Here is a 67,901-nt window from a genome sequence, read left to right on the forward strand (position 1 = left end):
GCAGAAAGTAGAACAGGAAAACATATTCAAACCAACGCAACAACACCCACCAAGAGCTGAATGCAGCGATTGCTGGACTAAATACTCAGTACCTTTAAGGAGTAACTGCAAAAATACTTTTTTTTAAAAAAAAGTGAAGGGTGCAAACATATTTCACTGTGATTTAACAGTGACTATGGTGCAGTTCAACTGAGCAAATGTTCCATTTAGGTGGCCCAGAGTTCAATCCAATTTGAAACACCCCAAAACAAATTACCCCAAAAGAATAAATAAACCAGGAGGTAGGGGCACACACCTTTAATCCCAGTGCTAGTGAGACAGAGTTAGGGGGTATCTCTGAGTTTGAGGCCAGCCTGGTCTACAGACTGAATTCTGGGATGACAGCCAGGGCCACACAGAGAAACCCTGTCTGGAAAAAACAAACAAAATAAAACCAACAACAACAACAAAAAGAACAACAACCAAAAACAAATGGACTCATAAAAAGCAATGCATTGTATACATCTTTTTGTGAACAAGCCATCTATAACCACTTATAAAGCAATCAAACAAACTCAAATGTTGACTAATACTCAGTGACATTAAATAAGAACTTTCAGAGGCTAGAGAGATGGTTATAAGTGGTTAAGAACAACTTTGGTTCCTAGCACCCAGGTCAGGCATCTTACGACCACCTATAACTCTGGCTTCCTGGGGACGTGATGCCTCTGACCTTCACAGACACCTGCACTCACATGACATAGCCACATACAGAAGACACAGGTATACACACATAGATATGCTCATCCTTAAAGGTAAATTTCAAAAGTACTTTTTAAGGATGGCTCATTTTGTATAAAGACATCATAGTTCTTTAAAAATAATGGCAATAATCATTATTACATATACATATAATACATATGTATTCTATATAATACATATATACATATAATGCATATGTATATGTAATACATATGTGAAATACATAATATGTGTAACATATAATATGAAATGACATAGAAATATATCTATAAAATGACATTTATAATATATAAATGACAGAGATCTTTGCAAGCAAAAACAGAAGAAAAACTTGTGAGGAGTTTGTGAGCCACACAGGAAGAGAGTAACATGTATTAAGACAGCATTTCCCCATGTTTAGAAAGGAGAGGAGCTCAAAAAACCCACCCAAAGACAAGAAGGTATTGGTGACCAATGGCTGCTGGTGGAAAGAGCTTCCGTCATGTGACCCCAGAGAGGCTACCCACACTCCAGTAGATGGTCCTACACACATGTTCATACACACAGCCCTAAATGGACTCAATGAGTTTAAAAACAAACTACACAAAGTTGAGAATGGAAGAGGGTAGGAGAGGAAATGAAGGGGGGGGTTGAAGGGTAGATTTGACCAGAAACATTATCTAGACTGAGCATGTTGGCATAGACCTTTAATACCAGCACTCTGGATGCAAAGGAAGGTGGATTTCTATGAGTTTGAGGCCAACCAGGTTTCCATAGTGTGTTCCAGGCCACCTGGGGCAAAGTGAGACCTAGTGTAAATATAACAAACCAACAAAACCTCACATTATATATATGTGAAATTCTCAAATAGTAAAAATAAATAAATTAATAAATAAATGTTGTAAAATCCTTGCTCATATAAAGAAAATTTTAACTTAAAAATAAATAAAATTAAGTGCTTGTTTCTCACTTTGCTTTATTGAGAACACAGGTGATTCATAGGCAAAGCAAAAGATATTCCTTGGTTTCTGGGCTAAAAGGCAGCTCAGCAATGCCGATAGAACCATACACATGTCTTTTGATCCAGCAGTCTGCTAGGGATTTCTCTTGTAGACGATAAGGCACATAATGTCTAATTTGTATGCATATGTAATTTCCCACTGCAACACTTTTTAGAATAGAAAATGCTTGAAGACAGATCCTCAGCAGAAAGGCACTTTCTGGAAATTTCAGTTCCTCCATGACACAGAAGGCTGGAGTCTCTGAGTCAGAGAGAAACTGTTGTCTGTTGAGAGCTACCTTCTAGGATTCTGAGGACAAAAAGAAGTTAGACATGCAAAAATAAATGGAGGGGCACATAAATTTTTTTTTTCTATAAACCCCAATTTATCCTTATGAGCCTTAACTTGTATAAATGTATCACCTGTGGTAGTTTAAATGAGAATGGACCCCATAGGGTCATATATTTGAATGTTTAATTACCAGTTAGTGGAACGGTTTGGAGAGGATTAGAAAGTGTGACTTTGTCGGACAAGGTGTAGCTTCTCTGGAGGAAGTGTGTCACTGGGGTGGACTTGCAGATCAGGATATAAAGCTCTCAGTTACTCCTCTAGCACCATGCCTGTCTGCTTCTTGCCATGATGATCAGGGACGAGCCCTCTAGAACTCTAAGAAAACCCCCTATTAAATGCTTTCTTTTATACAAGTCGCCTTGGGTCATGGCGTCTTGTCACAGCAATAGAAGTAACTAAGACACTGTTCAATGAGTTAAAATGTAAATACCTTGGAGTTGGATGACTAATTTGCAGGAGACTTAACACACAGATTTGCCAGTAAAGAGATAAGCAGAAGTATTGAAAACCATGAGCCAATGCTCGAATTGTTTGTTTGCCCAACATGAAAAAGGGACTTTGGAGGAACAGGGATCCAGTTATAAGCAAGAATCCCCAGACCCAGAAATCCACACTGAACTCCTTGTAACCAAGAAAAACCTTTACAATCTCCAACCAAGGACTAGGAAATTGCACGCCCTGCAGCCTACCACCCAAAGTTCATGTAGTAGAGAAACAATGTCTAAAATCAAAGCCCAAATATCTATACAGACTTATTAATTTCCATCTGGAGATTTTCCTTTAACAGGAAGGGAAGGGGGCCTCCCCACGGGTGGAGCAAGCCACCAGTGGATCGGATCACTGGGCCACACAAAAAGTCAAGTATTGGTCTTCAAAAGGCTGGTGTCTTTCAGCCTTCCAGACTCTCTCTCCAATTCTCCCTCTCTCCCACCCCTTCATCTCTTTACTCCTCCCCCATCCCTCTCCCCTCATCCCAATCTGGCTGCCATTGGACTCCCTTTGAGAGTCTCTAGTCCCTGAGCCTTTCTAAGCCATGGGAGAGGCATGCATCCCTTTGACATGCTGATAGTACCATCCACTACTCAATGGGCACCATTTCCTGGATCTTGTCTAGGTGTTTTATACAGATTTCTCAGTATTACTTCTCAGATTTTTAATGGCTATTCCAAATTCCTTCATGATGATGAAGACTGGATGAAGAAAAAACTAATTCCAACCTTCCAACCATTTCTCTGCTATCTTGCTCTATTTTTTCTTGACTATACAATAGGATAAAGTAATTTTGTCTTATGCGATGTGGAAAACATGACTGCAGAAATCAACGTTTTCATAGATCTTCCATGATGAATTTCTACAAACAAGCAATTAGTATCTTCTAATTAAAATTAGAGCACACACATACACACACACTCACTCTTCATTGTTTACCATAAAAGACTGGCTAACTTTTGTTTTATTATTAATTTTTTATTGAATATTTTATTTACATTTCAGATGCCATCCCCTTTCCCATTTTCCCTTCCCTAGAAAACCCCTATCCCATCCCCCCTTCTCCTTTTTGCTTTTATACAATTTTTTAAATGTTAATCAAAGGCTTTATAAGTTTGGTAATGCTCAATAACAAGATGCCCATACAATCAGAATTGTAACCCAATACCCAATTTAGATATATCAACTATCTTTGACTGGCAGGGACACTCGAACATCCGTCTCCATGTTCCCTCTCCCTCTCTCCCTCTCTCCCTCTCTCCCTCTCTCCCTCTCTCCCTCTCTCCCTCTCTCCCTCTCTCCCTCTCTCCCTCTCTCTCCCTCTCCCTCTCCCTCTCCCTCTCCCTCTCCCTCTCCCTCTCCCTCTCTCCCCTCTCCTCCCCTCTCCCCCCTCCTTCCCCTCTCTCCCCTCCTCCCCCCTCTCTCTCTCCCCTCCTCTCTCCCCCTCTCTCTTCCCCTCTCTCTCCCCCTCTCTCTTCCCCCCTCTATCTCCCGCCCTGAGACAGGGGGATTGCCACATCTTCTGTGCTACCCTGGGCTATATACTGAGCTCCATGATAGCATGAACTACAGAATAAGACTCTCTGTCCAAAAAAAAAAAAAAAAAAGGGTGTGTATATGGCCAGGTATTGGGGTAGAGGGGTGTCAGGCTGAGGAAATGTCTCAGTCAGTAAAGTCCATGCCTGAATATTATCCCCAATACTCACATAAAAAGCTGGACTTGGCAGTGTGGTCTGTAGCACACCTTGGTGTGGGTGGTAGCAGGGTAGAGACAGGGAGAAGCCCTCAAGCTCATTGGCCAGCCTACTTACCAGTTGATGAGCTCCAGGTTCAGTGAGACACCCTTTCTCAGAAACCTCAGGTATTGTCAGCAGAATAGGGTATAGATGTGATCAAGATACATTACACACATTCATGGAACTGTCAGAGAATAGATATTTTTAATTTTAGAAATAAAATAAATAATGTGAAGAGTAACAGAGGAAGACACCCTGCATCAACCTCTGGCCTCCACACCTAGCTACACAAGCACACACACACACACACACACACACACACACACACGCTGGCCATACATATATACAAATTAATAAACAAAAAGAACATTAGGAATTCGAAGTATCTCTGGGGTCTCACACAGTGGCTCAGTGGATAAAAGTGTTTACCTTCAAGCATTTTTGACAACCTGAGTTTATTCCCTAGGGCCCACATGGTGGAAGGAGGGAACTGATTCCCATAGGTTGTCCTCTGATCTCCACACATACACTGTGCCATGCACACACACATATGTACCACTACACACACATACACACACATGTCAATCAATCAATCATCAATCAATAATGACTGCAGTTAACTTGCATTTTCATTTCGTTATTTTTTTTTTTTTAAATGACTGGAAGGAAGGGAAATCCCAATGTTTAGGAGAAGGTGAGAGACATCTAAACATGCATGGGTGTTGGAAGCCCAGGTATTTCACTAACAGGAGGCAGGACCTGTAGGAGGTTTCCCTCTAAGCTACCCCAGCATGGGAGTCCCCAGCCTTGTGGGCATAGTGTTGCATGCCTATGATTTCTGACACAGATTATTCATACTTTCTGAACGTGGCGTGAGATATACTATGTAACTAACACTAAGGGAGAGAGAGAACCTAATATAAAAAATTGAGATGCACACTGCAAAAATAAAAGTGCATGAGAAACGTAGCAACATCGCCGCACACACAAATTAAGAGAAGAAAGTGCTCTCGTGAAAGTGAGGCCTGATTAATGTCATTAATGTTACCTTGGCCTTTCATTTAAAAGTCGAAAGGCAGTCTGGGAACCTCAGTGCCGTGAGAATGCATTTTACTAGGCTTTTAACATTACTAAGCACAATTCCAAAGGCTTCGATCCCACAAGGACTCCTCCACTGGAGTCACCCACACCAATGCCTCCTCTATAAACAAGAGGTTTATAAGCCCACTCCATGGGTAATAACATGTTGCCTTTCTTCAGAAAGGCTTTCATCATTACAGAAGTTCTAGTAGCATTTTCCAAAGCAACTAATGCTGACTCCACTTAACTCACGGACCACAACACAGACCTGGGCTTTTGGTGACTAACTTAAGGGCAGGGCATTGGAAGCTCTGGGGCTTCCACTGCTGGGGTTAACTGTGTACCAAGGCATTCAGAGTGGGCGCATGACTCCTGCTGCAGGAGCAAGATGGGCGAGGGAATGGGAAGAGACCACCCAGAAGTCAAAGCGCAATGGCCTGGTTTTCTCCCTCCACCCATTACTACAGTTAAGCAGGTGGTTTGTCTCTTCATGGGTTATGACTCTCTTTTATAGATCACTTTTATAGTCCTGTTATAAACTTTTAGTTTGTTTTCATTTTAGGGGTGAAGAAAAAAAAAAGCAAGTGCTCCTATTACCCATTGCGGGCTGAGAAGCCCTTCTCTGGGATGCTTAGCACCAAAGTGCTGTGTTTGTGCTTTTACAGATCTTGGAATCCACACATGAGATCGCTTTTGCGACGGGTCTCAAGTCTAAACATGAACTTCATTGTGTGTCACATATACTTGTAAGCAGAGTCAAATCTACACCCAGTGTTGCAGTAATTTTATGCCCATGAATACACACACACATACAGAGAGTCCTGTACACACAGTTAATAAAAATAAATTTTAAAATATTTTTTTTTAAAAATCAACAGGTAATAGGCTACTGATAAACAATCTTTCAACATTTTATAGCACACATTCATCAACTCATTTAATAAGCAGGTATTCATATTGTTTATTAAGATGTATTTTCATATATAGCGATATCCATCACTTTTATAGAAGGTATATTATGACCTGTGATTCATGAAACCACGCCTATAATCAAGATTCAGCATAGCTACACCACCCCGAAAGTCCCCGAAAGTCCCCTTCTGCTCTGCAGTTAAAGTCTCTTGTCTCTGCTATAGTAGGAACTGATTAGCTGGTGGGTCCTGTCATTTGAGCCCCTTCCCTTCTCTTCTCTCCCATGCTGGGGATTGAACTGGCCTCCTATATGTCATGCAGGAGCTCTGACACTGAACACATCTGTTACTAATATTTTTTTAAATTTAAGTGTGTGAGTGGACACCTCAGGTGTCCAGGGAGACCCGAGGAAGGTGCCAGATCCCTTGGAGCTACAGTTACAGGAGACACCTGCTGTGGGGGCTGGGAATCAAACTAGTTTTCTACAAGAGCAGCGTTCTTTGTGGTTTGATTGATTGATTGATTGATTGATTAACAGCATTGTTCCTAAAAGCTGAGCCATCTTTCCAGCCCTTTTGACTTTTATTTTGAGTCAGGGTCCTGGAGAGGTGGCTCAGTGGTTAAGGATTAAAAGTGCACGTCATCACATCCAGCTTGTATTATGTATGCAGTTATACAGCAAGCAACCAAGCAACCTGATCTCTGTTTGGATTTCCTTTTCGGTCTAGCATATTTCGTTTTGCATCATGTTTTTGAGGTTCCTCTGTGCAGCGCTTTCCTATTCCCGAGTCGTATGCTGTTGTGCGCACGTAATACGAGCTGTTTGTCCGCTCTGCAGTTAATGGGCTCTGGGGTTGTCTTTAACCTCTGTCGCTCTTGAAGAGAAGTACTATAGACATCTGTACACAGGGTTCTACATATATAAAAGTTTTTATTTCTCTTAGGAGAATTCCCAGCAATTCGATTATGGATTGCACAACATGAGCTAAGTCTGCTGAATTGACTTTTAACATTTTACTTTTTTTGTATCTCATAACTGTGTGTAAGAGCACCTATTGCTCTAACATCCTCACTGACATTTTGGGTTTTTGTTTGTTTGTTTGTTTGTTTGAGACAGAGTCTCTCTACATAGCCCTGGCTGGCCTGGAATTCACGATATAGACCAGGTTGGCCTCAAACTCAGAGAGATCCACCTGCCTCTGCCTCCCAAGTGCTGGGATTAAAGGCCTGTGCTACGACACCTGGTAAATGTTGGCCCTGGAGATAAAACAATAAGTTTGAATTCATCTGGTTTTTTTTAGCAAAAAATTGCATCTATTGGTTTCCAGACTACCTTAATTTCATTATATTATCACTGATATTTCTGCATCACTAAGTGTTTGATTTGGAATATGCACTACATAGCACTCTCTTGGCCACATCTTAATTTAGCTAAGCCTCTGTTTGGTAGATATTTACCTTGGATGTGATGACACATTCCTATAATTCTAACTCTGAGGAGGCAAAGACAAAAAGACTAAGTTTGGACCTGGCCTGAAAAATTTAACAGGACCCTATCTCCAAATAAAGTCAAAGGGACTGAAAAGATGGCTCAGCTCTTAAGAAGCCTGTTTTAAAACAAACAAGATAAGAAAGAAAAGAAATGCATAATGAATATACTTGCACAGAAGCCTCTGTCCACACCTGCAATTCTTTTCTTAGCATGAGTGCTCAACACTGGGAAGTCCTTAAAAAGGCAAGTTGCTCACTTGTATTGTCTCTTAGAAAGACCACAGACATTTAAAAGCAAAGACCTTGTCTTGTCCATCCTGACATGCCTGGATGTGGCAAGGCCCTCACGCTGGTACACTGCTCTTATGGGAGAGAATCGTTGATGTCAAAAAGAACTCATCCAGACTGGATCTTCTCTAAGTTCTCCTCAGAACTCCCTCTGTCACTGAAGGAGCAGAAAGGGTTATTGACCCCAGGTGGAAAGCAACAATACCAAACAACCAGAGCCCCCCAGGGTCTAAACCACCAGCCTGGGAACACATAGGGAGGGACCCAAGACTCCAGAGGTATATGTAGGGGAGGATGGCCTTGTCGGACATAGGTGAGAGAGGAGTTTCCTGGTCCCATAAAAAAAATGAACACACAGTGGGGGGGGGGGGGAATGTGAGGGGGGGGAGGGGATAGTGAGGGGGGGTAGGTGCGGTCACTGCCTCATAGAAGCATGAGGAGGGGGATGGGATAGGAGGTTTCTGGGTGGTGGGAGGAAGTAGGCTAAGGGGATAAAATCTGAAACGTAAATACTACAACCAATTTTAACAAGCGGGGAAAAAAAAGTCTTCAGAACCAATATCTTTAAAAAAAAAAATGTCAGCCCCCTGGGGGTGGGAAAAAAAATTTTTTTCTCTTGATACTAAAACTTGTTCTGAGAATTGTATATTGCAGAATACACAGCCTTGGTGTATCTACTCATCAAGCATACTGAGCAGACCTGCCCAAACCTCTGATGTCCTGGAATTCCATCTGGATTCAGTGAAGACACAGCATCAGAGGCTTATCAACTTACTCTTCCCCCCACCCCTCTTCTAAAATCTCAACGCCTTTAATCAGCTTGAAGAAGTTAAAGAAGAGTCAGTGCCCCTATTCCCTGAGCTTGGGGACTAATGTGGTTAATAATGGTCTGTCTTTCTAGGGACAAGTAGTGGTTTTGTTGGAACAGGGGGGATTAGCTAGGACTTATTGCATAGCCATAACCTATTGGTAGAAATCTGTATAATTATTATCAAGATGAAGTTATAATTTCTTAAATGGTACAAAATTTACTTTGATCTCAAATTTAAGGTTTTCATTGGTACGAGCCTCTTATTAATATAAAAATGAGATGAATATTGATATGCTCATGGGCATTGTGCCTGTATAAAACATTTAGGAATACAATGCCTAGACCCAGCCCTTTTTTAACTGATTTGGGACGGTTAACCTATGAGTTAAGGGACTATAGCAAATTCATGGCTTTGAGTTTATTGTTAGGGTGTTTTCCATATTTTATTTAGAAATAGCTGAGAGGAGTGAACAGACAACAGTCCAGGTTACCTTACATGAATAGTTGGTTTTCAAAACATCAGAAGTCCATAGAACTGACGCTACAAATATTTATATATTAATGTTCATAGTTCATATTGATTAGAGACCTGTCTGCTCCTGACAGCTTCCTGTCGTGGATTCTAAGAAGAAATTGAGCATCCTTGGAGTTACTCCAGTTGTGTGGTAACAGCCACTAGGCAAGAATTGCCTCTCTCCATCTACAGACAAATTACTGTCCAGAAAAGGACACACATGCAGAATAGTCGACTGATTATATCTGCCTAGACAGAGTAATCAGTCCTTAATAATCCTGCATCACCAAGGTCTGTCAGATGATTCTGGGCCAGAAGGCTGAAGATTTGATGCTCCAACGTTCGGTAGTATAGGGGCTTTTCAGGTGTTCAGAGGTCTCTATAAATTGGCTAAGTTTTAGAAGCTATGCTTTGTGCTTCCCACAATTATAGTTAACTCAGTCATTCTGGATTTCTGACGGGGTTGAAAACTTATAGCTATTTACCGTAAGAGAAAAGATTTGAGTAGATGGTCGTCAGCTGACATTCATCCTAAAGCCAGGTTCAGAACTAAATGTTTTAGTTAGGATAGATGACAGAGGTGCTGGTTAGTCAACAAAAGGATGGACGGGGTATTAGGACTATCTTGTACCTCACTGGTATAAATTGGCATAATTATGCTCTAATTGTATTTTGAGAGAAAAGTTTCATTTTAACAAGAAGGGTGATGTGTAGGAGGAGCTAAGGTAGGAGGAGTACTGAGAGGAAGAAAAGGAGTAAGAAGAGGAGAAGAAGGAGAGGAGAAGCTAGGTGATGAAAGAGAGAAAGAGGGGGGAGACAGGGAGACAGATATTCATGTATCTCCACCAGTCAAAGATCGTTGTTATATCTAGGTTGGTCAGTGGGTTACACCTCTGATTGAACAATTCCAAACTTATAACGCTTATGATTAACATTATTTTAAAACAATGTATAAATGCAAAAAGGAAAAGGGGGCATGGGATAGGGGTTTTCTAAGGGGGGGGGGATGGGGAAAGGGGATGGCATCTGAAGTGTAAATAAAATATCTAATAAAAAAATTTAAAAATTAAAAAAAAAAAAAAAAAAAAAAAAAGAACTCCCTCTGTCCTGTAAACATCTACCTGGCTTTCCCAGATTAAAGGAAGAGAAGGCTTGCCAAGGAGACTCAGGTTACAGGGCAGCTTAATGATGTGCCTAGTTGTTGCTCAGCAATGCCCTCAAGGGGCCCCGCCCCCTGGAGCTATAAAGCCTTAGTGAGGTGAGATGAGCCAGTTACAACTGGCACTCAGCCTCAGAGCACACAAGACAAGGCACTGGCACACAGGCACTATGGCAAGTGAAGTACAAGTTCTGCCGTCCCCGCTGAAAGGGCGGCATGCTCCAGCAGGTAGGTCTCCCCCCAACTTGACCTCGCTCCCACAGCAAAAGGCTACCGTGCTGGCATCCGTCCCCCCAGAAAGCACCTCTGCAGAGCAGAGGTTGACCGCCCACCACTGTTGCTTTAACTTCCAGCAACCCGAGCTCCTCCACGGTTGTAGATTACCTGTGACCTCGCCTGGGTGTTACCACCTTGGGAGAACCCTACCGGGTTTTTCCTACCTTTCCTACCTTTCTCGCAAATGCCCATGGTTAGCTGACCTCATACTGACTTCCATGCAAGGAACAGAGCCCCGTTTCTGCTTCTGGAGTCTTTGGGCTTGGGCAGTGCTCTCAACCCATAACCTGAGGAGCATTTTCAAATAAGCACCCAGGGTCTGCAGAGGCTCTAACAACTAGAGAGTCTTCCTTTAAAAAAAAAAAAAAAAAAAAAAAAAAAATCCATGCTATTGGCATCAACTCTGTAGACTCTAGAAAGTGGTTCTGTAACCAAGCATATGTTTACATAGCGTGGCTAGCATGAACAGGCCTACTTTTAGTTAGTTTTACATTTTTTCAACTGCTATCCTTTTCCCCTTAGCATCTCAAAAGCCTAGCTGCTTTGTGCTTACAAATCCAGTTATCTGTATAATTCTTTGTCAGGTCTAAGAGGAGGTGGAGGCCTCTTACCTGCTGGCAGGTGGGACAGCGGGCACAGTCTTTGCAAAGGGTGAGGATCTGATACAGACCCAGCACTTTCTGGAAGGCAGCCCAGGAGAACTGTAGACTTCCGGCTTAGTCTAGACACCGTGGCCGAACCGCCCGGCGGATTTAGCAATTTTTTTAACATTAACATTTTAAAGGTTTTGATGCAAACAAACAGGGGAGCGAATGGGCAAGTTGTTAGGAGAGGAGCTCACATAGTGCACGGATGAGAAGAAGTGGACCACTCTCTTCCTGCTGCCTCCACTCCAATCCGCCTAAAAATCTGATTTGCTACAGTACATTCATGCACAAAGTTATACTTAAATGAAAGTTTGAATATTGCCACCGGGGAACTTCCTGTCCCCGTCACTAATGATTGCTAATTACTCTGTGTACATAGCACACCATGACTCCATCAAGCATGTCGCAATGCCTCTGGCATGACAATGAATTATTATGAACTGTGACACTGCAGATAAGGGCTTTGGGATAATTGGAATGGAGAGGAAGGCAGGCTTGCTCTCCCACTGAGCTCGAGAGAACAAAGAAGCCTCATCCTTCAGCTAGTCTCCCTTTATTTATTTATTTATTTATTTATTTATTTATTTAAAGTCTGAACCCGTTTGCAATGATGCAAAGTTTTATTTATAGAACAAAACTAATAAGATGCCAAAAATTCTATTAAATCTTCACCTGATATTTAGAAGAAAAATACAGATGTCTGACGTCAGAAAGCTAATGTTATGTGGTGGGGAGGGAAGGCAAGGCAGTCAGAACCAGACAAGGTCGAGTTTGAACTTAACTTTTAATCTATATCTCTCTCTGAGCCTCGGTTTTCTTTCCTCTGAAAGGGGATAACAAATAACATCAATCTGGTAAGGCTATTATGAGGATGAAAAATAATATAAAATTGATATAAGTACCCGACGCTTGAATGTTGACTTCTTTAAACCCGGGGCTTCATAAAACCCACTGGAGTCGGCAGGACTCCAGTGGGAGCCCTCTGGACTCAGCTGTGGGAGCCTCACTGGCACCTGCTGCAGTAGTCCAGACAGAAAACAATCCCAGTGGGAAAAGACACTAGTGCTTGCAGCATAGTTATGAATTGAACCACTCAGAGGTCAGCCAGCTGGAACTCTCCCACCTATACATTGGGGGTGGGGAAACTTCCTTTATGTGTATTAATGTAATACATCAATCACACCACTGTTAGACTTCATTTTACATCTATGCCCTGAAACAAGACAATGTTAATCACAAAGCAGCCTGGATTTCCTGCTTTTTTTTATTTACCTTTCTCTTAGGGCTGTTGTTGTTATTGTTGTTGTTGTTATTGTTGTTGTTGTTGTTCGAGCAAGAGTTGGTTTTTCCGAGAGAGACAGGGTTTCTCTGTGTAGTCTTTGCTATCCTGGAACTCACTCTGTAGACCAGGGGGGCCTTGAACTCAGAGATCCGTTTACCTCTGCATCCCCAGTGCTGGGATTAAAGGTGTGTGCCACCAGCTCCAGGCTTCTCTTAGTTTTATAAGAACCAAATATTACATAAACAGCAATATCAAAATTTTGTGAGTAGAAGGTGGTCCAAGGAAGCTAGATGTGTGATGAACAGGAAGATAAGCAGTCGTTCAGGAGTTCATCTCCAGTCCTACCCTTGAAAAAGTACCCCCAAAGAATGCGAGCTGTACAGAGATTCAGCTGTGAACCGCAAGAGGCATTTTCTGGCTTCTGTGGGAAAGAGGAAAGTTTATGGGGAAGGGTATCATGAAGAACCCCCTAGGTGATCATAACTGCCTATGGACCAGTGTCACTTAAAACAAAATGGTGGGCACGGAGAATGGGGTCGGGCAGTGAGAGAGGGAGACAAATAAGAAACACACAAGAAGCATAACGACTTGTACTCATTAAAAGGCTATAATATAATAAATAGGGGATGGGGGAGAATCACTATATACAACTGTCAAATAATACATAAAAGATATTCTATTAAGACAATAAAAAATAAGCCATGGCAGAGTGGTGCATGCCTTTCATCTCAGCACACAGGAGGCAAACGCAGGCAGATTTCTGTGCATTCAAGAACAGCCTGGTCTACAGAGAGAATTCCAGGCCAGCTGAGACTACACAGTGAGATCCTCCCCCTCCCCCAAAAAATAATTTTAATAAGACATGAAAACTAAACAGAAGGAAATCTTGATTTTAGTCAGTCTGAGTGGTTAACTCTTGCAGAATAAGGAGGACAGATTGGGGCAGGGAAGAGGTTAGAAGAGAACTGTGTGAGACCCACTTCCCAAAATAAGGAAAGAAGAGCCTGGCGACTGCATGGGCAGCTGCCATTCACTCAGTCAACCTCGCACTGCACAGCATAGAAGCTTCTAGACATGGCAGAAGCTCTCCAGAAAAATGGTGTTTTACAAAGAAGCATCACAAAGGAGCAAACTGAAACTAAGAGAGGCCAAGAGACTGCACTAAAGTCACACAGCCCTGAGACTGGAAAATAGAACTTGCTCTAAAAAGCCTCTTTCATTGAGAACTTTCAGGGCTCTTGATTGACAACCGAAAATTCTCTGAGAAGTCCACTCGGAATGCACCCTGAGCGCTCTGTAAGCATTGCCTTTTAATGAGATCTTCAAACAAGTTTTCAGCCATAAAGCAGAGTGTGCACAAATTTTGTGGTTTTGTGCTTTCTTAGATACATTCTCCATGGTCCAGGGAAAGAAAGGGCTAATTTTTCTTATAGGCTGGGTTTTGTCTTGACTGCTCTCTACCAAATACTGGGGGAAAAAATCTTAACGGGAAATTATGTAGAATTTGAAACTATAAGATTTATCTTTGAAAAATTACAAACCACAAAATCTACCACAAGAGCTCAGCTCTACCCCAGAGGCAGGAAGGGAAAGGTTCAATCCTCCTGAACCAACTTAGGATTCCTAATGAAACAACCCAAAAGAACATCTTTTTATAATTCTGTAGATTCAAATTTAATCTTCTCACCAAAAGTCCTGAACATCCTACTGTATTTGTGTTCAAGTTTGTGTATATGGTCCTTTAAGATAGTAAACCTATTCATATTTTGCTTCATTGAATTACAGTTGGGTTTACACAAAGATTCTAAAGAAATTATACTCCAAAGATGAAGCTGGAGTTGGGGGTGTGTGCATGTACGTTTAAAAGGGTTGATTTAGACACCACGGTGGCTCCTTGGGAAGGTCCTTCCATGGTATCAACAAAATGGGCCAGGGTGTGATTGTCGTGTGCTATAGTCATGATTTATCTAGATCCTGGGAGACCAGTGAGACCAGTGTTCCTAGCAGAGCCTTGAAGATGACCCTCCCACAAACTGGTTCCAACTGGTTCATTCACCACAAGTCTGTGAGAACCTCACTCTACAAATCAATATATCTACCCACAGAATGGGGATACTTTCTGTGCCTTGCCACAAATCAAATTGTCTTCCCTGAATGTTCCTGTTTTATTTTTTTAAAATGAAGAACTCCAGCAGTGTGGGGTTCTAGAATACCCTTTTTGCTGTTTGTCTCTCTGTGAAGTGGTTATGCTCTTTCCAAAGTGAGGCAAATGATGAAATCTCACTGATGATGACTGTTTGCTCCATTCCTCCTAAGTTCCCCAGAATTCTCCTAGGATGCTCATGACAGAACAACCTATCTATATGCCAAGAGGCACTGACCGCTGTACCACCAATGTACTTGGCATTGAATAACACAAACTACTCAGAAACCTTTCTTATTTGATATTCACTCTGCCTTCCCCTTCTGGAGAAATCTAAAATACATCTAAATAAGCCAGGAGGCGGTGGCACACACCCCTGGTCCCAGCACTACGGAGGCAGAGGCAGTCAGATTTCTGAGTTCCAAGCCAGACTGATTTTACAGAGTGAGTTTCAGGATAGCCAGAGCTATACCCTGTCTCAAAAAGCCAAAAGTCAATCAATCAATCAAATCAATCAATAAATCAATCTAAATATCAAGTAACTACTAAATATTAACAACTACTAATTATTGTGTCTACCATGAAACAAAGGTTTATGTATCTTGTTAAAAAATACTCCCCATTTTTAAAAAATGTACATGTATTTATATGTATGGGTGGTATACCCTTTAGCACATGAATGTGTGGAAGTCAGAAGATAATCTGCTTCTCTCCTTCTACCATGTGGGTCCTGGTGATCAAACTCTCAGGCTAGGTGACAAGCACCTTACCCACTGAGTCATTCCACCAGTCTGGCTTATGTATCTTTATTCTTAAGAATACCTCTGAACAAAGGGATTTATTCCCTTTTGAGGGATGTGGAAACCTCGGCTGAAAGAAAACTAGATACTTGCTTAGTATCTCACAGTCCTTGTATCCATCTGTTTCCATTAGCATAAGAGATACCTCAGGCAGGCTAACTCTATAAATCATACAAATAATATGGGCTTGTTTAGCTCCCATTCCTGAAGATTGACTCTCTGTTGAAGACTCTGTGGTAAAAGAGCTAGCTAGACTCACCCAGCAGAAGGCAGGAGGAAGATAGACTGGGGTCCTTATGTCCCTTCCAAGGACTCCCAACTGACCTTAGGGACTCCCAGGAGACCCTACCTCTTAATACATCCCACTCACATTATAGCCACACTGAGGACCAGCTTTTCAGGTCAGCCCTTTGAGGACAACTCAAACCATAGCAAATCACAGCAGTCTCATGGCTTCAGGGGAGTTGTCCAGAATTTCCTTAGGATCACCACAGAAGTTTGGCGATGGTCTCCTCACCTCCCTCGTGGCCTGACTGATTCCACAGCTCCTCCTCTGACTGAAATTCCTTCCCTCTCTCTTGGCATCCTCCTTTGGAGTCTCTATAAGTCCTTCCAAACGAAGTCAACATTGCCAAAGCAATGAAACACATTAAGGAAAAACACCCAATATGAACATGTTCATAAATGTGAAGGTGCATTTGTTGAAATTCAATATTTCTTCAAATAATAGAATGATATAGAATGATAATGAAAAATATTCTCTCAATGTGATGAAAATGTATAATATATGTGTATGCAGATAGATAAATATGTAGGAAGAGATGGACACCCAAATAATACATTACATTTAATAAGGAAACACAAGCCTTTAAAAATAAGAAAGGCAAAGATGTTCACAGTCACCACTATTGAACACTTTTCTAAAGGAAGTCTATTGCTGTCTATAAATCACATGTATTCTTTCCACCTGGAAAATCTAAGAGAATCTATAGAAAGCCAAAATAAGCAATAATGGAATTCACTATATCCTAAATGCAAAAATCAATTAGTATAAACTCACGGGTGTTCAGTTAATTTTTTCATCTCGAAGTTCTTAGTTTGGGCGTGAAGAAGAGACCTGGCTTACAGACGTGCTTATGAAGTGCGGGCCTCAGCATAAATGTGGAAGACTGACCTGGACAAATTCCCAAGAGACTCAGAGAGGCAAACAATAGAAGGTCACACGTATTCTCAAACACAGAGCCACCAGGGGTACAACAACACAAATCTCCACTTTAAAAAATATCCATAAATTAATCCAGGTGTGGTGGTGCGCATCTATTTTATATAAATTACATATAATATATACACTATATATATATATTGTATATATATTTTGTATATATAATATATAATATATTAATTATATTAATATATAATATATTTATATAATATATTATATATTGTATATTATATATAATTATATAATATAATATATTATTATATATAATATATAGTATGATATTATATATTATATATTATATATTATATATTATATATTATATATAACATATAATGATATATTTTATATAATATATAATATCATATTATATACTATAATATAATATATTAATATACTATAATATAATAATATATTAATATAATATTATAATATAATATATTATATATATTAGATATTAGATATTATATATATTATATAATATATATTATATACATAATATATAATATATAATAATATATTATATAATATATAGTATTATATTATATTATAATATAATATTATATAATAATATATAATATTATATGATATATTATTATATATTATATTATATAATATATAATATTAATATTAATATTATATTAATATATAATTGTATATTAATTATTAATATACAATTATATATTAATATATAATTATATTATATTATATAATATTAATATAATATTATATTATATTAATTATATATTAATATAATATATAATTATATATACAAAATTATATATAATATATTGTATATATAATTTCTTAAACAGATACATAGAAAGACATATATCTATATATAAATATATAGATATATGTCTATATAGAGACAGACATGTGGGGGGGGTGTAAAAGCTCAGTATGCAATAAAGGTGCATTTCAAATTGATAAAGAAAAGATTAATTTTCAAATTTAGATCATCTAAAAAAACTTATATCAAACCAGATGTGGTGGTGCACGCCTATAACTGCGGCACACGGGAAGTAAGGCAGGAGGATTGGGAGTTTGAGGCCAGCCTGGACTACACAGGGAGACCTGGGTTCATAGCAAAATCTGGTCTCAACAGCCTCAAAACAAAACAAGCCGGACCTGCCTCCTCCATATGACTTGCATTAAATACATCATTGAAGGACCAAGCATGTAAGTATAAAGCCAGAGGCTGACTTTATGGGATGAAACCACTGAACTGCTACAAGGTGGCAGAGAGTGCCTGCAAAACATCACATTCCTTACAAATCCATGTGAGACTGACAAGTCCACATAAGCATAAAGTTTTACAATGGGCAGACATTATCAATAAGAAAGAAAAAAGCAGTAAACGGTACAATTAAGCATTTTATATTTGCAATGCATTTCACAAACAGCTCCTAAAATTAAGTGAGAAATGGATGAAAAAAAAAAAAAAAAAGACTAGTAATCCAATGGGGGATGGGGAGAACTGGACAAAAACTACGAACAGCTCATAAAAAAGTAAATACAAAACTTAAGCCTAAGCTGTAATAACAAAAAGGAAACACAAACTAAAGCAATGAGTTACTGTAACCTGGAGTTTTAGGACAAAAGCTTTGGCTCTGGCCGCCCCAAGTAGCTAAGTTTGGCTATCTTCCCAACATGACATTTACATTTAAGTGGCATCAAAGGCAGAGAGGAGATTTGATCTATGTGTATTAGGAAGAGGAACAGACAAAGGGGTACAGGACCCCCAGCCTCATCTTCCAAGTCCTGACATGAGCTTAAAGCTTAAGGTTTAACTTTTTTTACATTAATGTATGTGTGTGTGTTAGATCCCCAGGAGCTGGAGTGACTGTGCGCTTGCATGGGTGCTGGGAACCAAGCCAATTCTCAGAAGGTGGGCAAGCACTCATAACTGCTGATCCATTAGGTCTAAATTCAAGAAGAATCAGGGAGGGTAATGTGGGGTCATCCTCTCTCCCAGACCAGCCCATCTGCTTCCCTCCTCTTCTCTAGCACCTAACGTGTAGAAGTAAGCAGGTGACCCAGATGGACCATCAGGAAATGAAGGCAGGGAGGTTGGCTCTCCATCTGCTTCCAGATACTTACAGGATCCAGGGCAGCTTCTCCATGCCTATTATAGTTCTAACTTTTAGCTTACTGGTTGATAAGATGCAACATTTTCTAGCTCATTGGAGAAACAATTGTTGCCATGGTAGCTGATAAGACTGTAAACTAGTGTGACCTCTGTGGAGGAACAATTCAGCAAGATTTAACAAACTTCCAAATGCACCTAGCCAAGTCGCTTCTAGAAATACACCCCACAGCTAGAGAGACGTGTGCTAGTACAGTTATGTATAAGAAGGATCCTTGTGGAAGCTTTGTTCATGAACACAATGAATTGGAAACCCATGGGATGGCTAGCATTAGCTTAAAGTGGCTAAGTAAACACAGAAGGTTTTCATAATAGAATTGCAAAGTAGATATTAAGAAGAAAGACACAGATAAAAATAGAGACATGTTGACTGTTCTATAAAATGTATGGTTGGTGGGTGGGGATGGTGGATAAACCAAACACAGAACAGTTACTATCTTATGTTACCATCTAAAACAAATAATGTATAAACTATCTGTGGGTAAAGACCAGGAATTGGGAACTAGAGATGGTGGGAAGGGTTTCACAAATCTTTTCGTGTTTCTTGATTGCACCCCTTCTGCATGTATGCCTGACCAAGAATTAAGTATTAATAGTTATAAGAACAGAGATAAAGTCAGTCACACGAAAGCTCTGAGAAATCGGTTTGTTTGGTTTTTTGTTTTGTTTTGTTTTGTTTTGTTTTGTTTTTTACTTTTTACCTTACTGGAATTAGTTTTAGCAAATCGTCCAAGTGGCGTTTCCATAAAGAGGATTAGCAGGTTCAAACCAATCAGCATCCATGGGAGCCTCTTCTCCTTCGAGCTTGTCAGATTTGAGATGTGTGATTTTTCTGGGAAAAGAGGAAGGAATTTGTTTTGACTTGCAATCTGAAACAGGCTGTTCCTTTTTCAACTCCGATTTCGGCTGACATTGTTAAACATTCAAGTTGCTTTTAGGTCATCTGTAGCCTAATTAACACTAATTGAACTCTTGAATGGCATGACTATTAATACAGTTTAATTACTCATTAGGATGGCAGAAAGTTCAGCCAGCATGGAGGTTTGGGGTCTGAGAGGAAGGTGGCCAGCCTCTGGAATTCAAAGCCCCTCTTTGGGTTAAATGTCTGTCAGCACCCTGAAATTTGGCTCATCTCTCAGAATCTGGCTTTTGAAAGCTTCCGTTGAAAAAACAAAACTGCAAGCCATGCGAAAGCTTTAATCTTGTGGGAAAACAAAGGGTCACATTGTAATTATGGGTTGTTATCTTGAAGAATGTAATTGGTCCGATAATAAGAGAAAAAAATCTCCCTCACTCCCCCCCCCCAAATGCCCAAGGGAGTGTGTTGCTATTCTTCCTAAATTCGGGTGTGACCTGTTGCCTTTCAACCTTGATTCCACCTCTCTAAGCATAAAAAGTAAACCCCAGACCTTCCTCCTCCCTACCCTGGCTTCCTTAGGCTTTTTTTGTTTTTTTAAATTCTGTTGTTTAGATAAATGTTTTTTTTTTTCTATGCAAATTAGGAAACTTGGATGTGAGTCCTGTCTAAGAAACAAAGCTGTTCTGACACACATGCTGGTGGTTTTTTTGTTTCTAGTGAAAGCTGGAGGGATGCGAATTTCCAAAAAACAAGAGATGGGCGTTTTGGAAAGACATACAAAAAAAGACAGGCTTGGAGAAAACAAGGTAGGGATTGCTTGGAGTTCTGCTTCCAGAATTAATCAAGAACAAACCAAGGCCCCAAGAATTTCAGGGGAGGCAGCCAGGCTTGGGTAGAGGTGAGCAGTGTGTTCTGGGCAACCATCAGGAGTGTTCCCTGGAACCCCATCACACCCTACCCACTCTGCTCTCTGTGACCACACAGATGCCTCCTTCTAAATGATCCCAAATGCACCTGACCATGTCTCACCATTCACTTACTTAAACTAATAGCCACTATGTCCCCGTTAGCTCTGTGTCAACTTGACACAGGCTAAAGTAACTTGGGAAAAGGGAAACACAATGAGGCAAATGTTCCCACCCAATAAGTCCATGGGCAAGCCTATGGGCAAGCCTGTGGAGCATATTCTCCACTAATCATTGATACAGGATGGTCCAGCTTGCTGTAGGCAGTGCCACCCCTACACTGGTGATTCTGGGTTCTTCTAGAAGAAAGCAAGCTGAGCAAGTCATGAGGAGCAAGCCAGCAAGCAGCACTCCTTCGTGGCCTCTGCATCAGTTCCTGCCTCCACGTTCCTGCCCTGCCTGAGTTCCTGTCCTGACTTCCCTTAGTGATGGGCTGTTCCCTGGAAATATAAGATGAAATAAACCCTCTCCTCCCCAAGTTGCTTGAGGTCAGAGTGTTTCTCAGAACAACTGAAACCCTACCTAAGGCAAAGCTTGAAAGCATACCAGTACTGGATCTATTGTCTCCCTGCATCTCCTACCATGACCTTAACATTATAAAGTTAGAGGTATGAGTTGGTGTATCCTATATACAGATATACGAACCACCCAAAGACTTGCTTAAGGAAAATGAGTTCATTTGGAAAAGAAATGGACATATTGGCCTGATTCCTGCAAGTGGCCCAATGAGGAAGGATGCTTCAGAGATTGGTTTCCATGGAACACTAGTGAGACCTTCAAAAGGATTCAAAGGATGTTCAGACACCTGCTTAAGTCTCACAGGGAGAATGTAGAGGGAAACAGACTGCAATTGTTCTGTCCTTTTCACCTTTTATACTGGGCTTTTGTGTGTGTGTGTGTGTGTGTGTGTGTGTGTGTGGTGTGTGTATGTGGTATGTGTGTGCGTGTGTTTTGTGTGTGTGTATGTGGGGTGTGTGTGTGTGTGTGTGTGTAGTGTTCATGTACATTCATGTTCATACATGCAGACACCCAAAGTTGACCTCAGGTGTCTTTCTCAGTCATTCCCTACTTCATTGAACTAGCTCACTTCTTTGGCAGAAGTGAACCAAGAAAGGCAGTTTGCCCCCAGGCTACACTCTGGACTGGGGCCCAACAGGAACCTCCTACAACACAGCTTGGCCAGAGAGAAGGAAGGTAGACACAGAGAATGTAAGGTGGCTATTGCCAAAGACAGAACTCATCCATGCGTCTTGGTTTCAGGGAACTGGTTTTCCCAAAAGGTCACTGAATTGACAAGTGTTTTCAGTGTAAGGTACCATAAGCTATATGCCTATAATGTGTATAACAATGCTTCAATAAAGAGATAAAAATCAATTATAGTAGCAACTTGGTTGACAAAGCTTGGTATGGCTCATGGGTACATGGAGGCAGAATATTGGTCTCTAGGTGTTGCTGAGCACAGGAAAGACCTGCATGGATCATTTAGTCTCTCCAGTAGATTTGTTTTTCTAAAGAAACACATATGTATATAATTTATATATATTTATCCCAAGCCTGTGGAACATATTTTCCATTGATGAATGATACAGGATGGCCCAGCTTGCTGTAGGCCGTAGCATATATATATATATTTATATGCTTTGTTTATAACAGGCTTTCTCATTAGCCTGGGCCTCATCAAATAGGCTAGGCTAGCAGACCAGCCAGCTTGCTGTAGTACTACTGCCTACAGTATATATATATAATATATGTGTATATATATGGAGATATATATATATATATATATATATATATATATATATATATATATATCTTTGTTTATAACAGGCTTTCTCATTAGCCTGGGCCTCATCACATAGGCTAGGCTAGCAGACCAGTTAGTCCTTTTCTCTGCCTCCCCAGTGCTGGGATAACAGATACACACCTCCAAATCTTGTTTATTTATTTATTTACTTATTTATTTATTGTGGGTTCTATAGATCAAACTCAGTCCTTAGGCTTGCATAGAAAGCACTTACTGAGTGAATCATCCATTTAGCCCAAATGGTAACTGGGGGAGTAGGCAGTGCTGGGATTGAGTTTAGGGTCTTGTGTATGTCAGGTACACACTCTACCAACCCCTGAGCTACGTTTCCAGTCTCAAGGTCTGGATCTAAAGCTTCTTCTCATCTTCACAGTGTCATCACAAATGGTGCCAAGATACAGATGCTGGATGCTCTGACCGACACACTGGACAAGGTGAGCCATGCACAAGGTGATACAGATGATACTCTAGCTCTGTCTTAATTTATCCAGTGGATCAAGTGGCTTGTAGGAGCCTGCAGATGACCACTAACATTTTTTTTTTCCCAACCCGTGAGTTTGATATCCTTGTGGGGGAAAAAAAAATTGGTTTGTTTTCAGTTAGAGAAACATAAACTAGTTAAAATGAGATGAACCAGTTCTCCAGAATCCTTAAAGTGCCTCTAAATAAATAATTTCAAAACAAGGCAGGGGATGAAGTCAGAGTCCCAATGCTGAGTGTGCAGAACCATCCTTTGCCCTCTCAAATACTTCTCAGGGAGACTGGCATACTCTTACAAATGACAGCTTCTGTGTTGAGACTCTGGCCATTTTGGCCTTCCTCTGCATCTCCATAGGGAAGTGGCGATGGTGGGTACAGGGTTGAGTGATTGGGGGCTGGAAGCAGCCAGACACCAGCTGGGTTTGTCAAATAAAGTACATTTATAAGGGAGCGTGACTGCTACTATTTTTTCCTTCTAAAGCTTGAATTCCTTCCAAGTACCTCAGACAGCTCAGAAAGAGTCCTATTGGGCAGACAGCAATTAGTGGTTTGGGATTCTGTGATTACCACCTCCTTTCTGAGCCCTTACTCAGTAGGTAAACTTTGTACACCCTTACTCTATTTTCAAGCGACAAACACATTTATCCTAACGGTGTTAAAGAGGGCCGCTCTCTCTTCAACTGGCCCATTGATTGAAGGAACAGGACGGAGCTGCCTCTGTTTAAAGACTTAAAGTTGCAAGTGAGTTTCCACCTTCTCTCCCACACTCCAGCATTTAGTCTGAAATAAACCAGTAAACAGATTAGTGGGAAAAAAGGCCTAGAAGTTTATTGTATGCCTAGGAGCTAGGCAAGGAAGAAAAGTAAGTCTCCAATAGCCTGTCCCTGAGCAGGAACTTCCATACGCAGCATAAAGGGAAAGGAAGTGGAGAACATGAGCCATTCAGTGAAGATAAATCATTTTTAGAGGACCAAATGGGCCAGAAGAGTAGCTGATGGTTTGCAGCTAAGTCTGCTCTCTGCTCTGGGTGTGGGTCAATTCTTGTCTCCCTTCCTGAGATCTGCATCAGTTTCTTGGTTGATAGACATGGGAAAGACAGTCACAGGAGCAGAGATTCTTCTAAAGGTTCTGGCCTTTAGGTAGAAAGAGGGGCTCCTGCACCCGCTGCCTATGAGGCGTGAGGAGTCAGTGTGCTATACTTTGAAGTACTGTGTTGCCAAAACCGGGATCTGGGATCTTCAGCTTAGCTCTGGAAAAATAGCAGAAACTGTGCAGCTGCCCTTAAGGTGTGTGTGTGTGTTTGTGTGTGTCTGTGTCTGTGTGTGTCTGTGTCTGTGTGCATGTCTATGTGTGTCTGTCTGTGTGTGTGTGCCTGTCTGTCTGTGTCTGTGTGTCTGTAGAGGGTATCAGATACTCTCTATCTCTTTCTGCCTGTTCCTTTTTGAGGCAGTTACCTTTTTGTCTTCTGTTGCACTTGCACACACAGTGTACATAAGAAGAAAACTCAAAGTGTGGGACATAGTGGTACAAGCCTTTATTCCCAGCACTTGGGAGATAAAGGTGGGTGGATCTCTGTGAGTTCAAGACCAGCCTGGTCTACGTAGCAAGTTTCAAAATGTTCAAGACTACATAGACAGACAAAACAAAACAACAAACAAACCCAGAGCCACACACCTCTTTTGATGCTATCCCCAGTACTAAAGTGGCTCTTCAGCCATAGTGTACGTTGCCATGAAGACCTAACAGTTTCTCAGAAGAAATATAGCAACATAATTGAGGATCATATTTTTTTACATTTGTTAACATTCTCTCCCACGTTCAGCTTCTTATGTCTAGTCCCAGGAACCCACGATATTTCTGGTCTTGATTTTGGAGCTGTAATAGTCTAAGATGACCACTTCCTATAAGACCTCACCAACCAATCAGTCATGACAAGAAATTTCCATTGGTCTACCAACCTAGGGTTTGAGACTTGGGAGGTTGAAAACACTCCCCGAAGGGTTGGGACAGGATTAATCTAAATGAGGTGCACCCTGGGCATTCTTCTTCCACTATTTTCCCATACAGACTCCTTTCTTCTTCCCCCCACCCTGTTTCTCCTCCTTCCCTACCTCTCCATCCCTACACAGAATGTTTGCATTATCCCCCGGCTGTACACATAGCCTGGTCTCTCTGTAGAAAAGGCATCCGATAACCTGAATGCTCTCTGTGCTAACATCTGGAGACATGGTCTTGACTAATTTTTACTGGCCACTTTCAAAAGCAACTTGACTTTTAAAATGTCATGTACTTCCTCAAAGGTTTGTGGTTGTTCACGTACTATAAATTATTTTCTTTTTAAGACAAAGGGTGAGACGGTCAGTGGTGGTGCACACCTTTAATCCCAGCACTTGGGAGGCAGAGGCAGGCGGATTTCTGAGTTCGAGGCCAGCCTGGTCTACAGAGTGAGTTCCAGGACAGCCAGGACTACACAGAGAAACCCTGTCTCGAAAAACCAAAAAAAAAAAAAAAAAAAAAAAAAGACAAAGGGTGGGAAAAGATACTGAGTTGTGTTCTCAACACAAAAAGATATCTGGTTAAACATTAAAAATGTTATGTAAAGGTGTGATATTAGAATCTAATTAAAGTTTTTTTTTCTTTTTCCTCTTTTAAAAACTTTTTTAAAGTTTTTCCTTTCCTTTTTATAAAGACTTTTTCCGAGTTGCCAGGCGTTGGGTCATCCTCTGGCCAAAGTAGCCCAGCTGCCAGTAAAGTGGGATCCTAGGAAAGAAAACTATCAAAGGCATCTGTGAATTAGGAGGGTTCTTGTTCCACAGATTAGCGTCTCCATGGGAGTGCCCTTGAATGTCACTGATGTGAAGTGTGCATATTGCTTTAAGTGCTTGGCTTAACAGGGTGTGGAAATTTAAGTGCCAACATTGGAGTTGGAACTTAACAACCCGGGAAGATGAATGGAGACGCTGGCATCTGCTCATATCACCATGTTTCAGGCTCAGAAGCAGAACCTGCCCCTGATCTCTCTCCACCTAGAGTTTATTTCAGAGCTCTGGGCAGACAGACTTTGATCAGACTTCTTACACTGTTCTCCCTGAAACTAAAAATAGAGGTTTTCAGCTCATGGGTATCTACAAGGAAGGAAGCCAACACAAGACTTTCTCTTGATCTGTTTTTCATGTCACCCCTGTAATGGAGCCATGAGACAGAATTCACATAGAGATACACACATAGAACACACACCTATTTTCTCTCTCTCTCTCTCTCTCTCTCTCTCTCTCTCTCTCTCTCTCTCTCTCTGTCATACACACCACACACACACACACACACACACATCTTGAGTTCTTCCTCATGTTCTGCTAGACACCATTATCTTGGTGACTCAGACAAGAAACAAGTTTTATTCTAGACAGGGTTTATTTGTATAGCCTTGGCTATCCCAGAACTCTATAGACCAGGATGGCCTTGAACTCATTTCTTAAATAATTAAACATATAATTGCTTATAATCTTACAATTCTGTTTTTGTGCACACACAAATTTGAAAGTAGGAACTTTCAAATGTGAAATGTGGTATAAAATTCAGTATTGTACACTTTAAACCAAGGAAATTTTGACAAGTACTATCACCTTGAATACATTGTGTTAACTGAAGTAAGTCAAGAGAAATATACTGCCTGAATTCCACTTATATGAGCTATCTAGAATGATCAGATTCATAGAGACACAATAAAACAGGGTTGCCAAGGACTTGAAGAATTGTGGAATGTGCTGGCTACTTTTATGTTAGCTTGACACAAACCAGAGTCATGTGGAAGAGGGAAGCTCAATTGAGAAAATGCCCCCACCAGATAGGCCTGTGATGCATTTTCTCAGTTGATGATTGTGTGGAAGGGCCCAGCTCACTGTGGATAAAGCCACCCCTGGGTTAGAAGCCCTGGGTGCTATAAGAAAGCAGGCTGAGAAAGCCAGAAAAAGTAAGGCAGTTAGCATCACTCTCCCGGGGCCTCTGCATCTGTTTCTACCTTCAGGTTCTTGCCCTGACCTCCCTCAGTGATAGATTTACCTGAAGGTATAAGGTGTTTTGTCACTGTAATAGAAACACTAAGATCAGAAATATTGTTTTCCTGTCTGATTGGTTTTAGAGACAGGGTTTTTTTGTGTAGCCCTGGCCATCCTAGAGCTTGCTCTGTAGACCAGGCTGGTTTCAAACTCACAGAAATCCGCCTGCTTCTGCCTTTCCAGTGCTGGGACTCAGGGCGTTCTTGATTGCCACCTGGCTAAAAGAATGTTAATAGGCACTTTGTTTCAGTTTGGGGTCCAAGTCCCATAAATGGGTAGCAGTGTTGATTGTACAACAAAATGGACGCATTTAATGTTATTGGTCTGTAAAACACTTCTTAAAATGGGTAAAATAATCAATTTTACCATAATTTTTAAGATGACCCCAGAGACAAAGCCCTTAAATTTTCTAGACCATCTAGGACGCAGACAATAACAACTTAGTGCCGATCTAAAAATGTAGGTGCTCCAGCACTGCCTCCCCTTCCGGTTTCCTAGCTCCTCCCATTGTACCTTACTCAAACAATGATGGCCCCTTGGTGGCTTTCTCTGTCCTGTCCCAACTTTCTGTCTCGGCCCTCCTCATTCTGACTGACTGCCCAGACTGCAGCTCTTCCATCAGGACACCCATTTGTCTTCTTGCTTACCCCTTTGCCTCACATTTGACCTCCAGTAACTTGCCAGGCTGTTGTTTCTATCTGTGATTTTTATAGTGTGATTTAAAGCCAACCTGAAATAGCTCATCTGTTTTAGATGAAGCTAAAAATGCCCACTCAGGAACCAAACCACTAAAGTCATTGACCCCTAAAATTGCCCTTGGTCTCTAATGTTAAAAGAAAAACAAAACAAAACACTTCTCCTTACCATACTGCAAAACACATATATACTAATGATAATTGCTCTGACAAAAACAAAAAAAACAAAAAAAAAAACACCCCATTCTTTTTCAGACTTTAAAGCAACGCTTATAGCCAATATAATTTATTTTGATCCCATCTTCTGGAATGTCAGCAGGAGACCATCCTTGGGGTTAATTAGTACATAATGTATCTGCTCATTGTAAAAAAAAAAAAAAAAAGGAAAAAAATACTTAGAACTAAAGCACAAAGAATTTCCCATGATCCTATCCCTCAGAGGTAGGCCTTTTTAACACTGTTGGGTGTAGATTTTGTGTGCGTTTGTGTGTGTGTATATAGTATGTGTTTGTGCATGTGTGTGTGTGTGTGTGTGCATACATGTGTGTAGTGTGTATATGTACTATGTGTGTTTGTGTAGTCTGTGTGTATGTGTGTTTGTATGTGTGTATTGTGTATATAGTTTATGTGTGTGTGTGTATAGTGTGTGTGTGTGTGTGTGTGTGTGTGTGTGTGTGTGTACATGTGCCTTTAAAGTCCAAGAAGAATTTTCAGAGTCAGGTTTCAATGAAAGTCACTGCTGTGTGCAATAACTTGGCCAGGGATGTTTGAGAAGAGGTAACGCACATGTTTCCCCTAGTTTAGAAAAACCCATTCCAACCATAAACAATGTACTTCTCAGAGTCATAACAGTTTATCTCTGCTTTTATTTAGTTTGAGTGTCAAAGCAAGGGCATTCAAATTCAATAGTAATAAATTCAATGCTCACAAGCCACGGCCCCACTTCCTGGCTGGCTGACAGCCCTGTCTTGACATACCTTGGGACAGTATTGATGAGCTTGAAAACCCCAAACTGAACAGAGCCAAAGGTCATTGAGTCCAAACACTTCCTAAAAAAGTGTGCGTGCAAATCACTCAGCCACTCCGAAACCCTCCCATCTTAAGCGTCACTGGATGTAAATCCCACAGGATATTTGGTCAAAAGGAAATATCTCTCTTACTGGCAGCAAGTCTCCTGGTTTGTGTTAATTTGAACAGGCTTACACAGCTGACTGATGACAATCGTTTTCACTCGAAACTAGCTGGTTTTCAATGTTCCTTCACCAAGTTGTTTACTTTGAACTGGAAGGAACGGCCAACATCACACTCTTTACTGAAAAAAGTTACAATTTCAGGTGTGCTGCCCTAACACATAAACTGACACTTTGTAACTTCTTTCAGAGGCTCTTTTTCACCTGATTGTTTAATAATTAATTGAAGAATTTTCCCACCCTCAGAACCTCTTCGTTTTGTTTTGTTTTGTTTTGTTTTGTTTTGTTTTGTTTTGTTTTGTTTTGTTTTGTTTTGTTTGAGACAGAGTTTCTCTGTAGTCCTGGCTGTCCTGGAACTCACTCTGTAGACCACGCGGGCCTGGAACTCAGAAATCCACCTGCCTCTGCCTCCCAAGTGCTGGGATTAAAGGCATGCACCACCACTGCCCGGCCAGAACCTCTTCTTAATGTGTCCACATGCTTCGTAGAATATAATGATCGACTCTACACACTAATGTTAGAATCACTGCTGATATTACAGAGCACTGGCACAGATATGTTTCACCATCTCTGCTTTTCAAAATGGGACCACAGAACAAATATTTAGCATGGGATGATGGCACATGTTTCTGATCCCAGCCCCTAGAAGGCTAAGGCAGGAGGATCCTAATTCCAAGGTCAGCCTAGACTTTTACTTATCTATGTCATATACTCTTATGGTTATAAAAACTAAAGCCACATTATAAAGCTAAGGAAACAGTGTATCAGACACACTTACTCCCTCCCATAGGCTCAGGACTAGCATTGCTATTGAAGAAAGGACTTAGTGAAGAAGTAAAGAAACTGACTTGACCAATGTATTGCTTTTTTTTACTACTGTTCTATTTTGTGACCCATGGATCCAATATGCTTATTTCTTCTTCCCTTTTCACCTATAGCTCAACCATAAATTTCCAGCAACAGTTCACACGGCACATCAAAAGCCCACACCTGCTTTGGAAAAGGCGGCTCCACTGAAGAGGGCCTACATTATCCAGCAGCCTCGAAAATGTTAGGCCAGGATAGAAAACACAGCCATCTGGTCAACTTCCCCGCAATCTGACAGCTCAGCAAAAATGGCCAACACTTCCTGTAGGCCTGCTGCCCTTGCTTGGTAAATAAAACAATTTTTGTATCTTCCCTTCTCACTTTAGATAATAAAGTTTCCAAAATTATGAATCTAATACATTCCTGTGCTTTTTTTTTGGTTATGTATCAGGATCCTACCAGAACTTTATATGTAACTCTACAGCATGTGAGAATGATCTAGAACACCCTAGTCCTTCTACCACAGTGGCTCAGTGCTTACCTCCTGGATACTGACTCTGACTCCACACATATAAACAGTTCTCCTTGCAGACAAAGGTTGAGGGTGGGGTGGGGGAAGCACACCAAGCATTTCTACTGTATTGGGGCCTGGACGAGGGAGGGAGGGATGCTTTCCCCTACCCTTGCCACCTAAGGGAGTCAGGTGAGCTGGCCCTGGGGCCATGCGAACAGAACAGCTGGCCCTGCCTCTCATTGGCTACAGTATTTGGGAGAGTGGGCCCTGCACCTCGGCTGGGCAGCACAGTAGAGCTGGCACTGGATGTGGGGGTTTTAGGGGAGCCAGCCCCTAGGGCATGAGCACAGGAGAGTCGGCCCTGCACCTTGTCTGCTGGGAGGTGGTGAGGGAGATATGCCTTCCTCCTCTCCCTCATCCCTCACCATCTATGGAAGGTAAGAAGCTGGCCCCAAGTGATGAGAGAACTGGCCACGTCCCTCACTAGTTGTAATACTGAGGACAATGGGCCCTGAACCTCGCCTGGGTATCACAGTAATGCTGGGATCACAGGTAAACTGACTCTAATGCCATGAGTGTAGGAGAGCTGGCCCTGCCACTTGTCTGCTATTTGGTGACATAGGCAAGGGAGAGATACCAACCCCTCCCCCCCCACCTTGTCCCTTGCCACCTATGGCAGACAGGAGAGCTGGCCCTGAGATCATCAGAACAGGAGAGCTGTCCTACCCATCAACTATTCAACACTTGGGAGAACAGGCCATGTACCTCAACTGGGAACAGGACAGAGCCAGCCCAAGGGTGTAAGAATGGGAGAGCTGGTGGGCTGACCACCTCAGATACCTCTCAGGCCCAGATCCAGGGCTTTGAGTTGGCCCACCCAACATCTATCCCATTGATAAACTGCTGAAGTGCATGAAAGGGCTAGTCCTACAGACCCAAAACTATAGGATCTCCATGACACAAGGCAACAACAGGATCTCTGAGAGAAATCCCAGAGAGGTATTGATCCAGTAGCAGAAGCCAGAGGCCTAGAACCAGACTCATTACAATAAACATTTGCAAGCAAAGGAATATGGGCAAAAGGGTACACTGTGGGACACACTGTGACACACTACAACTTCCAGGATGAGATTTTGTGTTCTCTTTTGGGGGAGGCTGCAAGGAAAGAGGGCAGGTATGAGGGGAGGGGAAAATGAGTAGGTTTGGGGTGCCCGATATAAAATTCACAAAGAGTCAATACAAAGGTTTTTCAAAAAGAAAGGAAAATTAATTTGCGACAATATCAAGCTTTCCATCAATATCAACATGCTTCCATAAAATAATCCTAACCACTCCACCTAGGCTTAGCCCAGCTCCCAGGACTCTGAGCTAGTGTCAGGAAACTCTAAGATTTAGGAGACAGGGTTCTGTTTCTGACCCTTGATGGTTCTGAAACCTTAAACAAGCCACTTACCCTCTGCAGTCACACATGTCCCCCAGCTGAAACCTTCAGGACAAAGTGACCCCTGAGACTCATCAAAGCTATTTAAGAAAGAGTAGTGAGTGTGTGATAGAAGCTCTAGACCGAGAATGCTAAGAGATGAACAATGAGGGATGGAGCCTAACATGAAGAAACCAGGGGGATGCCAAGGATTTAGGACTGAAGGGAGGAACATGGAGCACATAAGAAAAATGACAAAGATGGGACGAGAAGGTCCTGTTACCCAAAAGACATGAGACGAAAGGAAGGGCACCATTCTCTCTGCTTAGAGATGAAGGATGTCTTAGTTAGGTTTTTACTGCTGTGAAGAGACACCATGACCAAAGCAACTCTTATAAAGAACAATATTTAATTGAGGCTGTCTTACAGGTTCAGAGGTTCAGTCCATTATCATCAATGCAGGAGTATGGCAGCATCCAGGCAGGCATGGTGTAGGAGGAGCTGTGAATTCTACAGCTTCATCTGAAGGCTGCTAGTGAAAGACTGGCTTCTAGGCAGCTAGGATGAGGGTCTTAAAGCCCAAGCCCACAGTGACACACCTACTCCAACAAGGCCACACCTTCTGATAGACTGAGCATATACAAACCATAACAAAGGATAGGCTAAGATGGAGAATGCTCAAAGGCATGCGACACAGTGAGAACAAAAGCATTAATTCCCATTCACAAGAGAGTTACTAACTATACACCACTGGAAGCAACAAATCTGATGTGACCTTTAGATCTGAACAGAAACTGGATTTATCAGAAGAAAAAGGACCAGACTCATGAGAGAGTCTGTTGTCGTTTAAAAAAAGAAAAAAATCCCAGCTGTTCGATTTTACCAATGAAGATTTGGGAGCCAGATGCTGGGGTGAAGACCTGCCAGCTCAGAAAGATAGAGAAAGCACCCAACTGACCTTCCTACTCCACTGGCATCCCAGAAGGAGAAAGCCCCTTTTCCTTCTCGACACTGTCTTAAACAGTGTCGACACTCTTGAACTCAAAGACCCTCATTTCTGCTTACTTATATTCACTCCCTGTCAGCTGGTTGCTTGTTCTGCCTCTTGACCTAAGGTTGACTTTATTTAGCTCTTGGGCTAAAGGTATGTGCTAGGGCTGACAGGACACGACAAGGGTTTCCCGGTTCACAACCTTAGGGATCACAGTGTGATCAAGTATCCTGCAACAAGAGTCCCACAGTGATATGGCCATGGATGCATACAGCCAAGGGGACTTCTCTATTACCCAGGGAGCACAATTCTGCATGGATGTTCTGTGGCTTCCCTCAGGAGCCCCTGCTGTCAGTTTCCAGACAGACTCAGCAATGGGGAAGGGGTATCACGGGCTGGGAATTTCTGGGTAGATAGTCCCTTCAGATCACAATCACTTCAGGTCAATAAAACATGCTGGGCCCAAAGATGAGAGTAAGAAATTGTCCCTGCCACCAGGAACTCCCAGGACAGTGATGGAGCCATGGCACTCCATCAATAGAAAGCAAGGGTTGGTGCATGTTATAGGAACGGATGTTGTGAATGAAGCTCACAAAATCTCCTGAAGTGTTGGGCAGTATCATGCACGGGCATGGGTCCTGTGGGTTGAGTTGTGGGTCCCACATCTGCTGCCCCCAAGGGGCTAGGGCCGTGGCTCAGAGAGGCAGAGGTGCAGGAAGTTGACTGTGTTCACTCCACACCTGGGCTGGGCAGATGTCAGGCTGTGAAAAGCCACAGGACTCTACACCAAGGGTGAGGGAACATAGTCTGGGGTCTCGCGGGGGCTGGAGCTCTTGGGTTGGGGGTCCCTGGGCCAAGGCAGCCGGGAACTGACTGATTCTCTGGCCCTTGGGCTCTCAGGTGCCACCGCGAGGCCGTGGAAGTACTGAGACACTGGGGCATATGGGCTGGATCCACCCTCAGCCAAAGAGGGGGAATGGGAAATGAGCTCTGGCTGTGTCCTGCAAGGATGAGACTCTTGGTCACAGCAACTCACTTGGCTGGGCCATGGCTGCTCGGCTTGCCAGGTTGAGTTGTTGGCCTCTGTGGCAGGAAGCATAGAGAGGTCGGCAGCGGGAGATTACACTGCAGCTCTGTAGTTGAAAACCTCCATGGTTCCCATGGCAGGCCCCAAAGAAGAGAGATAGTCCATGGTCTTAAGCTATGGTCTTAAGATATTTATTGTCATGGCAGAAAATGGATGAAGCTATACCCCCTATTCTCAGGGCGGGCCTGAGGTTAAATACCTTTTTCAAGGAGTAGAGTCTGGGAAGGAATGCTTAATTGGCTATGCCCTCTTGCCTTTAGGTATCTCATTAGCACGGAGATCTGTCTTGAGGCTCTGTGGCCTGTAGTCACCCCCTCTACACAAAACCTCTCTATGGGAGGGGCAGGAGCCAGGGGCCCAGGAGCAAGGCTGAGGGTCTCTGGGGTTTAAAACCTGTTCGACCAGGTATCCAGCTGCCTCTCACAGCCCACTGCCCAACATTGAAGGTCATATTCAGTTGAGAAAACCATGGTTCCTGTGTAGACCAGTCTAACCCATGACTAGGAAGTTAATAAAACACTTTAGTTACACCTTCTATGCTATATTCAAACGTCCTCAAAGCTTGGGCCAATATAGCTATTGAACCTTCATGTGTTCATTACAAAGCTCCAACAATGTGACCAGTATTGTTTTCGACATAACATCCAGTTCCTTTCCCACCTCCCTCCTCTCCTCTTGGGTTATTCCATAGCATGGTTCAAACGTACAATTACCTATAGCAATGTTTCAGTATGTTATTTCTGAAAGATGAGTGTTGTGGGACTGATAGCTCGTGCATGGACGCAGGTGTGGGTCCTGTTGGGCAGAGTTGTGATTCCCACGTGTCTGCCGCCCCAGGCCGCTGGACACGGCTCTGGGGAGTGAAATTTGACTGAGTTCCCCCCACGTGCACCTAGCAGAAGCTGGGCTGAGAAGCCGCTCGGGGCTCTGCCCGGGTGTGGAGCGATCTCAGCCTGAAGTTCTTGTGGGGGCAGGGCTTCTGGCCTCTGTCCTGGGGCTCCCAGACACCACCGAGGCTCTCTGCAGAACTGAAACATGACGGGGAGGTGTGGGGGAGAGAAGGCCCTCACAGCGTCCCGCTGGTAGAGACTCCTTGTTACTGTTCTCTCTTGGCTGGGTCGGCTGCTCAGCTGCTCGGCTAGCTTGCTTGAATCAGGCGGCCTCCATGGTTAGAACAAAAGCCCTCCACGGGAGATTAGGCAGCAGCTCAATACTTGGAGGTCCCCTCCGTGGCTCTCCATGGCAAGCCCCAAAGACACGAGGAAGTCCATGGTTTTACAAGATTTATTGTCATAGCAGAAAGTAGATGAATCTGGCTGCACACCCCCGTACCCCCAGGGTAGGACTTTGATTAAATACTGTTTGTAAGGAGGAGGGCCTGGGAAGGAATAATTAATTGGCTACGCCCTCTGGCCTTCAGGTAACTCATTAATATGGAAATCTCTTGAGGCTGAGGTCTGTAGTCATGCCCCCTACCTGTGGAGAGGTTGGTAGGGGCTTTGCCCTATGTGACTGAAAGGTGCTGATCAAATGGAAGTCTTAGACAGAGTGTCAGGAGCCTGGAATCTGGGAGCTTAGCAAAATGTATGCCGTTCCTCGAGGGCATGGACACCTGTTGGGTCTCCAGCTATCTCTAGCCAGTGCTCTACCAGAAACCAAGCCATCCTTTCACAGTCCCACAGAGTGTCTCTTCTCTTCCTTCTTTCCCCATTTCTTTGTCTCTGCCCTATACTTAGACAAGGCTTTTCACAAAGACTATGGAATAGAAGATAGTATTTTTGTAAACCACCAGGAATCTTTTACCATAAAATGGAGATTGGTACTGCTATGCTGAGATACAAGAGCCAAACTAAACAATCAGAAAACACAGAGCTGAGCCCAGCCTGTGAAACTGGAGCTGCAGCAGGGAGAATTCGGGATAGAAGATGGCTTTCAGACAAAAGGAGTGAGCAAAGGAAACAAGAGGTTGTAGCAAGTGAACTAGAAGGATGGAAAGAAAGCCCCAGAGAAAAGGAATTCTTGCTGAAGAAAACAACATAAAGAACCACATCTGAGACCTCTCAAAAACCAGGGTTGGAACAGAAACCAAAGTAAACAAATGAATGGTGAATAAAATCGTCTTTACTCGGCAGATACTTGGAAGGCTCTCTGTATGAGCTGCACTCTTCAGAAGGGCCCAAGAGCAAGCCTTGCATTTGGCTCATGTGGAGTTTGAAAAACCAACATCTCTGTGTCATCTGGACTCACTACCCACTTCTGAATAGATATGATTACACCTCCCATCCACCCTATGACCCTCTACACACACACACACACACACACACACACACACACACACACACCCCACATCTGCAGTAAAGCTCAAAATGTTCTCAAGATGGCTGGGAATTCCCAGTGGGTCCACTGTCAATAGTTGCCTCTGATTTCTGATAAATTCCTTCATTGCTTCCTGCTCCTGTCTACCACCCTGTCCTGGATGCCTAGCTTTTCATGCTGGTGGCTGTCTCACAGTCTTCCTGTCCTTCTTCTTCTCCTCTCCCCAACTCCAGCCAGTTCGGCCATCAGCTATTTCTTGGGTACTTTGGGAAGCCTCTTTATTCCAACATAGATTGCCAGCCCCAACAAGCTTGCCATCAACTGTCAGAACATTATGATGGCACCCAAATATGACAGAGTGGCTAAGTGGTAAATAATTAATTAGAAAAACCAAAGTGGCAGAACCTAAGCCAAGGAAAATGAGTGGTTGAGAGAAAACGAGCAGAAAATGTTCAAAGAAATAGCCAAGGCCTGAAAGAAAAATAAGCCCCTGGAAGGTTAAGCGGTCTCTGAGGTTAGGTGGGGGGAGTTTCTCTGGGAATGCCTTAGCCCCAAGTCTGCAGCAGCCTCTTCCATCCCATAAGAACAAAGGCAAGAAAAGAAGCTGAGAATTCTCCAAATAGACAGGCTCCGCTGTGATTTTGACAAGAAACAGAACTGATTTTGAAGAAAGAAATCTTTGAGTGAAAAGACTGGTTGGGGAAATAACCAAATCCCTCTCAGGGCAAGAGCCTCGCAGGTTCAGGCTTTCTGGCTTTTGTTGAAAAGCGGCAGGTTGGGAGCTGAAAGATCATGGCAGTGAACAGGAGTAGGGGACAAATCCAATGCACTGATGTGAGCCCTCAAAGGGACACAGAAAGATAAAGGGAAGTTTGAAAAGGATTCCTTGCATGTGTACAGCAAAAGGCATGAACCAGGGAGAAGGACCAGGCTTAGAGGAGACAAAAGGTCGTCTCTACATTAAAGCCTGCAACTTCAGATTGTAAGGTGTAGTGACTGACTATAAAGTTTCAAAACAATCAATAGTTATAGTGACATACTTTGGGTGACACCGGACCTCTGGTACAGATGAGTTCTGGATCTGTCAACCCCACGGGGCACAATATGCCACTGTTGCCATGATCAGAAACTGATGAGAAAGCAAGCAAACTTCACAAGATTTTAAATATGAAACATGAGACTTGAGTCATCACGACTTGCTAAGGTCAAGAAACTACCCATATCAGCCGGCATCTGACCTGTGTTTGTTACTTATTATAAATAAAATTACTTCAGTCAATTCTGACAGTCCAGGAGAATATTTTTTAAAGAAGGGTCCATTAGTTACTCAAGTATAGAATAACTAGAGGGGGAAATGTATGTGTAGTAAGGCATCCCACATCTGTATCTATCTGTAATCCCAGAACCCAGGAGGCTGGAGGAGGTACTCAAAGCCAGCCTGTGCTCCACAGCAAGACCTTTGCTCAGGAAAGTAAAACACAAAATAAACAACAAAAGGTACCATTTAAGAGAGTGGATGTACAGTACAGGGCTGTGTCTGTCGCTGCTATTCATGCGCTAGCAGGGGTGAAAATTAGTTTCTTAAAGCATAGAAAATCGAGGAAAGGAGCGGAGCCTTTAAAACTGCAGAATAGTGAAACAGTTTTAGTGTCATAAAGAGAGCTTTCCAAAGGAATATAGCCAGAGGCTTTCAAAACTAAAACAGATACTGCTGCAGATGCATTCAACAGAAAGCATAGGGAAGAAAAATGAAGGTGAAGACCCTGGAGACAGAAATAGCAAAATCAAAGAACGGATGCAAACAAAGTGGGGGGGAATGAGAGCAGAAGGTCACTCAAGAACAAAATGACTCCCTCTGAAAGCAGGGGCTCAGGGAGAGCACTGCTACACTGTTACAATGGGCAGAATAAGAAGGCAGCCAAAGATGGAGATATCAGAAGGTTTAACTCGGTGCCCTAGTGTGGCGCTTGACTGTGGGCTGACAAGAAACAAGCAAGGCTGGTCAAGTGGTTCTGGTCCAGCTGGCTTTCAAAGCACGGAAGCACTCTCAGACCTGCAGATGTCCTGTTTGGCTGTGCCAGGCAGGCGCTGAAAATGAAGGCAAAGTAGGGGACATATGAAACTGGTGGTAATATTTCCCAACAAAGAGAAGTTGAGCACATACCTTCATTTTAAATAACTTGATTGATTGATTGATTGATTGATTGATTGACTGATGAGAGGTTTGTTTGGTTTTTTTTTTTTGGTTTTTTTTTTGTTTTTTGTTTTTTGTTTTTTTTGGTTTTTCGAGACAGGGTTTCTCTGTGTAGCTCTAGCTGTCCTGGAACTCACTCTGTAGACCAGGCTGGCCTCAAACTCAGAAATTCGCCTGCCTCTGCCTCCCAAGTGCTGGGATTAAAGGCGTGCGCCACCACCGCCGGGCTGATGAGAGTTTTATACATGTAGACATATCCTTATCTTCCCCAACTCCCCTGCTATATTCCCCAGACTTCCCCCACCAAACACCCCCTCCCGTGCCTTCATAGCTTAGTTTTAACCACTAAATCAAATCAATGCTAGCTGCTTATGCAGGAGATACGAGGCCATCCTGTCTGACAAGTCTCCAAAAGAAAAATAACTCCCTCTCCCCAGGAAAAGAGGTACCAAAGGATGTGGTGCCTCTGGGCCCCTCTCCCACCGTGGTAGACCGTTGATGGGGCCTACTTTACGCAGGTGATCACCACTGCTATGAGTTCATAAGAGCAATGACTATGTCATGTCTGGAAACAGAAGTTCACAGGACTCCTCCCCCCATACTTAGTATACACAGGGCCCTAGAGATGATTCCAGTACCAAACGAACAAATAAAAAAAAAAAAACCTGAAGTACAGGCATGTCCCGTACACAGATGATGCTGTTGTGTGAAGGATGCAAAGAAGCACACACTGCATCCAAACCAAATGTCCACAATAGGCAGATCCTCAGAAGCAGGAAACAAGTTAATGGTTGCTGACGGCAGGGTGGAAGTTATAGGTACTATTTTTTTTATTAACCTTTTATTGGTTCTTTGTGAATTTCACATCATGCCCCCCACTCTTATCTCCCTGTCCTTTCATACCTGCCCTCTGCCCTTGCAACCTCCTCACAAAAAGAGAGAAAAGAATCTTATTGTTGAGGCTGCATTATATCACAGTGTGTCCCACAGTACACCCTTTTGTCCACACTTCTTTACTTGCAAATGTTCGTTACAATGACTCATTGGTCTGGTTCGAGACCTCTGGCTTCTGCTACACTATCAATAATAGGACCTCACTGGGACTCCTCTCAGATATCCTGTTGTTGCCCTATGTTTTGGATCTGTGGGACCGGCCCTTTCACGCTCCAGCAGTTCATAGATGGGGTAGATGCTGAGGTAGGCCAACTCAAAGTCCTGGATCTGGGCCTGAGAGGTTTCTGAACTGGTCAGCCAGCCATCTTTCCCCAACTCACGCCACTCGGATGAGGTCTTCTGCCCTGCCCTGCCCTGTCCTGCCCTGGCTGGCCTATCCAGTGCCTCAGCCAGCAAGGGGCAGAACCAGCTCATCCACTTTCACGCCCTCAGGACTGGCTCATCCGTGCCCACACCATCAGAGACAACTCTACTTACTATGTTGCTCAGGCTAGAAGCTGGGCCAAGCTCTCTGGCTCTCACACCCTTGAGTCCAGCTTACCAGAAACCCCTACCCAACCAGGGACAGCTCTACCCTGTTCCCCAGGTGAGATACAGTATCCACTCTCCCAACTGTTGCAACTTGTGAGGGACAGACCCAGTTCTCCCTCTTTCATGGCCCTGGGGTCAGCTGTCCCACCTACCATAGGTGTGTATGTGGGTGAGTCCCTAGTCCACGTCATAGCACAGCGCACCAGAAGCAGGGCTGGATTTCCAGCCCTCATGGCTTTGGGACCAGCTCACCCACAACTCCAACATCCAGGGCCAGCTTTACTGTGCTTCCTGGGCGATGGAGGTGAGGGGTGGCTGCCTGAATACAGCAGCTTGCTAGGGGTGGGGTCAGCTCTTCTGCTCTCACCGCCCCCCAATCCAGGGCCAGCTCTTCCCAGCGTTGCCCAGACGAGAGGTGGGGCCAGTTCTGCATAGCCCTCAGACATCAACGTGTCTCCAGGTGGCAGTCCAGACCAGGGACATCCACCTGGCATTTGGTGGCAACAGACTCCTGCTGCTGCAGGGCCACAGCCCCAGACACGGTCCCCAGGTGGTGGCTCACACGGTCCCCAGGTGGTGGCTCACGGGCTTCTCACAACAGACTTCCTCACTACCCTACAGTCTCCAGCTCTGGCTCTCGTCATTGTGCCCACTCCACCACTTACTCCTCTGCGTGGCGTCTGTGGTCTCTGGGTGTCTGAGGTTGTCTCAGAAGTAGTCTCAGGAGTACTGTGCCCTGCCCACGAAGTAATGGCACTGTGCAGGGGTCATCTCAGGGATGGTCTGCCCACCTGGGCCTGCGAGGTACTGGACTGGTGGTTTCAGGCTAGCTCCCTGTCAGGGTCTCGAGGCACAAGACTGATGGTTCTCTTGGGCTCACTCCTCCCCCAGGTCCCGTGTGCCAAGGTAGTGATTGTCTCAGGCTTGCTATGTGGTGTATCTTTGGGGATGGTGATAGGATTAGCAGATGTAAAACTCTCTGAAAACACTAAAATAGGTTATATTCTTTTGTTGTTGTTGTTACATTTATTTATTTATTTATTTATTTATTTATTTATTTATTTGCATGCAGGGAGTGCGCATGCTCCAGCACACATGCGGAAGTTAAAGGACAACTTTCAGAAGTCGGTTTTCTTCTATCATTTGGGTCTCAGGAATCAAATTCAGGTTGTCAGGCTTAGCAAAAAGCTCTTTCACCCACGCTACCATCTCCACAGCCTCAAAATTATTTTGTTTTGTTTTTGGTTTGTTTGTTTATTTGTTTATTTTCGGACAGAGGAGCCTCAGTCAATTCCCAGTACCCACCGGGTGCCTCATAACCGGCTCTAACTCCTCTTCCCGGCATCTGCCCTCTACTGGCCTCTATAGGCACTGCATGATGTGGTGCATACAAGCAAAATATTCATACTCAAATAAAAAATAAATACTTTTTTTTTAAAAATTGAAGGGGGCCTGCAGTACCTGACCCTTGGTTTGACACCAAGCAGAATTTGCCTAGAATTCCAGCTACTTGGGAGACCAAAATTCAAGTGTAGCCTGGATAACGTAGCAGGACGCTGCCTCAAAGTTAATGTTCTTAAAAGCTATGGATATGGCTTAGTTTTAGAGTTCTTGCATCAAATACTTGAGGGTTGAATCCCCAGTGTCTAAAAAAAAAATTAAAGAAAGTTGAACAAATAAACACGATTTTTACCCAAGTATCATGTCTAACACAAAATTCTAACCTCAATCCACAAAGAACTGACTAATGGGGGCAAAACACATTCCCACCAGCATGACCAAGTTTGGGTGTGTCCTGAGAACAAAGGCCATGGGAAAAAATAAGAGAGTCAGAGGGGGAAGCCCTAGTTCAAACCAGGTCACAAGCCCACCTTTAGCTGATGGATGCTATCCAAGTCTCCACAGGGATTGTAGAACAGTATCTGTCAATGGCAGGATAGTTTTTTCCTTTCATTTACCCAAATGGTATCTGGCACTAAAGCATCCGTGGAATGTTTCTGAAATAGTGTTTTCAACACCAGACAGCACAGTACTGTCTCTAGGAGTTAAAGCAGCCGTGTGAGGCTCTGGGTCTTTGGCACAGCTGTGGAGGAAGAGGTACCCCCCCCCCCCTTCTTTACAGCTTCCAACATCATCGAGTTGCACATTTCTTCTCTTTCTCAAGCTCAGCTAAAGTTGGAAGAAACAGAGAGTCCAGCCCCTGACCACCGTGACCATGGTAGTCAGTGATGGGAAACAAACTCTCTTGGAACAAAGTACCATTTCTATTTTTAAATTACTTTTAAACAAAGTGTCATTGAAGAACCCTCTCCCAGTTCCCCTGCAGAACCATGGTGTGAATCTGGGTGACTTTTTCATTTAGAACTTCAGGGAGCTGCTGGCTGTTGGAGATGAATGGCTTGGTTTGTAGCAACGGGAAGAAAGAGAAGCATCTACTAGAAACTGAGTAATGCACCCATTTGAAGTGTTGACTAAGCTCTATGGCAACAGATCACTGATCTCCTTGCCTGTGGTGGCAGCTTGCTCTGCAGCCATTTTATACATTATAGATGTCCTGAAGGATCTTCTGTTTAGGAAACATTTGTTTCCACAGAGAGACTATTGCCCTCAGTGTGTAACCATAAACTTGAGAAGTTGATAACTGTAGTGTAGTTACATCCTTAGGAAATTCGATGCTGGTTAAGATCAATTGTCAGCTGATAGCATCTAGAAGAGATGACCCTCTAGGGGACTATACTATCTCTTTCTCATTGATCAAGGTAAGAAGACCGACCCTAACTGAGGTCTGCACCATTCCATGGCCTGGGGTCCCAGACTGCATAAAAAGGAGACAGTAAACTGAATGTTCACATTCATCTGTCTCTGATGATTCCTGACCAGCTGCCTAAGGTCCTGTCACAATGACTCCATTGCTGTGATGAACTGTATCCTCTCAAACCCTAAGCCTAGACAAAACCCCTCCCCTGCCTCAAAGTGGCTTTTTTTGTTAGATATTTTGTCACAACAACTGATATGAAACAAAATAAGCATTTAGGCATAGGAGAACAAGACCTCAGATGGTCCAGAGATGCAACTGTGTCTAGATAAAGAGAAGCAGATAGGATACTGTTGAGATTTGGTCAGTTGCTATGTATTGTAATGCTAAATTCTGTATCCCAAGGTCTAGTTGCCTCAAGATAAGTGAATTCTCACAGGTACCAGCTTTTGTTGTGTAAATCTTTGCTCCTTGTCTTAGTTAGGGTTTATACTGTTGTGAACAGATACCATGACCAAGGCAAGTCTTATACATAACAACATTTCATTGAGGCTGGCTTACAGGTTCAGAGGTTCAGTCCATTATCATCAAGGCAGGAACATGGCAGCATCCAGGCAGCCAAGGTGCAGGAGTTGCTGAGAGTTCTACGTCCTCATCTGAAGGCTGCTAGCAGAATACTGATTCCCAGGCAGCTAGGACAAGGGTATTAAAGCCCACACCCACAAGGCCACACCTACTCCAACAAGGCCACACCTCTCAACAGTGCCATTCCCTGGGACAAACATATACAAAACCATCACACTCCTTTATTTAAAATTATTGGTTAATATAAGATGACTATAGCCTGTAGCTGGGCAGAAGAGAGAGGTAGGCAGGGCTTGGGTTCCCTGGCTTGGGGTCTGAGGAGAGACCGTGAGGAGAGGTGAGAGGAGAAAGGAAAGAGTCTCATGAGGGAGGAGGGCTGTGAGTTCATGACCACAAGGGTCAGTCTGTCAGAAAAGGAGCAGCCCAGGAGGAACTCCGTAAGTGATACCTCAGGGTTACTGACCAGGACGTAGACAAAGTAGCACAGGGGGTTGTTATCTGCCCAGCTCTGGTGCTGTAAGGCTTATTATAAATATAAAGGTCTTGTGTCTTTTATTTGGGAGCTAAGTGATCAAAGGTTGGGTAGAAAGCCCCACATAATATTTTCTTCAACAGGATAACCTCAGATAAGACAAAACGCCACCAGGCACGTCTGCTAAAGGAGCAGTGGTTCTTCTTCGTGCTTTTATTTTCAGTTTGCTTTTTCTTTTGAGCTGAAGTCATTTCTAAAGGCGAGAAACTAAGACTATGCTGCTGCTTCTTAAACCTTAACAGAGCACAGTGGGATTGCTACAGGTCACACCTCGTAGTATATTATTTTTCAAACATTGTGTGTGTGTGTGTGTGTGTGTGTCTTGTATGTGTATGCACACGTGTGGATGTCAGAGGACAACTTTTATGAGTTGGCTCTCTACTTCAAATGTGTGGCTCAAACTCGGGTTACCAGGCTTGGCAGCACTTTCACCCACTGAACCAGCTCACCAATACCTATTCCCCACTGTCACTTTAAGTTGACAATATATGATTCAAAGTTCCAAATATTATACGTGACAGAGAACTGCCACTCAGTCTCCATTGCATCTACCCTGGTCATTCTCACATGCTACAGGCATCCGTAGCTATCCATTGCTGACTTATCTTCCCCATGGTATTTGTACAAGTATGAGTCTATCAGAAACTGGAGCATACTGTACACAGAGTTCTGTGTGCCTTGGCCACTCCCTGTACATTTCACCATTCTGTAGTCACTGTGGGGTGCTGTCCCTGTCTGCTGTAACAAGATGAGCATACAGGCTGAATCTTGCATGTACTCAGAAACAATGCTCAACCCTAAGACTTGGCTGTGAATGAAATAAACCACACTTTGCATTCACACTTTTCTGACGATTAGAAAAGTCAGCTTCTAAGGTTGTCAAAGGTCAAACTCAAAATGTCTAGACACTTAAAAAAAATATTCTGGCTCATTTTGAACATCAAGGAAACATAAAACTTCAAATACTTTACACAAAAGCACACAGGAAAGATGGGCTGACCGCAGGGTTTATTAACATTTTCATTATTTGTTCTTAAAAGTTTAGACAATACTCACCTGGGATTTCTGCTCACCTTTCTCCTTGGCAACAGCCTCATATGTCCAAAGGAGATTACATTTACAAAGAAAGATTTCTAAATGTCAGAAATATTATGACCAAAGAAAACATTTCTCTCCTGTCTGCAATATGATCCAGTTCAATTCCGCAGGCACTCAGGAGGCCTTATGCAAAGCACTGAGCTTTCACAGACATTGATTCTGGCCTCAGATGCTCAAACAAATGCCATCTTTCCATGTGGATTGCTGTGTTCTGCATGGCCTGCTCTGGAGTTTGGACCTTGGTAAGCTTTGCCTTCTAGAAGGTTCCTATAGGCTTGAATGTGGAGAACTTGATATAAGAGGAGAGCCATGGAGACAAGAGTCACAGAGCCATGTTGGAGGACGCATCGGGCAGTCACTCAGTCAATACACATAACTATTGGGTGTAGATAAGAGGGCCCAGGAACACCCTGGTTCTCACTTGCGAGACACGAGAAGATGGTGGTGGCTCTGTTAAATGAAGCACCAAAGCATGTAAAGTAAAAAGGAGATGATTGTGAGCTCTGTTTGGGTCTCACTGAGTCAAGCACAAGAACAAGCAGCTGTGCATATGGCTCAGATGAGCAGAGTTCTTGTTTGAAAGACAGAAATGTGAGCGTGTTGTTGCCTTCCTACAGTGGCTGCAATGAATGACTACAAGCGTGGTGTCCTCAGATTTACTCTCTTATAGTTCTGGAAGTCAAAAGTCTAAACCCATCTTACTGAGCTACAGCCAGTGTCGCTGCAGGATATCAGTGTATCAGCAGGACTAGCTAGAACCTTCCAAAGGCCACAGGAGAGAATTCTGTCTTGCATGTTTTTTTTCTCTTTCTAGAGGCCACCTGCATTTGTCAGTCCTGGCCCCTTCCCCCTCTTCAATGACAGCTGTATGGTTGCCCTCTGCCTTATAATTACTTTGGGTCCATGCAAATAATCCGAGGCTTATTCTTGTCCAAGGTCCTTAACTTAGTCATATCTGTAAATTCCTGTTTGGCACATAAGTCAATCTTCACAATCCTGGATCTATTAGGGCAGGGGCAGGAAGATCACCGTCAGTTTGAAGCCAGTTAGCATACATGCAAGGTCCCGGCCTGCAACGACTACATACTGAAACCCTATGTGAAAAGCCCAGGATAACTGGCTGTGGTGGTGCCCGCCTTTGATCCCAGCACTTGGGAGGCAGAGGCAAGTGGATATCTGAGTTCCAGGCCAGCCAGGGATATAACAGAGAAACCTTGTCTTAGAAAAAAAGAAAAAGTGAAAAGCTTGAAGTGAAACGGTCTCCAAACACAATATAGGTTTCAGACCTTTTAAAGGAAAATCTTACAAAGGTGAAAAGATGAAGTCCTAAGAGCCCGCAGACAAGGGAGCATAGGAAAGGTATTTCTGTTCTTCTAAAGCATGAAGAACTCCCCTAATCCGTGTCTGTAAGTGGGAAGTCAGTGAACAAATGCTTAAAAGCTACAACTGGCATTTGCTGAGGACAAAAAGCAAATGGCTAATGCATATTTTTATAAGAGCCCTTCATTTTGCTGGCAAGATCAATAAAAATCCGGAATAATGATGTCTGCTGATGAGAAGGTGTCTTAGTTAGTTAGGGTTTCATTGCTGTGAAGACACACTATGATCAAGGCAACTCTTATAAAGGTAACAAATTGGGGCTGGATTACATTTTCAGAGGTTTAGTTGATTATCATCCTGGCAGGAAGCACAGCAACATGCAGGCAGACATGGAGGAGCCAAGAGTTCTATGTATTGGTCTGAAGGCAGCAGGAGACTGTGTTCACACTGGGCACAGCTTGAGCATAGGAGATCTCAAAGCCCTCCCCCACAGTGACACACTTCCTCCAACAAAGTCACATGTCCTCCAATAAGGCCACATCCCCAATAGTGCCACTCCCTATAGCCAAGCATTCAAATACATGAATCTGTGGATGCCATACCTATTCAAACCACCACATTCCACTCCGTGGCCCCCATAAACATTTGTAGCCATAACATAATGCAAAATGTATTTAGTCCAACTTCCAAAGACCCCATAGTCTATCACTGTCTCAACAGTGTTTACAAGCCCAAAGTCTCTTGTAAGATTCATGCACTCTCTTAACTGTAATCCCCTATAATATTAAAATCAAAAACAGATCACATACTTCCAACATACCATGGTACAGGACATATACTGTTCCAAAACATAGGAAAGGAAGCACAGTGAAGAAATACTGAACCAAAGCAAGACTGAAAAACACCTGGACAAATCCAAACACTGCATCTCCATGTCTGACGTCAAAGTGCTCTTCAGATCTCCAACTCCTTTCATCTTTGTTGACTGCAGCACACAGTCTTTTTCTCTTGAGCTGGTTTCTGGTAGCGGCTTTCTCAGCAGGTATCCCGCAGCTCTGGCATCTCTAACATCTCCCGGTCTCCAAGGCAACCCAGGCTTCATCTTCACAGCTTCACACAATGGCCTCTCTAGGCCCCCATGCAGGAACTCCTGCCACACACTTGGTCTCAGCAACTTTTCTTAGTCATAAAGGGCGATTCCATAACCCCTTTCACACAATAGCCCCTTTGAGCCTCCATGAAGGGACATCCGGTCTCAGTGGCTTTCCTTAGTTGCAGAGGGAAACTCCATCCTTGACTCTAAAGCCAGAACCACATGGTCAAATCTGCCAAGTTCTGCTGGTTGCTGGCCCTGAGACACACCGCCCTCATCCAATTGCATCTTCATCAGCTCTCTGTTTTCCATGGTCTCCTTCACTGACTAAGCTTGGCTCTCCTGGAACTTGTTCCATAGGCCAGGCTAACCTTGGATTTCGAGATCTGCATGCCTCTGTTTCCTTAGTGTTGGGATTAAAGGTGTGCACACCTGGACCTAAGCTATTCTTTAATTCCTTGTCACAAGATGGAAGCTTAGGTGGGTGGGATCTTGCCCTGAAATCACCACTCCTTTAATTCCATTTAATATCTTTAATCTGTTTCTCTCCTGGAACACAGGATTTAACTTCATTCCACTTCCTGGTGCCTCTTTAATCCTTGAACCATACATTTTCTATTTTTTTCTTTCTAAGCTTGATTTGTTTCACCAAAATGTTCTTCATAAGACTGATCTACAGGAGAGAATCTAAACTAGGCTGTTTTGAGATTTCCTTTGCCAATATAATTACTCTAAATCTCTTCACCTTAGCCTTGGGCAGACTGTTCGGACAAGCAGCCATATTCTTCACCAAAATATCACAAGAATGATCTCTGGGCAACATACGAAAACTCTTCTCCTCTGAAACCTCTTGAGCCAGGCTCCCACAGTTGGAATCACCCTCAGCAACACTGTTGTCTTTCATGTTTCTACTACTATGGTTCATTAAGCCCCAGTTAGAGCATTCCTCTGTTTTTTCTAATCTAAAGTCCCCAAATCCACATTCCTCCACACATGCTCCAAAAGCATGGTCAGGCCTATCACAGCAGTCCTGTCCCTGTGTGCCAACGTCTGTCTTAGGGTTTTATTGCTGTGAACAGACACCATGACCAAGGCAACTCTTATACAGGCAAACATTTAATTGGGGCTAGATTATAGTTTCAAAGGTTTAGTCCATGATCATCAAGGCAGGAGCATGGCAGTGTGCAGGCAGACATGGCGCCGGAAGAGCCAAGGCTTCTACATCTTGATCCAAAGGCAGCATAAGGAGACTGTGTTCCACATTGGGCAGAGCTTGAGCATAGGAGACCTCAGAGCCTTCCCTGTACAGTGACATACTTCCTCCAACAAGGCCACACCTCCTAATAATGCCTCTCCCTCTGGCCAAGCATCCAAACACATGAACCTGTGGGGGCCATACCTATTTAAGCCCCACAAAAGACTATGAAGAAAAAGATACAGGTGGATGGAGTATAAGCATGCACATTTTTTAGAGAGCACTTTGAAATTATCTGTCAAATTTTCCTTTTTTTTTTCTTTTCTTTTCTTTCTTTCTTTCTTTTTTTTTTTTTTTTTTTTTGGTTTTTCAAGACAGGGTGTAGCCCTGGCTGTCCTGAAACTCACTCTGTAGACCAGGCTAGCCTCAAACTCAGAAATCCACCTGCCTCTGCCTCCCAAGTGCTGGGACTAAAGGTGTGTGCCACCACTGCCTGGCCAAAATTTCTAATGTACTATTTGATTCAGCAATTCTAAGAAGATATCTACATACATATTCAAGAAGATATCAGTACCCTATGTCTCACTTGCTCATGCTTTTTTTACTTCCCTAGGATGGTGGAAAGTTAGACACAACCTGAAGATCCACTAAGAGAAAAACCATTAAATACATTAAGTATATAATAATATATTGGGGCATTATTTATATAGAAAAATTGGATCTAAATAGAAGGACTTACTTGAAAGTAAGTTTATAATACGTAAGTTTACAAACAAAATATCTAAGCATCCAATTTCATTTATAGAAACAAAAACTGTTTCCATGTGCTAGGTAAAATAGGAATTTTTTTTTAAATTTTCATTTTATTTATATGAGTACACTATAGCTGTCTTCAGACATACCAGAAGAGGGCATCTGATCCCATTACAAATGGTTGTGAACCACCATGTGATTGCTGGGAATTGAACTGAGGACCTCTGGAAGAGTAGTCAGTGATTTTAGCTGCTAAGCCATCTCTCCAGCCCCCTAAAATAAGGACTTAATAAGTTGCCATCATGAACAGATCTCTGGTGCATTGTGTTAAGTGAGAGAAGCCACACTACAAAGGCTCCAGATTGTAAAATTCTATTGGTGGAGACCTTTCCCTCATTGTGAGAAAACACCTGAGCAAATGAGGTGAGGTACACTTTGGTTCATAGTGTCATAGGGTTTGGCCCAAGATCCCTTAGACCTGTTGCCTTTGGGCCTGTCATAGAACAATTCATATGACAGGGTGTATGTTTGGTCCAGGAAGCTAATCATCTCTTGACCTCTGGAAAAGCAAAATGAGAGAAAGAGCAAGAGCAGGGGTATCATTGGTCACTTTGGGGCATACCTTCAATGACCTAACTTCTTTCCACTAGGCTCCACCACCTGCAATAGCACCATAGGCTGATGGCCAAGCCCTCAACACATGGAGCTTTGGAAGACACTTAGAATCTAGACCATAATAGTCAGTGACTCACTAGAGGGGGAAAAATCTATAAGACCAGCAAACAGATAAATGGTCAGAACTAGAATCCAGGTGGGAAGAGCCAGAAGGGGACACAGACAAGAAAGGTTTGGGGAGTGGTGGACAGTGTCCATTTCTGAATTGTGATGACGGTTATAAAACTGCATGGATTTTACAGATTCAAAGACTGTACATTTCAAATGGTGAGTGTCACTGTCTTAGTTAGGGTTTGCATTGCTGTGAACAGATACCATGACCAAAGCAACTCTTATAAGGACAACATTTAATTGAGGCTGGCTTACAGGTTCAGAGGTTCAGTCCATTATCATCAAGGCAGGAGCATGGCGGCATCCAGGAAGACATGGTGCTGGAAGAGCTGAAAGTTCTACATCTTCATCTGGAGGCTGCTAGGAGAAGACCCGTTCCCAAATGGTTAAGAGAAGGGTCTCATAGCCCACCCTCGCAGTGATACACTTGATCGAACAAGCCCACACCTATTTCAACAAGACCACACCTCCTTATAGTGCCACTCCCTGGGCCAAGCATATTCAAAACACCACAGTCACTAACATGAACTTTACTTCTATAGACATTCAAAAACATTTATAGCCAGGTATGGTGGGTGCACACTTGCAGTCCTGGCTATGGGGGGAACTGGGGCTGAATTACTGAGAATTTGAGCCAAGCCTGGGCTGCAGGGCAATTAGATTCCATCTCAAAAACCAGAATGGCATCCTTGGAAAACAGCAAGAATTTTCATGCTTCTTTTCTGTGTGACTTAATTAAGTTACTTTTAGTAAGAATATGCTCCCTGGTGATTTTTAAAGGTTTTTTTTCCAACATAATATTTATTGATTATTTGAGAATTTCACATTATGAACCCTGATCACACTTACTTTCCCATCCTTCCGGGTCTGTCTTCCTACCCTTGTTACCCCCTCCCCACAAGAAGAGGAGGAAGAGAAGAAAGGGGAAGAGAAAAACACAGAAATCCAATTTGTGTTGCCCATAAACCTACTCACTGAAACATGGTCAAACTCCCAGTAGCCAGCCCCATAAAGAAAACTGAGTCCTTCCCCACACCACCCCTGCCAGATGCCAGTAATTATGGAGAGTTACATTTCAGCATCCTTATCACAAGTTTTAAGAGTGTTCTTTGATGGATTCTATCTAGGATATTAACTTTGGGGCGTGGTGGGTAGGGGTGGCCACAGACACCTTCTATGTCCCTCTTTCTCAACTGTGAGTCTACAGTCATTGATACCACAGTAAAAGTAGCTCCCTTGTCCTATACAGTCAGCGGGAGCTGGTATCATGGACTTCCACATGGTTTCTGGTGACAGCATAGACTACAAACATCTACATGGCCTCTGGTGTTAAGCACATGCCACAGATCTCAGCATGGTCTCTGGTGGTAGTACAGGCCACAGACATCAACCCAGCTCTCGGCTGCAGCACTGGCCACAGGCACCATCCTACCCCTCAGCAGCTGCACAGGCCAAGGGCATCGAACATGGGCTCCCAGGTAACACAGGCCAAGGACACTGGTAGCAGCCTATCCCATGAACATCAACACGGACTCAGCTGGTAGCACAGGCCACTCGCATCAACATGGCCCCTAGCAGCTGCAACTGCCTCTGGACAGTGCATCAACGTGGCTTCAGGCAGCAGCACAGATCATAGACATAGGCGTGGCCCTCGGTGGTAATATCAGCCATGGTCATCAACACAGCCCCAAGCTGCAGCATGGACCCAGACATACTCCTCGACAACAGCTGCACCACAGACATTAAGATGACCTCAAGTGATTTCACAAGCCACTCGCATCAACATGGCTTCTGACTGCCACCTGGACCACAAATACTATATGACCTCTTGCAATAGCACAAACTATGGAAGTCTACCTGGCCTCTGCGGTGGCAAGGGCCTCAGATATCTGCATGGTCTTCAGTGGTGGCCCCGACCACAGACATCCACATGAACCTCCAGCTTCAGTACAGACTGGGGCCTCTCAGACACCATAGAGCTCCAGAGCAGGTGTTGGCAACTGGCACCATCTCTGTTCTTCTCTGATTTCTTAAATGATTTAATGAATAAATTAATCATGAAACACTTGAACTACAGTGTTTTTAATAGCACGCATAGCCACCGTTCAGGAGAAAAGGTATACAATAACATGCAAGAGTGATTTGGGAAAAACATAATTAAAATGTATGCACAAAAAATCTGTGTAGTGGGTGTCTGTGTGGAAACAGACAAGAAATGTATCTATGAAATATTTAGCAGTAATTTACTAGTGCTTTGAGACAGTGTGGTATCATGGATTTTTAACTTTTGTTAAATGATTTGAAACTAGATTATTTCTGTAATTATATTTTATAAAGGGTGTTTAAGTAGTGTGACTAAAGAGGCTCCTTTGACTAAAAGATGGGGGGGGGGTCCCAATCTCTGAGAGGCAAGATTCCTTTATTTAGATAGCAGTGTGGAGGCTGGAGAGTAGGTAGACCATGCAGTAACTAAGGCCCCAGTTTTCTCAGTGAAACTGACCATCTTGTAAGAGAGAAGTAAATTGGTGTCAGAGACAGTGGGGGGTTAAAGAAAGGGCGACAGTCAGGGATAGCTTGTAAGAGGAAGGACAGTAATTGAGAGACTCCTGTAAAGTTATCCCAGGCTCCACTGAACCAAGCTGCTATGTATACAATGGCCAGCAGGGGGCACCAGCAAACTAGGGAGAGAATTAGCCAACATGGATTTCGGTGATTGCCACCAACCAGTGCCGAGCTTTAAGAACGGACAGAAATACAGATTTTTAGATAAAATTGTCCCTATAGATACTGGCAACCAGTTAAATGTTACTTTGCATACTGCCAAACCAAGTGAGAGCTGTCAGCCTGTGGCTGAGGTGGCAGATTAGGGAAATAAGAGGTGGTGCACACTTATTTTTCTAAAACTCTCTATAAGCACTGGGATTTGGTGGTGGCGGAGCGGCAGCAGCAGTGGCGGCAGTGGTGTTGGCAGGGTCTCTCCATGTAGCCCAGGCTGTCTGAGAACTTGTGACCCTCTTCCCTCAGCCTCTGAAATGCTGGGCTACTGGTGTGTGCTACAATGTCCAGCTTTTCCTCCCCTTTTCGAGCCCAGTTGGTTTTGTTTGTTTGTTTGTTTGTTTGTTTGTTTGTTCTAATCACTGCAGCTCAATTCAGGGGAAGCTGAGATACAGTTCAGAACAAGAGAATCATTGATTGAATACGGGGTGCAAAACAGGCCTTTAGAAAAGCACGAAGCAGAAGCGAGATTTTAAAACCCCCGGCTTTCAACAATAAGAGTCAGATTCTTTAAAGGTAAAGGGTCTGTTAAATTCAAGAAGTCAGCTCAGTCAAAGGCTGCTGGAGAAGGAATTCTGCAGTGTTCCCTGGAGGATAGCCTGTGCTGTGTGTGGGCCGCTGGAAAAGCAAAGAAGAGGAAGGGAGGCAATCAGAGCCAACAGTGACAAGTGCCACTCATGACCAATGCTCCCAACCCCCACCCCGGGGCCAAAGCTCCTTCAGGGCCTGCCAATACCTGCATTCGGATACCAAAAACTGCAATGGGTCAGTCCTGCAGCAAGCAGGCCCTCTTCCCTCATAGGCTCTCAGAGTTTGAGAGAGGCCTTAAGAGTTCCAGAATTTCCCAAGAGCCTCAGAAGACATGGAAATGAGCTGAGAGATCAGGCCTAAAAATCCAAAAGCCACCATGGGAGGAGGGAGGAGAATGTGACCAAGGTTTACAGAGTGTCTCTAGAGGCCTCAGGAAGCCCTCAAGGCTGAAGGGGTTGAGAAAGGCTGCAACTGCCGCTGCACTGGACCAGTGAACACACACACACACACACACACACACACACACACACACACACGTACCTCAGGTGAATTTAGAGCAAAACCAGTGCTGGGCTTTGCCTGGGCGGAGGGGGGTGTTGAGTGAGGGGGGGATAGGGTAGGGGGGGTTAAGAGGAGATGAAGAGCATGAAAGAAACACTGAGGATGCTTATTTAAAAAAAAAAAAAAAAAAAAAAAAAAAAAAAAAAAAAAAAAAACAGTTCTGGAGCTGGCGATGCTTGACTCTCAGGAACAAAACTCTTGGCTCTGTTCCCAGCACCACATGAACTGGGTACGGTGGGACATGCCTGTAATTCTAGCACATGCCTGTAATCCTAGCACTTGAGAGATGGAGAAAGAAGGGATCAGAAGTTCAAGGTCATCCTTGGCTACATAGCAAGTTCAAGGCTAGCCTAGAGTACAGGAGACCCTGTCTCAAAAGAAAGTGGGGGTTGGGAAGTTCTAGCTACCCAAAGAACAATCCAAACCTACAAGTGGGGTATAGAATATGTCAGACACCCCAAAATAAAATAAATGAAAACGTATCATATTCTCCCTCTTCTTTTAAAAACAGTGATACCACACTCAGGAACAAGGAAGTGGACACCCCCACCCCTTTTCTCACTTCCTGAGGGACAAGGACACAGAACTTCATCAGCACATAGGGCATTTGACCTAGCACTGGCTTCCCGGATAACCCAAGACACAGCGAACACTGCCAGATGAAAAGAAATGGAGGCCTCAGGGTTGGGTGGGAGTGTGCTCTGGGGTCAGAGATCGGTCGCAGAGCTGGGCATGGCTATGGTTTCAGAGTCCTAGAGATGGGCTCTTGTGCTGTAGAGAGAGATGTGTGGCCACGTGGAAAGAGGAGGGCACAAGACTGTTGCAAAGGTCACACAGAACCTGCGCAGTGGTCATAAGATGAGGTGAGAAGCAGTCAGTCAGATACCGGTCTTGTGTGAAGCCATAGAACCTTTTGGTACTGGGCAGGCGGCATTAAGTATCCCTTTACTGATGGTCTCGTAGCCTGGTAGTCGTGTTTACATTGAGCTCCGAGTTTGTGCTTCTTTCTGGTTTGGGTACTGGGGACCAGCTGTGGTTCTGAGTCCTACGATTCTTCCCTCAGGGTGTCCAGATGCCACCACTGCGCACACCAGGCTGGAAGGATGAGTCTGAGTCGAGGGTTGGGGTCTTCTCCGAGGATTTTAGCATTATGGCTCTTGTAGACGGTACTCAATAAAACAGCCTTATTAGACGATCTTCAGTGAAACAGCTTGTGAGCATATACTTTTTTCAGGGTGGAAAGGGGTTATATATAAACTTTGTCGAGTAGGGAGGAGTTTTCAGAGTGAATGAAATCATTGGCTGGAGCCGTGCGGTGGTGGCACATGCCTTTAATCCCAGCACTTGGGAGGCAGAGGCAGGCGGATTTCTGAGTTCGAGGCCAGCCTGGTCTACAGAGTGAGTTCCAGGACAGCCAGGGCTACACAGAGAAACCCTGTCTCAAAAAAAAAAAAAAAAAAAAAAAAAAATCATTGGCTGGAATTTAAACTATTGTCAATGCTTCATATGTATGAAGAGGTAATCCAGAAATCCCAGGTAATGCTAGCTGGGTTCTTATCGGGATAGAGGAAGTTGAACTTGCAGGTTTGCCAAGGACTATATGATGTTCCTTAGGTAGAAGATTGGGGTCAGGCTCCCCAGATCAGAAGAAGAGGAGGAAGCCCCACTGGAAATGGGAGTCCTCCATTTTGCATGGATCTCAGAGGAATTCGACCTTAGCATCAAGGTCTAACACTTCTTAACGTACTGAAGTTTTGTAACATGTGCTGGGAAACACATAAGCTCGTTCACATCAAGATGCAGCAAAAGTAGGGTGTGCCACGTGTACCCCACCACTGCCTGTCAAACATACTATAAATTAAATTAAATTTCTTTCCAAATGTTCATCTGACAAAAGGAGACTGGTCACGTGTGGAAGGTTTTGTTTTCAGAGAATCGAAGGCAGGCACAAGCTGCTGAGAGCCCATGCTGGGCGTTCTCACTGGACATCCAGAAGGAGGTTGCAGAGAAAGCTTTCGTTCAACACAAATGTCTTTTCTTTTTAAAACTCTCCAGAGAAAATGAAGCCAGAAATGATTTTTTTTTTTTAATTTGCTTTCATTTTCCTCATGCCAAACTAAGTATTACTGAGAGAAAACAGACCTTTTCAGGGAGCCAGTCCCCTGTTCCACAGATCTAATTCTGAGTGATTACTGGTTTTCCTACTGGGGGTGGGGGTGGAGGTGCGGGTGAGGGGGTAGGACCAGGCTCTGAGAGAATTCATGTTGACTCTTAGTTAATCTTCAGTTCTACAACCAGTTCAGCTTCCTTTTCTCTTTTACGATCTAAGGATCTGCTTTGAAATTTTTCTTTCAAATAAACTGGAGGTCTGGCTTTATTCTGTCCTGAAGTTTGCAGCTAAATATTTATGCACGTTCTTTGGGAAGACGGGAGACTACCTGGCCTATGGCAGAACTCCTCAGGTAATGTTGAAATGGCCATCAGAGTCCCTGACCTGTGGATGCTGTGTGGTCTGCCCCAGGGCAGGAGGTGTTGATTATCAATACCATCCATTTAATTTTCTCTAGTATTTACTTTGCTAGTTAAAGCTTTTGCAAGATCTGAGATGGCACTGAACCATGCAGGCGTTTGTAAGATGAGAGAAACCTTTGAAAATCTGCAGTCAGCGCAACTGAAGTGGCACCGAATTGTCCACAGAGAGGGGCCATTCCACATGAGAAACCCGTGGATGACACAGAACTGCTTTTGCTCCTCTGGATTCTTTTTCTGCACGCACTCATTTATATCATCAAGTCCTGGGCCATGGCTGCAGGTTGCTAATGAAGAAAATTTCCAGGCCTACTTCCCTGTCTTCTTGGAAACTTCAAAATTTGTTTGCTGTGGCTTGGAGATTCCTCAAGTAACAGGCTGAATCCTTCCAGGGTCTACTGAGAAGGAAGACTTCTATTACACCTCAAACCAGGTGTGTACTTCTAGAACATTCTTAGTGCCGCTGTGGCAAATTACCACAAATGTAGCAGCTTAGCACACACAACAGGCACAAAAATTCACACACACACAAAAACTCCTCTCTCTCTCTCTCTCTCTTTTACACACACACACACACACACACACACACCTTCAAAATGTACCTCTCCAACTTCAATTCCTGACCTTGAATGTTCTTTTCTGAACTCCAGGTCTTGATATCCCTGTAATAAGGATATTCTTGCATAATCAGGTATCTGTCCATTCCAGTATCTTAACTTAGTCACATGACAACTACTTTGCGTGAGCTAGTTCATTCAGAGACTTCAGAGACTAGAAACAGAGGTGATTCAGTCAAACGTACCAGGACCAAGCCAGGTCTTCTCAGCCTGGGGCCAGTCCTAGGGTTTAGTCCCCACCAGCAGGTTTAAGCCTGGCCAGGTCTTCTAAGGCTCCAGGCTTCAGTCAGTACATGAGCTCCTGGACAGGCTTCACAGCCTGCCTCCTTCTCATCCCTGCAGCCTGGAAAACTAAGGAGCAGGAAGTGTTCATGGGTCAGCATAGGAATTTCAACCTCAGTGTCAGGGACACAATAGATAAGCAAGAACGGAACACAGTTAAAACATGCTTTACTTTGGTCAGTCACCGTTCTTTCCAAGGCCTGGCTTCTGAGGGTGTAGCCCCATGGGGGTGGGGCTGTACAAATTTCATGCAGGACAATTCTGGGAATCCTAGGATACTTAGCATCCCAGGCCTTTGCTCTATAAAGTCTTGCCGAATCCTCCTCCCCCACCCCACCCCAACCATTGTGACAATCAAAACAGACTCCCACTCACTTCCTAATGACCACTAGTGAGGCGGCATTGCCAAAAACCTCAGGCAGGACAATGCTTATCTGTGTAGTCAAAGGTCCTCCGGGAGAAACACATGCAAACACTTGGTCAGGAATTAAATGCTAGGTCCCAGATAAAACTCTAAACTCTGAGGGCTAGGGCTGCTCCTGGGGAGGTTTGTGGTGGGGAAAGGGAACTGTCAACTTCTCCATGATCCCCACTGCCAACTTGATGACCTGAGTTCATAAAGACTCAAAGAAGGAAGTTAAACAGTACCAAACAGTACTTGGGAGCTGGAGGCAAGATTAGCAGATCAAGTTCATCCTCGGCTACTCAGTGAGTTCAAGGCCAACCTGGACTACTTGAAACTGCACTTCAAAAACAAAACAAAAGTCAAGAGGTATCTTCTTGCTGATTGGTTGATGCTATGGTTTCAGTGTGGTTTGTTTATTCTGAAACTCCTGTTGAAAATTTGACTGCTGTTGAGGCCCGAGCTGCCCCACACTTGGGGGCCAAAAATGTTGTGGACCGCTCTACCCCACGTTTGGGGGCCAAAATGTCTCAAACCGTTCTGTCAATGTTGGAACCCGCACTGCCAAAAGCCTGGGGGATTAAACTGTTAGAGCTTGCACTGCCCCCAAGCTGCTCCAGTCCTCTAGTCGGGGTTCAGCAAGAGAGAGAGTGAGGACGGATGTGAAGAATGGAGACCAGACAGAGTGTGATTCAATCCCGTTTATTCTTCAGTCTCTCTTCCCAGTCCAAGTCCCTAGTCTTGAGTTTCTAGTCCCTAGTTCCTAGTCCCTAGCGCCTCCAAGTTCCAAGCTTCTTTTTAAGCTCACTTCCAAGTGCCCAATACTTAATAATTTCTTCTGTCTGCCTCTCGCCTTTTATGTCTCACTTCTGAGCCACACCTTTAAGTCATGCCCTTAGGCCTTGTCTCTAAATCTGATCTCTAAGCCACGCCCTTAAGTCATACACCTTTAAGTCTCACACACCCAAGGGAAAATCCTGGGTATCTAAAACAAGATGTTATCAGAGTGTGCTCAGCTGTTGTAGGCTATTGTAATCAACTCTCTTGTCAGGGTATATGGCTCAAGATGGCTGCAAGGAAGATAGCCACCTTCTGCCGGCTCCCCACAGACTGCTACTATGGGTGTCTTAGAAGGTGAAGGCTTTGATGTGATAGATACCGAGGAGAATGACAGCCTATCTTGAGGAACTGAGTGTATGTTTGAGTGAGCAAGTTGTGATAAAGTGTACCCACCCTGTGTTCTGTCTCTTGCACAGGCTTCCACTTGCCCTTCAGTTCCCTGCCATGTTCTGACCCAGTACCAGGTCCATACCTGATCCATACACATGATCATAGATTCCAGAGCCATGAACTATACCACCACCATACCTTTTAAGTTACGAGGTCTCAGATAGTTTCTCATAGAAGCAGGAAATGGTATATGATTGAGTGTAACTGATTCTCTTCTTCTGATGGGGTTTTGTGGGTTTTTTTTTTTTTTCTTTTGAGCTTCCACTATGAGAATGTCTATCACAACTCACAGGATCTAAGGATGCTTGACATGCCTGCGGTCACAGCCTTGCATCCGTACATCCTTGGCAATCCACATATATGTGCTATGTAGCTATGTACATACAGAGAGAATACCTCTTTCCATGGAGAAGAGGGCAAACACTGGAAGTCCACTTGTGTTCTGTGGGTGACGTCCACAGCCTAACTTCGGAATATTATTTCTATTGTAGCTCAGCACCGAGCCGAGCCTCCCATTACAGTATCCTGCTATGGTTACGGATTCAGAGAGCATTTCCAAGGCAAACAATGTAAGAGATGACGCTCAATGGCTAAGAATCGCTGGGTCCCTGAGTTTTCACAGTTTGGTTGGTTGGTTTATTTTGTTTCTCTGTGTAGCCCTGGCTGTCCTGGAACTTGATCTGTTGACCTGGCTGGCCTTAAACCTAGAGATTCCCCTGCCTCTGCCTCCCAAGTGCTGGGATCAAAGGCATACGCTATTACCACCTGGCATATTTTTCATAGCTTTGACAAAGAGTATTTAACCTTCGTGTGTGTGTGTGTGTGTGTGTGTGTTCCAATATATTTTCTAGCTGAATATTGGAGATAGTTCTTCAGATTTCTTTTTCTTTTCTTTTTTTTTTTTTTTTTTTTTTTTTTTTTTTTTTTTTTTTTTTTTCCTGCAGTAGAGCAGTTAACAAGGACTTTTTCTTCCAGTCAAAACTCTGGGAAGCTAAGCATGGCAGTACATGTCCATAGTCTCAGCATTTAGGAGGCTGAGGCAGGAGGTTCATGACTTCAATTCCAGCCAGGGCTACCCAGTGATACCCTGTCTCAAAAGTAAAATAATATAAAGTCTTAAAGCCCAGAAGCCTGCTACGCTGTATTCCTTTCCCGCCAAATGGCTTTTGGGGTCCAAGTAACTTGTCATTCATACTGTGTGTGGAGTTTCCAGAACGTCTGGAACACAGAGGAGTGGCTAATTCAAATGTGATGAGGACAGGGTGACCGGCTTTACAACAGCAACCTCTGCAGCAGGACTCCACATAAAACATCTGCACGTAGATTTCTCTCCTTTGAGCCCTATGAGGCAAGCCACTTCCCATGGGAAGCAACGCTAAGACGAAAGAGACAGAGTAACAGTGGGAACTATTAGGTGCTGAGTGGGATTCTGTATGGACGCTTCTGTTGTCTTACTTAAGACTGAGAGTGAACAGAAACAGTAGACCTTGTTGTCATCCCAGTAGACCTGGGGCTCAGAAAGGGGAAGTGACCTGTCTAAAGCCACACAGCAGCGAAGTGTCTCTTTCTACAGTCTCCACACATTTAGCTTTCTCTCCTGAACTAGAATTTGATCAATTACTTATAAAATGCTCTGCTATTCACCCTATGCCTGGGGGGAAGGGTGGACTTAGGAATTTTTTTTTATCCACCTCTTTTATTGAATTTTAATGCCAGAAGAAGAAAGCGGGATAAAGGGGGTAGACGTTTATGGTTTCCACTGTTGGCATTTAAGGATGGGTGAAAAGGAATAAGGGTTTGAAGAAATAGCCTTGCCTTTCATTGAGCTGCTTTGTAAAATTGGTATTTGGGACCAATTAAGCCGAGGTAAACACCAAGGCATTTCAAGAGAGACAAACTTCATCTCCTAGTGAAAGGGTTAAAATTTTTCAAAAACTCCTAACAGGCAGAGCAGAACCAAGAGTGCAGGTCAGCTTGGTCATGAGCTCTGTGTTTCAGGAACTTGGCTGACCACAAGATAGATGGTTGATTACGTATAGGCTCTTAGAGAATAGCCTATACAAAATGTTCCCCATGACTGTTCCTTGTACCCTGTCACAAACTGAATAATGGGCTGGGACTTTCCACAGGTGCTCTCCAATAACCCTCCTTCACTCCCCCTGGGTTGTGGTCCCCCCCCCCCCAGTTGTGGTTTTTTGGCTTTAAATTCTCTCTGTCTCCAAAGCCCTGGGGTCAAACCCCACTGCCCTTGTGTGGGTCATGGGTCTTGACCTCAACATGTTGATCAAAATATACCTCTTGCTGATTACATCAAGTTCGGTGTATTGTGACTTACTAGGTGGCTGAAAATTCCTGAGACTTGGGTGAGGTCCTCCCTTCGTGGGGGCCTTACACTAGTACCTATAATAGTCATTAGGAGCTCAGAGCACACAGCACATAGGAGGCTGGTGGTATCAGGTTCTATGTTGGCACTGCCCTGTACATTTCCAGAGTCTGCCCTTTGCCCTTTGCCAGTGGCACATTAAACAACTTCCTCAGCCCAATGGGGCCCCTCTGTAAGCTCTCCCACTGCCCAGTTATTTCTAACCCATGAGTTCTCCCTTGGGCTTTAGGGAAACTCAGCTCACTCCTTTCACTGTATGCAGTTATGTACAACAAACACACACACACACACACACACAAATACACACACATATATACAGGCTTCCCTTAGTCCCAAACATCAATACCTCTAATCCCAGGGAAGCCATTAGTTTGTAACACACGGCATTCTTTGTTGCCCTTCTGCACATTCAAGTATACCCACTGTCAGGCTTTTCAAAAGCCTGAGTTGCAATGAATGACTGGATAATGCAAGTTCCAATGCTGTTTTAGTTGACAGCAGGAGTTTTTTTTTTGGGGGGGGGGGTTGATTTGGTTTGGTTTTTGGTTTTTTGGTTTTTTGGGGTTTTTTTTGTCTGTTTGTTTTTTGTTTGTTTTGTTTTTTCAAGACAAGGTTTCTCTTCGTAGCCCTGGCTGTCCTGGAACTCCCTTTGTAGACCAGGCTGGCCAAGGATCTCAGAATCCACCTGCCTCTGCCTCCTAAGTGCTGGAATTAAAGGCATGCGCCACCACTGCCCAACTAATACCGGAGTTTAAGAGCACAGAGAGTGTAAATATTTAGTAAGGATTAGGTGGCTGCCCATAACACACAACAGAGTGAGGATAGACCAAGCTTGACAACTGAACACCTTTCCAGAAGGAACCTGAGCCACCCGGGCCATGCCTGAAGCTTTCCTTGACAGACATCCCGTGACCCTGGCATTTCCAGCATCTTGACGTTTCCATTGCATTCCACAGTTACCACACACAAACCACTTTAGTGTGATTGTATAGCACCAGTAACTCTACAGCTGGATAGCACAGTCCGTGGTAAGTGGCACCAGGAAGGGGCTGAGGGGTCCCCTTTAACCTGGCTAGTCTTCAGTCTAGTATAAGGCAGGTCCTTGACTCTCTCACAAAATATGTAACTCAGAAATTATACTCCTTGGAATGTATCCAAGGAAATGAAGTCAGGAAGCAGTGCACACCTTTAATCCCAGCACTTGGGAGGCAGGGGCAGGCAAGTCTCTAAGTTCAAGGCCAGCCTGGTTGACAGAGTGAGTTCTGGGATAGCCAGGGCTACACAGAGAAACCCTGTCTTGAAAACCCAAAGAGGGAGAAAGAGACAGACAGACAGACAGACATGTTTTAACACCCTTCTTTTTGTATACATATATGTATATACATATGTATTTTTATATATGTATGTATATATGTTTATTACTTATTCACTTCACATCCTACTCACTGCCTGACTCCCAGTCACCCCCTCCCACAACCCTTTCCCCATTCCTCCATTTTCCCCATCCCCTTTTTCCTCTGAGCAGTGTCTAGTAACACCCTTGTTCTTAACAGCTCTAAAGTAGAAATAACTCAAATAGCCATCAGCAGGATGAAAGTCAAAATGTAACCATCCCTACAATGAAACAAACAAACAAACAAAAAAAAAAGACCAAGGAAAAAGAAAGTAACTGTTATATTGCACAAAAAGCAGCCAGATGTAAAAGGATACTGTACACAAAAATAAGAACAGGCATTCCCAGGGTTGTGAAAAGGACCTCTCATGTCTTGGTTGGTATTTATATGGCTAGACATGCTTTTCAAAATTCTAGAACTTATCACTTAAGATCCATGCAGGGCTAAGAGTGTAGTTCAGTGATAGAACAATTGCCTAGCATGCTCAAGGCCTCTAGGTTTGACCCCCAGCACCTCAGAAAAAAATATATAGATAGTATTATGGTAAGTTGTGCATCAACATGAAATTACATGTTTTATATTTTTATATCATTATCGTCATCGTTATCATCATCACATCGAGTCATCACCAAGGCCATTGGCCTCAAGGAGAACTGGAACAGGTTTTGTGGCTGTTTGGGATGCACCAGCTGCTCTCTGAGTCCAATACTTCATGGTGCCCATGAGAACTGAGCATCTGCTGTTCCGAGCCTGGTGACTCTGCGCTCATGACTCAGACTGACTCCTAACTCGCCAGTTCTTTCTATTGCTGTTTCTATCTTTACTCTCCATTGTCATCTCAGTTTTTCTTCCTTCCCTGATCCCTGCAGGGCATGAAGGTGAATGATTAGCTAACCCTTTCCAACGGCATCATCTCTGTAGGTACCAGAGGTCTGTCCACCTAAACCCAACGAGGTCGAAAGCCTCTGGTCTGCTTTCTTATGTGTAGAGTTACCTTTGTCAGTACGGTTTTTCTGTATTGTCCTTATGAGCAAGATGACAGGGGCTCATGATATACTTCATGGTAGAATCTGGAACCCCTGAGGCTGTGTGGGTGGCTGGATACTTGAAAGTTCCCGTGTCAGTCATTGTAGTTATCTACGGCCCTGCCGTTAAGGCAGTGGCACCCTTGCCTGACCCTTGCCCCTTTGTATATTTGTAGGCTGCCTTTGGGGTACACCTCTCTGCTACAGTAAGAATTCCTATGCATGTACTTTAGACCTACAGTACCTCCCCCAATATTTGGTTGTCTAACTGTTAATGCAACAACATTACCAGAATTACTAAATCCAATGAGGTCAAAAGCCTCTGGTCTGCTTTCTTATGTGTAGAGTTACCTTTGTCAGTATGGTTTTTCTGTATTATCCTTACGAGCAGGATGCACTTACCAGTTAAGTGTATGCTCAGTGTCGACAGTTAACTAACTCCCTTAAAACCAAGAGACAAATTTGTTGATGAAGCCAAGCTGGGGGAGGGCGTGGCCTCAACAAAGTTCCCATCATGCTCCGGCACAGCTCAGGTAGGTTTCAGAAGATGGGGACTGGTTGGAATGAGGAGGCATCAAAGTTTGCATTCGTGGGTTCATAGTGCGGGCAGGGGTGACGGGGAGAGTCTAGGAAGAGCTTAATGAACAAGATGTAGCAGTTATCGACAAGATGTAGCCATTATCAACAAGCCGCTCAGCTGACTCCCGCTCTCCAGGACTAAGAGTTTTCTGGAGTAAGTGATGAATTTATTTTGGCTCCAATCCCAGCATTAGTTAGCACAGGGCCCTCAACTCTGATTCCTAGTTGCCAGTGATGTTTGTGTAAAATCTTATAGTAACTTCTCATGCCTCTTCATCAATCATAAAGCCACTGTGGGAGGCTTCCCCCGGACCTTGAGCTAGCATTTTAGGTGCTTGTAAGCCACAAGGCATGGATACCAGGAACTGAACTCCAGAAGAGCAGTACTTGCTTTTAACTGCTGAGCCATCTCTCCCTATACTTCCTTCTTAAACCGAGCATGTGTGGAAATATACTACTTAACTGAGCATATTCAGAAATGTCGTACATAGAGAGCCCAGTTTGGTCCTTATAGTCCCCAAGATGTGACCCCATTATCTTTGGTTACACCAACAGCTACCAAATTAAAGCCCTTTATCTTCACCGGGTGCCTTTCTTTGCCATGCATCAAGATGCTCAACTTTTAGGGGCAGCTGCCTCCCCCGGAAGTGGTAAAGCAACATTCCGTGCCTGCCTCCTTCTGCTGGAGTGAAGTACTCTACCAGAGAGCCATATACAAGTCACACTGTGTCAAACTGGCACAGCCAAGACATAAAAGCAGAGAAAGGAGGATATTACTGCAGCAGACCAGGAGAACGGGGAGGCATCTCCACAGCAGAGCCCTCCTGGAACACAAAAGCATGTGACTTTTACAGAGGGCTCTCTATGTATGACATTTCTGAATATGCTCAGTTAAGTAGTATATTCCCGCACGTGCTCCGTTTCAGTCACTACAGCGACGATGGACAATGGTGGTACTCACCATAGGCTTTTCTGAGCCTTGGCCATGGATGCAAACATCAGGGCACAAGTTCTGCTGGCATGGGGAAGGAGGCCCCCTGTGAGGGAAGGAACAGATGGATCCCGAGGTAAGGCTGAACATCTCCACCCCCTGCCTGGCTTGTCCTGGCAAGTTCTCTCAGGCATGAGGCACAGCCTGGGGATTGCAACAGCCACCTACCTCCCTGATGTCCCACCCCCACTCTCTCCTACCACCACTTGCCCTCTATGAAGCTTCCCCCCTCATCACAGAACCCTCTTCCACAGGCTGCTAACTGCTCCCTGGTTGGCTTTGTTTGCTACTGGATACAGTGCGGCTCTTCACCCCGGCCTAGGGCCCTTCTGTAGAACACCAGACACAGTGCCCCTGTCACTCTTAAAGTCACCCCTCTCTAGACTCTGCCTTGAACACTCAGAATCTCAGACCTTTCTTATGATTCTTTCCTCTTGCCTAAATCTTATTCACCCTTCAGGACCTGCTCTAATGTCCTTCTTTCTAGAAAGATTTTCCTGAGTCCTTCATAGGAAGGTATGTCACCTCCTCAGGGTCCCCTCTGCACTATGTTCATAAGTCTAGTATGGCATAATTTGTGTTTTATCATAAATCGTGGGATTCTATATGTCTCCTCATTAAATTATAATATCCTTGAGCACAATATAGTGAGTGAATAAGTGAGTAAAAAGCCAAATTTTACACAAGTTACGGTTTCTTTTTAAACTTTAATATGCATCTCGGTCTCTCTTTACCCTCCCTGGAGCAGAACATAGAGCTTTTGGGAAAGGAGAAATGACGTTAGCTGTGATATGGGGCCTCTTGCCTCTGGAATCTTCTGGCTTCCCTTTCAGGTGCCCTCTCCACTCTGAGGTTCCTCTCCATCCACAGATGCTCCGCAGATCAAAGCCAAGCATCTGCTAGCGTGTGACTGGGTGTGGCATGTGACGTCTTTACAGAGTTGTTGTCTAATCCGAGAAGTGAACGGTTGGAACCCAAGGGCGCCACAGATTCTCTGTGCGTCTAATTGTCTCCAAGTGATTGAAGAAGCAATTAGAAACCTGGGCGTTCCCGACCAGTAGGAAAATCATTTCTGAGTAGAGGTCCCTTTGGAGGTTCGTGTGACAATCTGATTATCTGAGGCCACAGCCTGCCAGCAGCAGTTTGCCTGTCCTTCCTGACACAGCACCCCCACTACTGTGACTCAAAGCTCCCTTTGGAGTTGCCAGCTGGGCTCCTTGGAGCCTGTGGCTTTGATGCCTCCCCCACCGCTGCTGCTACAACCTGTGTTATCCAAACTGTCCGTGTCATACCAAAAAAAATTGCCTTTTTCCCCATTTTCTGGGCCACCACACTATGGACTACCTGAAGAGCCAGCTGGGGCCTGTGCATTTTGTGTTGGTCTCTGTGGGGGATTCTTAGAGCTACTGTGACTGAAATACATCACACAACTCTAGGGGGCATCCTTCATGTTAGGATCATTACAGACAAGCACACAGTATGATTCTTGATCCTATGAAGTTACCTATATATTCACATATTCATTTACATATCAGTGGGTTTCTTGGAATGTTTCTCTCTCTCTGCTATTATGAATGATACCAGTATAAATATGAATGTACAAATTAAAATTGTTTTGAGACCAAGTGTGATGTATATAGCCCACACTGACCTCAAACTCACAATCTTCCAGCCTCTGCCTCTGGAGTGCTGAAATTACAGGCATGTAATACCATGCCTAGCTTTTAAAAAATTAATAACACAGCAAAACATGTCCTTAGGAATAACTCCCTTGTATCTTTGTTCTGCTGCTGTTTGTACAGCTTTGACTTTGAGATGAGCTCATACTGTATTGATAGGATCAGACTGTGTTTTCTGGGCTGGTTTGAACTCCTGATTCAAGTGATGCTTGTGTTTCAGCTTTCCAAAAAGCTGGGACCACAGACGTGTGCTATCAGCCACAGGTAACTCCTTTGGGTCCTTCAAAGTGTCTCTGAATTGTTTATTTAATCTTACTTCCTTTTGTAGGTTTGAGGTCAGGGTCACATGGTCCTATTGTTCCCACCACTATACCTGTGGGTTCTGAAAAAAATTTTAATATGTATTTATATATAATATATTTTTCTGTATTTATGTATGATTTATATATTTTTTTAATTTTATATTTATATGCAAGATAATTTTATTTATATATTTATACATAATTTTTATTTATTTATATATTTATATAAACTTGTATATTTTTTATATAATTATATATGTGTGTGTATATGTTATATAATATATGTTATATAATTATATATGTGTGTGTATATGTGTGTGTATATGAATAATTATATATGTATATGTATTTGTTGTGAAGAAGAAAGGACATGGGCATGTGTGTGTGTGTGTGTGTATGTGTGTGTGTGTATGTGTGTGTGTGTGTGTGTATAGGTCAGAGGATAATTTGGAAATGACAGCTTTCTTACCATGTGGGTTCTAGAGAATAAAGTCAGGTCACCAGACTTGGCAGCCATCCTGTCAGGTCCTGTTTTTTTTGTTTGTTTGTTTGTTTGTTTGTTTGAGAGGTATT

The 67,901-nt window shown here is 43.5% G+C and overlaps 1 protein-coding gene across 1 annotated transcript; it reads left to right on the plus strand.

Moving 5' to 3' along the window:
- Positions 1–10,659: 10,659 nt before the first annotated feature.
- On the plus strand, positions 10,660–30,339 carry Dapl1 (death associated protein like 1). Its single transcript, XM_034493698.2, is given in 5 exon segments — positions 10,660–10,780; positions 20,645–20,706; positions 20,708–20,733; positions 23,070–23,130; positions 30,055–30,339. Coding segments are annotated over 5 exon segments (324 nt in total). The 5' UTR covers positions 10,660–10,722; the 3' UTR covers positions 30,172–30,339.
- Positions 30,340–67,901: the final 37,562 nt, after the last annotated feature.

Source organism: Arvicanthis niloticus, chromosome 2 (genome assembly GCF_011762505.2).
Source record: "Arvicanthis niloticus isolate mArvNil1 chromosome 2, mArvNil1.pat.X, whole genome shotgun sequence".
NCBI classification, from domain to species: domain Eukaryota; kingdom Metazoa; phylum Chordata; class Mammalia; order Rodentia; family Muridae; genus Arvicanthis; species Arvicanthis niloticus.